Consider the following 50,500-nt stretch of genomic DNA (forward strand, 5'->3'; position numbering starts at 1 on the left):
ATTTTTTCTGGGGTTTTGGCAGCATGTTCATATTTCTAACATATTTTGACAGGATATATTTTTATGAAGAGCAACATATTTAAAGTTAAAGTTTATTTAATTTTTTAAGATTATTTAATCTGGAATAATATTCCTGTCTGTTTGTATTCATATTTATGTTTAAAAAACATGTTTTAGTGTGTTCAATAAATGTTTATCTTGTTTGGCCCGCGACCTAAAGTGTGCCTTGAGTTTTGGCCCCCTGTGCAATTGAGTTTGACACCCCTGGTGTAGAGGCTTGTACATTGCATTCACATTTGTCTTTCTTTAAATATAAGAATTAATTTACAGGACAATAAATAACTGATTTTGGTTTAGAATTATTTCACATATCCACATAACACTGCATTCTAAAATAAGTGCGCACATTTTAGTTTACACTGTTATGTATGATTTAATCTTCTGAGTTACCTTAGTTGCAGCTGCTAGGGTGGCTGTAGCTCAGGAGGTAGAGAAGGTCACCTACTGATCGGAAGGTTGGTGGTTTGATCCCTGGCTCTTCCAGCCTTGGGCGAGATGCTAACCCCAAGCTGCTCTCCGATGTATCCATCAAATATGTGTGAATGTGGTTAGACAGCACTAAGTTTAGAGAAAGTGCTTGTGAGAATGGGCGTGACAGGGTGAATGTGGCATGATGTATAGAGCGCTTTGAGTATAGAGCTCTGTCAGTGCGTCCCAGGGCGGCTGTGGCTGCAGTGTAGCTTGCCATCCCCAGTGTGTGAATGTGTGGGTGACTGATTTTTGGACTTTAACCTGTGCCAAAGTTTTCTTCGCTGCTCGGTTTATCACAATAACAGAAACCAAAATCCGAGGACTAATAATATAACAAGCAGAACCAAAACCGACGAATAACAATACTCAGGGAATACAACTTAAACAGACACAAAGCACTGGGTCTGTCATGGTCAGTGGCTCTGTGTCTGAGGTGTGTTTGGGATGCCCCGGTGGCCACACCCTCAGGTTGGGCCGTCACCATCGCACCTGCATCCCATTCCAGGTGATTACCAGGAGGATTATTTAACACTGCACAGATGGCTGCACCACGCCAGCCCGTTAGTCACCCCTTACGTATTGTGTTTGCTTTTGGATCCCACTTGTGTGCATGAACTGCGGTTCATGACAGGGTCATCGAGGACCATGACAAATTCGGTCTGCAGATAATCGGAGTGTGCTCTGACTGTATTTCATGTTGAAAATGTTTACACGTTGAAATGTAGTGATTAAATGTTTAATTGTCGATAGAAAATGACAAAAATCAGTTGCAGTGGATATAAAATGTGTCTTTTCTGTTTGACTGATATTTGGATCTTCAGTTGATTAATTCAATGTAAAAATTAAATGCAACATTTTTTTGGATTCCAGGTTCGTCATCATAGAAGTAAAATTTAAGTTGCCTAAATGAGAAGTCAACAACCCTGAACAGAAAAACACCTTTTCTCTTCTTTTTTTTTTTTTATTATTTTTTTTTAAGATAAATTATAAATAATAGTCCACAATGACGCACAGTCGTCAGACCACTACATTCAAGTAGAGGCTCAGTCTTTACCTGTTTCTATGGTGATTATATTTATGACGTATTTCTTTAACCCTTTAAGTCCTACCATAGAACCACGTCCGCCAGAGCTTATCTTTACATTTTCACATGCTGTGGAGCCATTTTTGGGAGCATTTCAAGTTGCTATACATCAATACAACCATTATAGCCCAAATTTTAATAATATGTTTGCATTAAGTCCATAGTAACTACATAAATTGGAAAAAAGTGCAATAAACTACAAAATTATTTATTTTTTTATTTTTTTACATATATTTCTAGTTGGAGAAATTTATTCGGTTTATCCCTCAAAAGTGTAAATACAAAAATGTAGCACAAACAGTTTCCAACCACAGGAAATTTATTTTGAGTGTCTTCATAGTTTGAATTAGTTGTATAAAGTGCTTTGAGTGCTCAGAGTAGAAAAGTGCTATATAAGAACCAGACCATTAACATTACCTTGTTTTATTTTGCATTGTTGCCTTACAGCAAGAACATATAGAGTTTAAATCCACCAACTGGCTGAGGCCTTTCTGTGTGCAGAGTGTTCTCCCCGCGTATATAGAATGTGGGGTCTTTCCGGATACTTGGGCTTCCTCCCACAGCCCAAAGACATGCAGTTAGTGGGGTTTGGTTAACTGAGTATTCTAAATTGCCCATACACATGAATGTGCTTGCAAGTGATTTTCAGTCTGTGTCAGCCCTGCTATAGTATGGCGACCAAATGCTGCCTACAGGCTTCAGGTACAAGTTCATAAGCTTTTTGTAAACTAAACAGTCCTCTGTCAACAGACCAGAACAAGCTTCATGAGTCTTATCTGTCAACGTACACAGCAACATTACACAATACACATCCTGAGGCCAGTGCAGCGAAGTCGCCATGCATTCAAATGCAATGAAGAAACTATGAACACTTGATTCAGAAAAAACTAGAACAAGGTGAATGTCATTGCCCACAAACAAGCTCCTAAACACCTGTGCACCAACAGGTGTAGGCCAAGAGCTCATCAGCTCTATCTGATGCAACGTGATAGCTGTTCCATCCTCCTGAACTGGAACTCCCTCTCTCTTTCCTCCTTCACCAACTGACGGCGTGCCAGACACATTCTAACCTTTTCATCCATTTTAGAATTGGAGAAGGGTCAGCAAATACACAAGCAGAGACAAACGTCAGTAGAGCTAGCAGGCTACAGTTGTCTTGTCCCACCTAATTAAGGCACCACTACACCTCTCTGTCACAGGCTAGCCAACAATTAAACAGCTTAATGGTTAACCGAACACCACAACATCTTTCGTTGACTGACTTATCTGTTGTGCCATTCTCCAAAGTTGATTCTGTTCATCTGGACGTAGCATTTTCAGTGACGTTTTGTCACTCATCCAAGTGACTTCTTCAGTCCGACTGTCTTTGCACTGCCTTCCAGGGAGTGGAGAGGTCCTATGGTGTGGTTGTTGTTGCTGCAGTTTGGAGATGTGGGAGCTGTGGCGAGGTAGGCCGCAGAAGTGCATTTATCTTTGTTGTTTGTTCTTTCTTTCACCTAGACACACAACACTGGGTTGTGACCTTTTTTTGTTCTTATTGATAAAGCGCCATTGCCATCTCTTTGTGTTAAACTGCTAATTAAAAAAACCTATTATTTACCATGCTGCTCTGTTTGGTGTCCTTTTCTTTTATTCCCTGCTCCCCACATCTTCCCCTAGACCTTATTTGTGGGTATGTATCAGCATTCATTAAAATGTAACTCTTACGTCAAGTTAAACCTAAATCCCAAGTATTTCAAAACAATTCAGCAAAATTTTCCTGATGGCAGTTGTTAATTTTTTTTTAATTCCACATAAAATTATTCTGAGCTGAGTCTCTTTAATTTAACTTCATTTTATTTATATAGTGCCAAATCAAGTGAGTTGATATAATGAAATATTATTCCCATCGATCCCCTTTCTCTTATCCTTGTCAGGGTCACGGGTGGGGGGGCTATCCCAGCTGTCTTAGGGCGAGAAGCAGGGTACATCCTGGACAGGCCACAGAGCTAACACATAGAGACAGATAACCAATCACAATCACACCTATGGGAAATTTAGAGTTTCCAGTTAACCTAACCCTACTAACTGCATGTCTTGTGGGAGTAAGCCGGAGTGAACCCACGCAAACACAGGGAGAACTGAACTCTTGCTGTGAGGCAACAGTGCTAACCACCATGCCACTGTGCTGCCCTGCTTATTTCATTTCAGACAATTTAGTCCAAAACATTAATAAAGTATTTTGAGTATTTTGAGCTGAATAGTCATCAAAGATCAATGGTCAAAGGTACAGGATGTGACACTATTTGCCAGCTATAGGTCAATATTTAATGCAGCAACAGAGATCTGTCTTCACAGCCAAAAAAGCAAATAACTTCACAAAATACATACAGCTCTGAATGCTATCGTGTGTAGGCACAATAGACATCTTTGATAAGCAAAACAAAATGTAAATGTGGAAATCACAATTAACCTCCTAAGACCTGAACTCTTCCACAGCAGCATTTTTAATTTCTCTTTGATATTTGGGCTGATTGGGGCCCGATAAATGTAAAAACAAAGAATTACCAGATTTGTTTTTATGAAAAATCAGAGCCACATATGAAGATATTCGTTTAAAATTTTGATAGAACAGTAGCAGAATAATGTCCTTGTAAATGGAAATCAGGCCCTTGAAGAGTAAAATTGAGTATTTTGGTCTAAATAACCCAAAATGTCATGTCCACATATGTGGACGCCAGGTCCTAGGAGGTTCAAGTTATAAATAAAAAGTCAATAATTCTGCATTCTTCATTTTCCATGGACATAATGACCTGAGTTTGTTTCTTATGAGACATGAAAATTTCAGAGATACACACATGGAGAGGCTTTCTGTAACCATAGTTACTCTCTCAAGTGCCAGTGAATGGGCTGTCTGTAGCTCCGGGAGCAGAAAAGGAAAGGACAATGCTGCTCTTAAACCCTGAGTGTGCCCTGAGCAACATGCATGCTTTCATGTCTACAGCATAATAGATTTGTGGCCATTTCTCACTATCCTGTGCTATCTGAAGAGCCTAATTTAAACAATGAGTTTGATTTGAAGTTATATGAGGAAAAGGAGAGTGTAACCATCTCATGTCCTCTCCTGCAGCAGCAGCAAGACAAAATTCCTTCTCCTCCTCCTCATCTCCCCTTGCTTCTTGCCTTTTTCATTTTTCTTTTAAACAAAGCATAACACCATTGTTGAAATCCTTAATTTATTTAGCCACCACCAGATCAACCTGTTTTGCAACACAGGCCACTCATTAGATTTGACCCTGGGACCTGACAAACTGATGCGAAAATGTGGTTTCAGGTTAATCTCGTTCAGGGCTCGCAAAATCGCTAGCCCGACGTCCTGGGGCTAGCGATCTTTCCAGTCGGGCTACCAAAATCTATCTCTGCCCTGCCTGTCGGGCTATTGTAGGAAGGAAAAATATATGTCAATGCTTTTGCATTCTTTCGGAAATGTAGCTGGGTAATTATGTCATTGGCATCGGTGAGCCACTGTCAATATGTGACATATTGAAATCGCGTTTGAATTTGCGCTTGTTTTTTTGCTTTCACTTTGCAATCGTGCGAACTGTGTATAGAGAGCGACAGCACTGATCTGTGAGTGATGATAATTTGCGCACCAATTCCTCTGACATCGTCTTATTAATCGTTAGCTTACTATGCAAACATGACAAGTGAAATCTCCTGCAGCTTAAACATGTGAGAGGTTGATCGCGCAGAGAATCGCTGAGCTTATGTGAGTGCGCGTGTAAAAGCAGCAGGATATATATTTTAGTTCTGCTGAGCCAAATAAGACAGGTCAGGGTGAAGAAGTGACAGCCAAAGAAAAGCTTACCACAAAACGGAGAAGTTATGACAAATCAGACTATAAGGCAAAAAGAAAGTGCAGCTTTATGGTTTCATGGACAAAAGAATTTCTGTGGCTGCAATATGACGAGCTAAATAACCAGGGCTGCACATAAGTGGTCCGCAGGTGCGCATTCGCTGTCAAAAAAAAAAAAAAAAACGTGCACAAGATATGAAGTTGCAACGCGTGTTTGCGTACATAAGATTTTCTGGAGGAGGACAGACATTTGTTTAGAACTCTTAAAGATGTCGAAGAAGCTCCTTTAAGCAATTACTGTGAGGTTCCTCCACCTCCAAACAAATGTCAGAAGGAGTCCGAACCACAAAAGAAGCGCGTATTCTCAGAAAAGTAGTTGCAGGAGGTGAGCTGGCTTCAAACAAATGATGAACACACAGAGATGTGGTGCAGAATGTGCCGTGAAAATCCCACGCTAGCGGACAAAAACAGCCTTTTATATGGACGCAAACGCGCGTTGCAACTTCTTATCTGGTGCGTCTTTTATTTTGACAGCGAATGCGCACATGCGCACAGTGAACTACCACTGGCACAATTTAGCAGTCTTTGCAAACTTCAAAAAGCAAACGGCCTCAATCTTGGTTCTACTTGTCTCTTACCCGTGACTTCAGTGGAAATTTCAAATTCAGGATCTGACACAGACTGATTCATGTCCTACACAGTTCTTACAAGTTCATAGAAATTTCTGTTCAATCAGAACCAAGTATTTGAGTTGATGATTGTTTTTATACAATGTTGTAATTTTGTTTTTCAACAATTTTTTGATTAATGTTTTGTTTCCTTTACAATATTATACTTTAATGTATAATATTGTAAAGGAAACAAAACAGGAAACAAAACATCAATCAAAAAATTGCTCGCTTTTTTATTCGGGCTACTTAAATTTATTTTGGGCTACCAAAAACTGAAGAGTCCCTGCCCGAAGGGCTACCAGGGATTTTGAAATTTTGAGAGCCCTGTCGTTGAAATGACGTTAACGCCACAACACGGCAAATCTCCGTTAACGAGCTGCCCCTGATCGCCCCGTGCATGGGGCTGGAGGGCCAACACGTTAACGAGCTAACTGCGCTAACACACTAGTTCCCACCAATGTAATTGAGCATTGCGTGGCACATCCAACATACTGTTTTACTTTAGTCCATGACTCGCTTACCTTCAGGGTCATACGTCACATGAAAACCAAAATAATTCCAAACGCCAGATCTGAATGAGGGTGGGGGAGGTTCATGTTGCAAGGAGAGCTTAACTTCTGTCTCGCTAGCTTGCCCTGCGCTCTTCCTTCTGACGATGCTGTCTGTGTTGAGCGCTCAGTGGATCTGCGCTCGACAGTGCAGCCTAGGCGGAGTAGTCGAACACAGATTCACTGAGCGCTCAACACAGACAGCATCGTCAGAAGGAAAGTTGATAAAATAAATTACAAATTTTGTATTGTTCGATACATATGCGTACCAAACCGAAAGCACTGTATCAAATGGTTCGATATCGATACGATTAAAATTAATTAATTAAAATTAATTAATTAATTTTAATTAATTAATTACAATTAATTAATTAATTAAAATTAATTAATTTTAATTAATTAATGACAGATTTACTTTATTACTGACAAATTTTAAATTATTTAATGATGCGATCGTGGCTCAAGAGTTGGGAGTTCGCCTTGTAATCGGAAGGTTGCTGGTTCGAGCACCGGCTCCGACAGTCTCGGTCGTTGTGTCCTTGGGCAAGACACTTCACCCGTTGCCTACTGGTGGTGGTCAGAGGGCCCGGTGGCGCCAGTGTCCGGCAGCCTCGCCTCTGTCAGTGCGCCCCAGGGTGGCTGTGGCTACAATGTAGCTGCCATCACCAGTGTGTGAATGTGTGCGTGAATGGGTGGATGACTGGATATGTAAAGCGCTTTGGGGTCCTTAGGGACTAGTAAAGCGCTATATAAATACAGGCCATTTACCATTTACCATATTTATCTAAATCATTTTGTCACTCCTGGCCCTCCAGAATACTAAGGTGAAGTTCAGCCTTCACTTTATATTGGAAAAATGTGGTACAATTATCTCTGTCAATGTGCGCTGTGTGGCAGGCAGAGTAGGATCGAAATCCAGGACTCAGAAACCAGGGAGGTAAATAAAAAAAGCTTTGGAAAAAAAAAAAGATGTCCCCAGTTTTTCTTTTTTCCATTGGCCCCAATCCTCTCTCATAAGAATGTATACGTGCACTGGGACAACCTGGTGCTGTGTTTTTGGTGCTTATTTTCATATGTTACTGTTGCGGTAATTCACTGTCTCGGTAGTGCTACAGAATTTGAATTTGAATTTGAAAATTTGAATTTGAATAGGAGTGACTACAAAGGGAATGTTTTTCAGTATAAAAAGAAGAAAAAAATCAGCAGTTTTACAAAACGTTTTGTTTTGTTTAAGTGTGTGATATATACAGTACATTAAATTACAAAATGCAAAGTGTGAATTAACATGAGAATGGGAATGAATCAACTTATTGGCAGAAATTTGAACCAAAATCTCATTGCAGTTTTACAGCAGCTGAATAAAGTGTGGGTGTTCACCCATATGGTAGCAAACAAAAATATTAATGATGTATTGTAAAAACAAACAATACAAGATTGATCTCTGTGCAGACTAGAAGCTGTCTAACTGTACCATCTTGTGGTGCAAAATGGTATTAAGCATGAACTGGCATTAGCTGTTTAGGGAATTCTAATTCTATGCCTTAAAAATAACATCTGAGCTGATTCCCTTATATTCTGTTAAATGTTTTAACCGGCAGCGCCATGTGAGGACATTGATTTGTGAGCTCTGCCCTTGAACCCTTGGATTTACCATATAATTCTTAGAAAATTACGTGATATTACTTCACATATGAGAGCAACAACATATTAGAAAAGAACCATCCCAGTCTATGGACAACATGCCCAAAAAAATTCAAGCCAACAAGATGGAGCAGGACACGAGAGCTAGTTGCTGGCCCAGCTAGCCTAGCATGCCCAAATGCCACGGAGACAACTGCGGGCGAGCAGCAGGCAATCCTGAAGGAGCTGCAATGAATGAAGCAAGAATTGCTGGAGAAAATAGATGAAAAGGCTGCAGAGACCCAAACAGAGCTGCATAACGTCGTTGAGACACTCAATAAAAGATTGGATAAGGTTGAAAACCACACATCTGAGTTGGAAAAGGGAGTCACTGCTAATTCCGACTCTATGGAATCGACATTTCCAGCCTGAAAAAAAGAGCTTGCCCTGCTGAAGGCCTGGTGCGAGGATTTGGAGGCTAGGTCACAGCGCTGCAACGGCCGCGTTATGGTGGTAAAGGAGGGATGAGAGCAGGGGAAACACCCATCTGAATATGCGTCGGAAATGCTGAAAAATGCTCTTGGTCTAGAAAAAGTGCCGACTCTAGAATAGGCGCATTGGACCCTCTGCACCAAGCCAACTCAAGATGACCAGCCACCCGCGCATTTGTAGTGAAATGTCATTAGTTCACAGAAAAGGAAATATTTCTCAGAAAGGCAGCCGAGGCTGGGGTGATAACAACTGTAGATGGTGATTGTATTCGCGTACTGCCGGACTTCACCCAAGCTGTGAATAAACAGCGTGCCACCTTTACTGAGGTGAGGAATCTACTTCACAGTTGCAACGGAGTCCACTGGGGTATCCAGCGACGCTGAGGATTACTACCGCGGACGGACAAGAAATGACCTTTAAAGACCCAAAACGTGCGCTTAATATATGTCCAGGGCCAGGACTCGCTCTCCCTTTTTTTTTTCCTGCACTGACAATACATAGTTTGGAATAACTATGAATGGCCGAAACAGGTACAAGATAATAACAACAATTAAACTCTACAGAGTCCCATTTATGCTTGGGATATGTGTTGTTATATCACTTGTTGCCAGTTATTTATTCCAAAGTTCGGTCTAATACTCTGCGTTTTGGTTTGGGTGTGGACTGGGTGTAAGCACTTAAGCATTTAAATAGTCTGAAAAATGAGAAGATGGACTGGGATCACTGGAAGGATAGCAGTCTCCTTTTGAGACCGGTTTCATTTTGTTTTGTTACTGTTGTTGTTGATGCTACTATTGTTATAGTTATCAGTGCCTTGCTTCTCTATGTTCATTGTACATTCCCCCCCCCCCCCCCCCTTTTTTTTTTTTTGTTTCACCTATCATCCAAAAGGTGGACGAGGTGAAACGTCTTCAAGCAACTTAAACAAGTCCAGAAGCTTTTCTTTCCAAGGTCCTTAGATAACACATGTAATCAATATATGATGCAGAATGAACAAGTAAAGACTGTAAGCTGAGTCTGAGGCTCATGCAGGACGTTTCATAGTGAGGTGTCTTTGGTTGGATTATTCAAACATTTACATCAAAGCACCAAACTCATTTCTCACAGATGAAGGTCTTCGAGCTGTAACCAACATAATGTTCAACTGCCTGTTTCAAGTTCCCTTTATCATCACAGCAGACTCCATAGGAATCATAACTCGTACTCTGCTGTGCTGGTGCCCACAACCTGTCAGAAAAATAAAATATGATATTAAGCTGGAGTAAACTTTTTTCAATCCTGATTCCTTCAAACTGACTTGTTGTAACTGAACGTCATCACAGACTGCAGATGAAGAGAGTTCAAGCACAGCTGTTCATTCAAAGGAGGATTTCTGCTTTTCTTTACATTCAGTTTGTGGGGCTGTTGGAAAATAGCTCAACTCATGTATTGCTGATCTATCTTCCAAAACATCCATGTTTCACTTCTAAATAATAACTCTGGAATAGAAACAAACTAATGTCTCACCTTTCTGTCAGCGCTGATCCGTCCACCCATTCCCATTTATATCCTCCTGATGTCTGTTTGCCTGTCAGACCAGTCCAGGACTCTCCTCTCATGTTCAGTTCATTGATAAATTCCTTTTTGAGTAGAGACACAAATATTGTCTCCAGTCATAATTCAGTACTTCTGTTGTAGTGACATCATCTTGTGAACATGTCTGAAGGAAGAATAACTGTGATGAAACTTTTCTTCCATTGTGTAGAAATCAGAAAGAAATCCATCAGAGTGGAGACAGGAAGCAGGTCACAGACTGACAGCAGGTCACAGACACAAGTAACAGATGACTGTCAGCTCCATCAAAGATCACACAGACATGAACAAACACACCCACCTGTTCCTCTTTGCTGTTTATCATCACCAGATCAGCTCCTTTATCCTGACAGGCTCTCCTGCTGTCAGACCAAGTTTCACTCTCAGTGGATTTAAAGTAACAGCTGCTTCCAAATCTTGTCCATCGATCGGGACACTTCTCTTAATGTCAAACACATGTTTTAAATACAGTTTCTACTCAGTGCTGAAAGTTACAGCCTTTACTTGACTCACAGAGATGTTTTCATATCGTGATTCAAAGGTGTTTTACCTTCCATCTTTTCTTTGAGCTGCTTGACCTCTTCCTGTAGCTGACTGGAGTGATTAGCCAGAAGGCTGAAGTTGTTGCTCAGTTCATTGTTTCTGTTCTGCAGCTGCTCTTTGTCCAAAGTGACTAAAATATCTAGTTGAAGAGCAACGAAACTGATTTAAAACTAAATAATATCATCGACGGAAGTTTTTCATTTTCCTTTCAAATAAATGAAACAAACATTAGCATGTTAGCTCCCTAATTATCTCAAGTGAACTAACTAGCCAGCATAATGATAACAGACCGCCACTGTCTAACATAGTGTGACTGCACCTGTATCACTCTTCAGCAGATTCTGCTGCCTGTCTGCTTTGTTGATATAATCACAGAATCACCGTGTTGAGTGTTGTAGGTGGGGAAGAAATCAGCCCAGATGTTTGTTAATTTATAATGTGTTTTTTTTTAATCAAAAATGTTTCCCCAGCGCCCATCTGCTGTTGCTTGTTCTGACACTGTCAGAGAAACTCTCTCCTGCTCGCTCTTCCTGTCCCTGTCAGCTACTCCAACCCTTTTCTTCTGTTCGAGCCATTGAAAGCTACTGAAATAGGGAAGATGTGGTTAGAATGATGGTAGCTGCAGTGTTGGCCAGCCTTCCCTGCCCCCTGAGCACACTGCACTACCCCTCCCCTGCAGCAAGGAAGACTGTGAGAGTGTGGTCCCGTTAGAAAGCAGTGTGGATGATTTTTTTGTTTTCCCTGTTCTAGCCTAACTTCATAAAGGGAATAGATGTTAAAAACAAATAAACGTTACATATGTTTCTGCACTATGTATTCAAAGCCCAATAAAAGATCATATCCTACCAGAGGAAACACTGCAGGAGGAGAATAAGAACTGGACAAAAGCAGGTCTAAATTTCAAATAGTTTCATGTAGAGATGTCAAATGTAAATAATAATAATTTAAATTATAATAATAATTTTTAATACATGTTGGAATTAAATTTCCTCACAGCGTGTCGTGATTGCAGCCAGCATCAGAAGATACAGCACTCCCAGGTTTACTTCAAAAACTCTGAGCCAGCTTCTTGTTGAAGCTGGAACGTTCTTCTGGAAGTGTTCATCTATGCAGAAAATACACAAAGAGTCCACTGATGAGGCACTAAAGACACTTTGGAATTCATTTTTCTTTACATTTAGTTAATTTCCTTTGTAGGAATGTTAAATCGAGTGGTTCTTGCACATCACAAAATGTGTTTTTCTAATGTGGCTGGCAATGTTGAGACATGACTACATTTTAGACACATTTGTGGTCAGCAGCAAAATATATTTTGACCAACAGAAATCAGAAAACTGATATCTTTTTAGCGTGTTTCAGCTGCTGTTGGACAGGTGTGTTTGATTTCTCTTGAAATACTTCAGAAGACAATGTTTCCATGGGAACAGGATACCTAGCAGTCCTGATGTAACAGTTATTAGCTTTATCATATGCACACATGAGTGATGCACAAATGTAATAATAAGGAACAACCATGAACTGTAGAAACATTAAGGGCTGATGAGTTAAATGAGTTCTATTGGTTACTCTGTTCTTTAGTACAGTTAAACTCTACAGTTTAAACTACACTTAAACACTTTTAAGTTAAAAGCTTTTTCATCTGTTTGTGTTTCTCCTAATCACATATACTGACTTAACAAAGAATTTGTTTAGATATCCATCTGTTCCTTGTCGGACCACAGAACAGAAATACTGATTTAAACGCTTTGCATTAACTAACGGGTTAAAAGAGCTGTGCTGCTCCTATTGGCTGCTTCTCTCTGCCACTCACAGACCTCTTCCTGAAAGCAGAGCAGCAGCTGAACCAGTTGGACTTGAAGCCACAGACACTGAAACAGTCAGACGGTTAGAAACGGAGCTCCTAACTGGGAGTAAACAGGCCCAGTGCAACAAATGATCTGTGTGCCAGTTTGGACTGGAAACATATTCTGGGCACATGTGACACGAACACTAATATGTCTTAAAGTGGTCGGATATCAGAGCTTTAAAAGACACTGAACAACACTTTCATCACCAACATTTTCTTTGGTTTGGTCACTTTGATGATTTCCTGCTTACCAGCTTCTTGTAGGCCAACGTCAGGGTGCTGCTCTCCATCATCTAACACCTCCACCTCACTTTGCTCTCTCACTCCTCCATCCTCTTGGGACCCTCTGCTGTATTTCACCCTGAAATCTTCAACACTTTGAATTTCTGTAGACATTTTGAGCTGAAAGATATTTGAGCAGCTTCACCGTCTGTCTGTGTCTTTAAGTCCGACAGCTTTGAAATGAAAATATTGAGGAAGTAAAACAGGACGAGTCACAGTTCTTCTGACACGTCATGATACGTGTAAGAGTCAGTTATGAAGCACTGCAAACAACATCCTGCAAGACCTCCAGTTCCATTATATAAATTAAAAATGCTGAAATTCCATTAATACAGTAATTAAATCATTAAAAATGATAAATGACAGAAACTTGCAGTAGCTTAAATACATTTGTGGATTTCAGTGGGATCGGGAAACCATTTAGTGCTCATTAAAATACCTCCAACAACTTGTTTTTAATATTTGCTGCTTATCATATCAAAAACATACAGGTTTAACACAGCAGCTGCAGTATGTTTATAATAACACGGCTTTGTTAGACGCTGCCTTCTACAAACTGTAAGTACATCGAAGCAGCAGAGAGAAGAAGTGTTTGTGACACAGGAAATATGTCAGAGTGAACTATTTATTCATCTTTATTTTTACCAGCACAGAAACTAACAGGGCAGCGTGGTGCTGCAGTGGTGAGCACCATCACTTCTCAGAAAGAGAGTTCCTGCTTTGGGTGGTTTTGAGTAGAGTCTGCTAGTGTGGGTTTCCTGCTTCCTGCTGTCCAGGTTCCTTGTAATCTGGCTGTACATGTAAACTAAAACACAGAGAATAAATCAAGCCGGCGTAAAGCCTTTCTTTAAACTGCCTGCTGAAACAGTGAAACATGCTGCCCACACATAGTCACAGAGTTTTTTTTGACTGTGCAACTATGTCTCCTCTCTTTCTAAACTTCAGTCCCCTTCTCATATATCTCATAGAATAGCAGATTTACAGGACAGCTCCAAGTACCTATCCCACAGGCCAACAGGAGCCCTAAAAAGATGTTCAAAGGTCAGCCACAGCCAAAAACCACCATAAAGTACGAGGTGATAAGCCATCTGAAATGAAGGAATATGATCTTGAATAGATTCAGCTTCATGAAAGCTGTTTAGAGCAGGGCTCATTACCTTTAATACCTTTAATACATGTAATCTTTGACACCCACTTTAACTGGCCACGTAAGTGTTTTCCAACACATTCACACAAACACAGAGACACACTAAAGTGTGACTTTATTTATCATTTTTTTAAAATGACTCTGCACAACAAACTGCTTGCAGTGTTTATAAAATATGTGTTCAAATATGGAAAAAGATAGAAGTCATACATGCATTATATGTTTTATGCAGTTCAAACAAGGAAAACACTAAGTGGCACATCATTTTCATGATGTTATTTTATTAATGAAATAAAAAGCAGTTTTTCTGTGATCACATGCTGAGAAAGCCCTTCTTTGCTCAAAACAACAATACGTCTTTTAAACCTTTCTTTTAAGTTCAGCTGGCATGTGTTTCCCGAACACAGTGTTGCTTAGTCAACAATGTTTTCCCTGATATTTAATGAACGATCATAATATTAATGGTGAGCTGTGTTCATTGAATGAGGCACCAGAGTTGGTCCTGCAGACTTTTGACATTTCAGTTCACACAACTGTGTTATAAACAGTGGCCATTTCCGAATGTGTGTTTAAAACAGAACACCTGGTTTCAGTTAGCTTCATGTTTAAGCATATCTGAAAAATCTCTGCCCACAAACAGCCTCACAGGAGTAACAAAATAAGAGAAGTATGATTTATTACATCTGCAAGAGAACTGAAAGAGAACTATGAATCATGAAACTCTTAAAGACTGTAATCAGATTGGCCGTGTAGCACAGTGGAACAGTGGTTAGCATGTTTGCTTCACAGCAAGAAGGAGTTCAGTTCCACCATCACAAGTCTTTCTGTGTGGAGTTTGCATGTTCTCCCTGTATTAGTGGTGGTTCTCTCTGGGTACTCTGGTTTAGTCCCACAGTCCAAAGACATGCAGTTAATGGGGTTAGATTAATTGGTGATTCGAAATTGCCCACCAGTGTGAATGTGAGTGCAAATGGTTATCTATCTCAATGTAATAACTAACTCTACCTTTCTCAGCCTGCTTAAGCTCCAGCTGAAGGATCTTTTAGATATCAGTGCTAATGAAGATATCGACCCACAAGTCTTATGGGAGGCTACAAAATGTTTCATTCGTGGCTTTTCCATCTCATTCTCCTCCATGCTGGCAAAAACAAACTTGCTCAGGTGTCCAATTCAGAAAATCAGATAGAATCTTTACAGAATCTGCCAAAACTTATCCAGTCGGACAATCAGTCTACACTCCTAGCTTCACTGAAGGAAGAATATGATGCAATAACCTTGTCCAAATCAGAGTTCTTCTTGCATAGAACTAGACAGAAGTACTATTTTGAATCAGAGCGTCCTAGTCGTTTGTTGGCACTTATGCTTAAAGAATGTGAAACAAGGGCACATATTCCAGCTATAACTAGGGATGGGTATCGTTTAGGTTTTATCCAATACCAGTACCAAACCGGTACTTTGGAAACGGTGCTGGTGCTTAAACGGTGCTCGAACCGGTGCTTAAAGAATGGAGAACACACACTTTGTCCAAAAACCTCTCATGTTTAGCTGTTTGTTTGTATAAAGATAACAGTGTTAGCCTTTTCTGCAGCTATAGGGCATATATGGTATCACTCTTGGCTGGAAGCAGTGCTTAAACAATGGAAAAAACACAAACTTTGTCCAAAAACCTCTCATGTTTAACGGTTTTCCACTTTTTCTTTGGTCTTTTTAGCCTTTTTGGCCAGGGTGAAGGGAGCATCTTCCATCAAACAAGAAGACAGCTGCATGTAACTACAACGGTGTTTGCTTACATGCATTAATTTAATAACATGGTGTGAGATTATAATATTATTTTATGCCATGTTATACCCCTAATTAAAGACTGAATTATTATGTAGTTTTAGTTTGCATTATTCTCCTGAATTAGAAGAAGCTGATAACTATTGCATTTGTTAAACTGATTTGCATTACATTAGACTGCTGATTTATTGTGAATGAATGATATTGTTTATGAGGCATTATACTGCTGAGTTATAAGAAATACTGTTCGCAGAAAGTCATCGCCTTATTTGTCTGATTAGAAGAGAACAGAACATGCTTGAGTTTTCTGCCCCATCTCAGCAGGAGCAGATAAACAGGGAGCCAAGGTCGTAGCTTAGGCGCTGCGGGAGAGAAAGCATGTGAATGTTTAGGCTTTTATGATAAGGTGGGGGCAACTAGAGGCTATAAGAGTTTGATCAATGCTCCACCATTTTGAGATCTGATGCTGTCTGCGTACGGTGTCCATCTCCCACGCGTGTGTTCATTAAAATCATCGTTTGACTCAACCCGGCCGGACCAGTGTTGTTATTGTGGTTTTTCCTCTTGTATCCATCCCCAATTTTTGAACTCGTAACAATGGTTAGCGTACTCAACGTGAATTACACACGAACAACATTAAGCTACTCACGCAGAGAAGAGCGGCTGCTGCTGCATCATCATCCTCATCATTTCTGCTACACTGGCAGGGCTAGGGGCCAGGACTCTCCTCTTCGGGTTTTTGGGGGATGTTGCTAACTCCGGGTCCGATAACAGGCACCACACCCGCAGTAGACGTGCACGGTGTGAGGTCTCGCAGCAAGCTATCAAATACGGTGCATTTCTCGGCTTTAAAAAAACGCTACGCGTCGCCAGGTGTTTCATCAGATTCGAGGAGTTACCTCCTTTGACAGTATCACCTTAAAGCACTTGTTGCTGCTGAGTTTGCATCTTTTGCTGTGAAGTACAGCCAGACTTTTGACCGCTTCGCTTTGGGCATTTTTACTCTGTAGCTCTGCTCTAAAAGAACGTACGTACCTGGCCCCGCCTACTATCCTTGGAAAGGTAAAATGATTGGCTAGAATCCAAAGTGTATGACATCTCAGGGAAAAAAAGCACCGAAATAAAGCACTGAAATATGCGCTGCTTTTCGGTCTGGTTACTACCGTTTATGTCAAAACCGGTACCCATCCCTAGCTATAACAGCTGCAAATGGTAAAAATACGACAAATGCTCAGTCCATTAATGCGACTTTCTTGTCATTTTTTGAAAATCTGTATAAATCAAATATCAATTTTAAGGATACTACCTGTAATCGCATTAACTCTAGATGAGCTGCATAGAGCGCTGAAAGACCTTAACCCTTTAAGACCTACCATAGAACCAAGTCCGCCAGAACTTATATTATATTTTTACATGCTGTGGAGCCATTTTTGGGAGCATTTCAAGTTGCTATACATCAATACAACCATTATAACCCAGATTCTAATAATATGTATGCATTAAGTGCATAGTAATTACATAAATTGCAAAAAAGTGCAATAAATTACAAAAAAATTGAAAATTGTTTTTGTTTTTTTTAACACATATTTCTAGTTAGAGAAATTTAAGAGGTTTATCCCTCAAAACTGTAAATACAAAAAAGTTAACAAAATAGTTTTCAACCACAGGAAATTTATTTTAAGTGTCTTCATAGTTTTATTTTTGAAACAGACCAATTTTTATATACTGCAGGAAAAACGAAAATAAATATTATACTGTAAATTTGCAAAAAAAGCAGCATATGCATCAAAATAAACTATTTCCAGCAGTGCAATTTGAGTTCTAAGCATCCCAGAAACGACACAGAAAGTCATAAAGTCAAACATAACTACACCAGTATAGGCTTACAAGGCCCTGATGGTAAAAAAAACAAAAACAAACTAAATTTCCGCGAAAATGACGTCACTTCCGGTTTCGGGCAGGTCATGGCGGACATAGGATAGTTCGCGCTGATGGACGTAGGAAGTATTACGAACAGCTGATCGGATCGGCAAAGTGTGTTTCTGGAATATTATGTTTTTGTTGCTGCAAGTGCTTTTTATGCAGTTTTTGCAAAGCTATATGTGGAAGGAAACCGAGGACAAGCTGATGGCATAAGATGTAAGTACAACTCCTCCGGTTTCATATGAAAAAGAATTATTGTGCTAGCTCACGTGGTTGCAGAGCTACCGGGATTTAAAAATAGTTACGCAAAACGGAGCGTGCCCGCTCCGACCGGCTCAATTAATTTTGCAATCCGGAACGGGTCTTTCCCCAGAGACCAGAAAACAGAACTTATTACCATTCTCTTTAAAAAGGGAAAAGACCCTCTTGAGTGCTCTAGTTTCAGACCAATATCTCTGCTCACAACTGATCTCAAAGTATTCGCAAAAGCTCTCGCATTGCGCATGGAAAGAGTTATCCATGTTTTAGTCCATGCAGTCAGTATTAGTACGGCGAGTAACCTTCAGTAAAAGTAATAATTCACACAGCAATAGTACATTCATGTAGTTGTAAAAAGCTTGATAATATATTAAGTAATCCAAAGTATTCAGAATGCGTTACTCTCATTGAGTAACGTAAAGGAATACGTTACAAATACATTTTGGGGCATGTAATCTGTAATCTGTAGTGGAATACTGGTCTATAAAGCTCTGAATGGTTTAGGACCAAAATACATCAGTGACCTCCTGACCCAGTATGAACCATCCAGATCCCTCAGGTCATCTGGATCCGGTCTTTTATCAGTTCCCAGAGTCAGAACCAGACACGGAGAAGCTGCATTCAGCTTTTATGCTCCTTATATCTGGAACAAACTCCCAGAAAGCCTCAGATCAGCTGAAACACTCAGTTTATTTAAATCCAGGTTGAAGACTCACCTGTTCTCAGCTGCATTTGAATACAGCACCAAATCTGCACTGTTTACTTTTAAGCTTAAATTTCAAAACTTACATTTTAACTACTGATTTTATCTACTTCTCTTTTTTTTCCATTTTAAATCATGCTTTTTATTTGTTTTATCTTTTTAATGTCTCTGTAAAGCACTTTGAATCACCTTGATGTTGTATTGTGCTATATAAATAAACTTGCCTTGCCTAATGTCCCCGCCTACAATTAAACACATTCACTTAATGAAAATCGGGGCATCTGCTGTGGCAAACGGGTGCAAGCCTTTGACCACAAACTAAGTCACTGCTCAGTGACATTCATCTATCCTGGCCTGAAAGGAGACGCTACCGGTAGACTGCAGCGAGAACTGCCAGCATCTGAGCCAGACTCTGTCTGTCTCTCTCATCATGGTCACCTAAATGCACAGTAATGGCAGGTTTTGTAATAAGGCAGAACGCGCTAACATAATATGCACTGTTGTTGATTATTTACCTGCCGCATTAACGGGAGAGGACGTGCAAACGTTACCGCTGCTGCTGGGTTGAGATTCACGAGTCCGGAGCGGAATTAAAAACACGACATTCATTTAAGGTTATCGTCTGTTTTGTGAGCAAATGCTTTTGCATATTCGTAGTGTTTCCTCCCTTAAATCAAATGTCTACTTTGCAAGTACTCCAAGTTGCCCTGTTGTCATCTGTTCTCGTAAAGTATAACCAAACTTTTGAGCGTTTGTGCCGCATAGGCGCCGTGTTTCCTGCCAGGTAAATGACGCTCCGCAACGTGGTGATGTCATTTGAGGCGACTGGAATCGATAAGGGAATCGTTTGCAAAAATGGCAAAAATGGCAAACAATTCCAATTAATTGAAACAGTGGGAACCAGTTCTCAATTCGATTCCCATCCCTAAGTATAAGTCATCATGTTTGTAAATCAGATATTGGCTCTGTAAATGTAATGTTATGTTTTTTTCATATTGTCAAACATGCTGCAAATCTCACTGTGGTGGACTGTGTTATTTAAAGTCTGCATGGAAATCCTCTTCAGGTTAGTGCAAGATAAACAGGTTAGTTTGATGCTTTGTGATTTAAAGTAAAGAACAGTGTGTGACTGGAACACAGTTGTTGTGGTTTCATGGTCAAGTTAAGTTACATCAAGTGTAGCAGAAGTTCACATGAATTTTAGCCGATGATGCTGAGATTCATGCATGTACCAGCCCACAACCCTGGCGACACATCAGCGAAGACACACGCCCCCCTCTTCCCGCTCCACCACAACCACCCACACATGCAGGGCCTTGGAGTAGGGGTGTGTCACCAGGGTGCAGAGGAGGCCACCCCCTGTCCCCTTCTGGCTGCCTCTGCCTCAATTTTATCCCACAACTTAGACATTCACATTACTCACACTCTCATTACACATACATATAGGATCTTGGGGGTGGGCACGATACACGGAATCCAAATTACCATCAGGGTGTACACCTCACCCCTGGCGTCGTTGCCCACCTCTCAATTTTACACGTAGACATTGAGGGCTAGCAGGAGGGACCATGCGCTTACCTGCTGCTCTCTGGCAGGTAGCTCCATGCCCTCCTGGGTTTTAAATGCACCTTAGAACACACATGCATCAACACTACAATGAGCGGGTGGAGGGAGGTTTGGAGTCTTCTCTCACCCCCGTTCTCTGCGGCCCGCTGGAGCGGGAGGGCTAGTAGGAGGAGTTGGCCGTCCGACTGCGGTCTGGAGTGTGGGGCCTCCCTGCTGCTGTGGAGTCGGGGCGGTCTGCCTCTCCCCACCGCAGGGAAAAGGGTAACACCACCTGGGTCTGGGTGCAGTTCCCCCCTCCAGGGGCGGGGGCACCTAGACCCGGTTCGTAGAGTACGCTTGGGGAGTGTGATCGTGTGTACAGCGTCTCTTTATGTCTGTCTCCACGTTGGTTGAGTGTGGAGTGAGTGCATATGAGAGCATGAGGGTGGGAATGGATGTTTGTGTCTGTGTGTGCCTGTATGTCTGTGTCTATATGTCAGGTTGGGTATCAGGCGCCACCTCTCTGGGGACATCTCAGGCCCTCCAAGGTTTGGAGGCCTATCTCCCCCCACCACCACTTTCCCTGCCAGTGGCGGACTCCCTCAGGTGTCGGTGCGTTGGTGGTTCTTTGTGTCCGGGGATGGGCGTCCAGGTACACGCCGGCTCACTCCTTGGCGGCCGCTTATCGGGGCCTGGAGCCTGGGGCTCGCTCGGGCCACTTCGGAGGTGGGGTGCCCCCGGCCTCTCGGCCTGGGGCTCGGTCACTCAGGCACAGCTGGCTGCCGGCGGAGCACACGGGCGCGTCACTGCAACCCCCCCTGGCTTCTGCTCCGCGGCTGCTGAGTGAGCCCTCATCTGGGACTCTCCTCAGCTCTTTCTGGGACAGTGGCGCGGCTGCCCCTCTGTTGGTCTTCCTTGGTCTCTTGTGTTCTGGGGGCCTCTGGATGTCTGGAGTTTTGATCTCCTCCATACCTGCTTCATGCCCTGGAGGACGGGGCTGTGGCCCCCCCACACCCTCTGGCAGATCATTACATGAAGGAACCTTTTAAAAAACAAAAAACAAGCGCGTCCATGCTCACAGGTGTACACACGGGTGATCACACCCACAAACTACACCCTTTTTTGCTCCTACCTCAAAGCACACTGTGTGCTGTCAATCTTACGTGCTGCACAATGACGTTGTTTATTCTATTACTCTTGTTTTCTTCCGCTTGTTTTCTTTTTTCTTTCTCAACAGGTGATCCAGGTGATCGATATATGTATTTTTTTTTTGCTCATTCTGTTGGTTTTTGTCTTTTGCCCTTCTCCCCCGTCCCTCTTCTCAGCTGTTTCTCTTTCTTTCTCCCCTTCTTTCCCCCAGTCAAGTCTGTCCCGTATTCAGCAAGTGAAAATAAAATAAACAATAAAAGGTGAATCAAACAGACCATTACGGCAAGGCTGGGATGGTCAATTTGGTAAAGTAAATCCGTTGGGCATCTTTCTTTGCTTTTAGACAATAATTCTGATGGCAAAAGAACCAAACGGGTCAGTATCTAATTACAAACAATTAAAAACGAGACATGAACATGATTCTGAGCAGGAGTACGAGTGTAAAACTGCAAACAGAATCAAGCAGTACCTGGAATCTGACCTGACATGGGGAGAGGGAAACAGACAAACCAACAATGAACAGAGGGAGACAGAGGACTTAAATACACAGCAGGGTAATGAGGGAAGTGGAAACACCTGGGGAGACACAGCTGACCCAAATGATCATGACACCACAAGGAAAAGCAAAACTAAGCACAATGAACATAGAAACAAGACTTTTAAAACATGGAGAGACATGAACTTGGACTCGCAAGCTTAACACAAGAGACAGGGAGAGCGAACAAGAGAAGGAGAAGATGTTTGTAGCTTATTTTAGGATGTAGAAATGTGTTATAGGATGTAGAAGTATAGTAGAGACACTGACACTGCCCTGGATGTAGCATAGGCCTAAATGTGTCATAAACGTAGGAGTAGACTTGTAGGAGACCCTTCCCCACCTTGAGCTGTGAAAATAAGACAAAACGAAGCTAAAGCTGAGTGGAAATTCCCCAGGAGATACCTGGGTGGGGGTGTCAGTGCAGTGTTTGAAACTGGATAACTTTGGTCTGGAAGGAGATGCACTTTTATGATCCACAAGAAGTTCCGTACGCAGAGGTACATATACACATGCACTTACACACAGGTACGTGCACACGTACTCGCACACACACAACATACAAACACAGTGTTTAGTTTTATGGCACATCGTATAGGGCTTAAAATGGGGGTCACGTCTATAAAACTGTGAGCAACAGCAAAGGAGTTGAGATCTGCTGATGAATTCTAGGGTCCTGTACATCTCCCTTCTAGAAGCTGTATCAATGAGTGTGGATAAATAAAAGTGTTGTGAATTGACTACTTAGTGCTGGTGTTGTCTCTGGAGGCCTGAGGAATCTAAGAACTGGGGTGAAACTGTTTAGAGGTAACAGTTTTGATGCCGAAACCCGGGACATTTTTGCTCTGAGATCGCGCAAACGAAGCGAACAGAGAGCCGCCTAACTCATCTGAAAAGGTAAGCACCACCTGTTTATTCGAAGTGTGCCTTGTCACCGGCTAAAGGCCGCGTGTGTGTTCTGGGCTTGGCTGCTCCACAGGCTCTTGGATGTGAGGGCAAGACCCGTGGGACGGGAGGACTAGGTTGGTAACCTTCAGACTGGAACCCTTAAAATAACTAAGTTGGGGTTAGAGTCCCCGTTACGGACTCAAGTCTGCATAAACGCAGGACTGGTTGCTTGGGCCAGTTAAATTCTGTGCTGGGTTGAACCGGAGTGTCTGCTGCAAATAGAGGGCCGTGAAGAGTGTGTGCAATTGCTGTTAGAGTCGGCACCCCGACAGAGGTTCAGGAGTAAATTGAAGTAATAAAGGAATTGGAGTCTAAAGTGTGTTTGTGGTGTCGGAAAATCCCCGTTAGAGTCGGGGTCTCGAGAGAAGTTTGGGAGTAAGTGCAGAAACTAAGAGATTTGAGTTTAAGATTGTGTTTTTGTGGTGTGTGTGGAAAATGTGACGGGAGGCCAACTAATTGTTGTAAATTGTGAGTTTATTGGGGGGTATAATTTGATTGTGTTTTGGGAAAAAGAGAAACCGCGGTTAGACGCCGTGCTGCAGTTTAAGTAATTTGTGCCGTGATCTGAAGATTGTGGGTCCATTGTTCTGGTGTGGTTGAGGTCTAAAAGAGCGGACCGCACCCACTCTGTGTGCTGATTTAGGGCATTGTCCTGAATCGGCAGAGGAGGAAGTGCCTCAAAGCGAGCTGTGAAGGAGACTGCCTAAGGGGGCGGACTCATAGGCGAGATGAAGGAGGAGCAACAAGGACAGCGACATCTGGTGGTAAGTAGAGGGAATTCCAGGTCAGTTAAAAAATAATTGCTGAACAAGGGGAGATTATTAGAGGAGTGAGAAGTTCAACAGAGGAAGAAATTCAATGGAAGACAATTGAGAAGCAAAAAGAGAAACTAGGTGATGCATTGAGGACACCCAACAGGTAAGGATGGTAAAATACGGGAAATGTGGAAGGAAATAATCGGTGTGTGTGACCAAGTTGGAGTGAAGAGTGACACGCAATGCTCCCTGCATCTGCATTAGAAATGCCCCTAGTGGTTGCAGCAGGGGGTGAAAGAAGATACCATATGGGGTAGGGGATTTCCGAGCCATAGCTGGCCGGTGCGTTACAGTTACTGCACTGGAAGAAATACTGGCAGCTTTCACTACCAGACCAGACTCCACACCCTTTTTTTCGAATGCAGGAGCAGATTGGGAATTCCATGCGTCAAAAATATCCGACCCCAGGTATCGTTTAGAAAGACTATGCTAGAGGGGGTACCAGAAAAGGCAAGAGAAAAAATCTTAGATTACCCTGACTTAGAAGGGGCAGATGCAAATTGCTGGGAGAGACACCTGGTGCATTATTTGGGGAAGCATTAATAAGAGAAAGATAAGAAGAAAGTGGACCTAAAGGAGCTTCAGGAACAATTTCTTAATCTCAACTGGGGAGAAGCGAGACAGAAGGTAAGTGAGAGAAAGAAAGAGAACAAATCAACTGGCTCGCCTAAGGTAATGGTAGTTCAAGGCTGCCCACCGGTGCCCTGGGCTATGGAAGGGGTGCGCCTGGAGCGGGTCATGGGCCTAGAGGTGTCTGTTTGATGTGTTATCAGCCTGGGCACTGGTCGAGAGACTGTCCACAGCAGCCACAAATACAGCAGCATATGGGCCCGCCTCAGGGAGGAAGGGGTGGTCCATTCCATCAGGCTCCAAACCCACACATGATCCCTGGACGAAGATCCCAAATGCCGATCTGGGAGGTTGACTGGTACAGCTCGGACTGGCAGCAGTGACACACTCCACAGGGAGGCCGGGGAGAAGGGGGAAAGGCAGGTAATTCCTTTAAAGACTGAAATTGGAAAGCAAGCAGTGGCTCATCCATATGTCATTTCAGCGCAAGTGCCTGTGAACCTGATGGGGCGAGACCTGCTCATCAAACTGAGAGCTGTGATCATGTGTGGGCCTGATGGTTTAACAGTGACTTTGAGAGATGGCACACCGCTTCCTTGTGTGGCCACAGGCACGAGAGGACAGTGGCTGCTGTCTGAGGACATTGACCGCACAGCAGAAATCTACTGAGCCCATCTGACAACCTCTGATGGCATCTTGGCACACTTCCAGCTCTGGCGGCCCTGGATTATGGCCCTGGACAATATATGCTCCACCCATCGACCCATACCACGTGACGCTCTTTTATGACCGCGAAATTACTGAGTGGTATGAAGACCTGTTCCATGAATTCCTGGAGGGGAAGGTATGGAAGGTCTCTACCAGGGATATTTATGTTGGACCGCAGGGGGTAGCAGCCCTGGTCCACTTGGCGGAAGAACAAGAAAGCTGGTTCCAAATGGGTCACGAGTCTGTGCCTCATGTGTCTCTAGTGGTTCATTCTGGACACCAAGCAAAGGACTTCAGTCCCATGATACGCGTAGCGTCACGAGCAACTGATTGGCAACCTACACAGATTCCTGATGTCTCCTTCTCCCCAAGTACTAAAACCTATAGAATTTCAACATCTCACACAGATGATACTATGTTGGAACATCATCCCATTCCAGGACACATGGCAGGGAACTGACAGATCATCCAGAGGTCGTTAAAGGCCTCTCACAGTTTCCTGACACATTGTGGTCACAGGGGCCTACTGATGTTGGCTTAACCACCTGCTCCCCTGTGACCTTTGAACTCAAATCTGACATTCCAATATGGCATCCGCAGTACCGACATTCACCACAGGTGGAGGAAGGCATTGCAGAGACTATTGCAGTCGGGTCCAACATCTTTAATGGCAGTGCAAAATAGAAATGCTTTGGACATGTTGCTGGGAGAAAAAGGGAGTGCTGTACTTTTATTCCTAATAACACAGCACCCGATGGCTCTGTGATCAGAGTTCTGGAAGGCCTGAAGACGCTGTCCACCACAATGCATGACCATTCAGGAGTTGACAACCCACTGGAAGCATGGATGACCTCTGTCTTTGGGCAAGGGAAAGGTTTTATTATGTCAATTATGATTTCTTTGTCTGTTTTCCCTGCTATATTAGCAACGTATGGGTGCTGTTGTGTGCCTTGTATCAGAGCTTTGTTCGTAAGACTCATCGACCGTGCTGATGAGTCTTACTCAGACACGGAGACCAGCCCCTAACACAAGGATTCCATATAGTGGAGTGGAGGAAGTCGTAAAATTCGGCAGGAATGGCGTAAGAAGAGATCAAAGGAAATTTCGGACAATATAAGACCTTAATGAGGGGAACCCTTGATCAGATAGCGACGTGGCATGACTCTTAACTGAAGCTCTGACAGAGAGCAGTGACGCATGCCAGGATTTTAAGACTTGAGGTAATGGCTTGATGGCTCGTGAAAGCTTATGTGAGTTTGTCTTTGAGTAGAAATTGAGAGGGGGTGCCTAGCTGGTTAATTTACTTTGGGTAAGGTAGTGATAACTAATGTGCCGATTTCTGAAATGAACAGAGGGTGGGGAGTTTCTGAAGGGCTGGTTAAACTGAGAGACTGATCAGAGGAGAACTGCACTTTGCAGAATGAGGGATGGAAAACATTCAATTCAATTTTATTTATATAGTGCCAAATCACAACAAAAGTTGCCTCAAGGCGTTTTATACATTAAAACTGGCATCCCATGACTAGCAGAGATAAACAGCAATGGAGGACCAGCAGAGCATGGAACTAGCAAATGATTTCCAGTTATTAAATGGTGTTAGGAGGCAGTTGCACAGAACTGAGCTTGCTAGCTGGCGCTGATGGGTGGGTGGAGCTACAAGGTATGCAGTAGCTTTTGCTGTTGGAGCTGCAATTTTTGCTTTTGCAAGTAAGAAGACTTTGGATTGACATTTAGATTTGCGTGGTTAAGAACCCTTGAAAGTTAGAATGCTGGTGAATGGAAGCAGTTGTAGCTGGTCCAGTCTGAATCCTTAATGGAAGGATATTCAGGAGACTTTACAGAAGCATGGGTACGTTGTGGCTTCTGGGTCCGGCGCTGGTGTCCGTTGGCTTTTCCGCTAACTCTCCCGGTCTGTGGCCTTGTTTCAAAGCAACTGCTATGAGCTTTGCTGGTGGGTGATCTTGCTGAATTGCATGGATGTGGTTACTTCATAACTGGATTTAGCAGAGAGACGACTGGTTGGATAAACATAGCAGACCAGATTGTCGGCCAGTGAGAAAGCTGCTAGTAAGTTCATATGGTATTCAGTTTCTTGTGTAGCTCGTTGTCTGATGTGCTGACAGAAAAGAAGTGGTGGTGTGCGATACTGCATATTTTGGTGTCAAACCGATACCGATACTTTTAAATAAAAAAGGTTGACACTCAATGAATTGCTAATAAATGGCCTGGTAAATGGCCTGTATTTATATAGCGCTTTACTAGTCCCTAAGGACCCCAAAGCGCTTTACATATCCAGTCATCCACCCATTCACACACACATTCACACACTGGTGATGGCAAGCTACATTGTAGCCACAGCCACCCTGGGGCGCACTGACATATTTAATTTTATTATTAAATAGTGTTATTAAAGAGTTAAAACCCAGGACATAATTAGGACAAAGTTGTTGTTGGTGGTGATGTGTACAGCTGGCAGCGGGAGGGCTGCAGCCGTTGAATGTAATGTTACAGCAACCGTGTGATTTTTGTAAGAGTAAATGATGCTGCGAAGCATGAAAATGCCATTGGGTCTGCCGTGATGGTTTCGTTTAGTATTTCTTTCTAAAAATAAAAGTGCACCAAAACCAGTAAAACAATTAAAATGAGTACTGTTGAGAAACTATAATACAAAAATTACAATTAAAATTCTCAACAACAAAAACAACAGGTGAAAATATAATTATCATGTAAACAACTGAACAACCCCCATCTCTGGCGCTGTCCCAGGAGCGGCGAGTCCGGCGACTTGGCTGTTTCGTCTTTGCCGAAAGCACAGCATTGGAAACAAGAGCAGAACTTAAAGTAAAGAATCGATCTCACTAGGCCAGTATCGATCTGATACCAATACTGACTTAGTATCGATACAATCGATATTTGGATTGATTGTCCCACCACTAATGAGAAGGTGATTGCAAGAAAATGGAAGGATGGGTAAAATTATGTTACTCTTGTAAAATAAGCTGTGTTAAAGACTTTCTCCAAAGGTGTTCACACGAGAACGGACGAGAGCGAACTGTGTTCACATGAAAATGAGAATGAACAGCTCTAGAATTGGGGGATCATAGATAAGAACCAGAAGGAGCGTGTTTGGAGGTGTGGTCTCACTCCTGAAATTCAGATACTTTATCTCTAAATAAGGTTTCAAAGGAGACTTCATAATCATATTAACATAAAAAATTTCAAAAGCATCTTAAGCTAATTAAGCTATTTTAGGTGTTGAATGTGAAAGTCAGCATTCATTGCTGCACCACAAAATTTCCAGTGCTTACCATTTTCCTGTAACCCAGGACTGATGGAGTAGTCTTCATGTTCTTGAATCTCCACTTGGCTTTTCTCTTCACCATCCACTCGGTCTCCTTTGCTATATCTCACATGTGTTGCAACTTGAGTACCTGTGGACATTTTGGGAGAACTAAAAGCCTCAACCATCTGCTTCCGCCTCTGTCACGCAGCTGTTTCAAGAGATGAGCATGAAGGAAGTAGCAGCTAACCACAAACACAAACACACCCGCAAAACATATGCACTACTATTATGTATTTACAGACGCTCACTTACTCTCTGTCAGTTAAATATTGTAAGGATTATAGAATGTAATAAATTATTTATTTCTTATTTGGAAAGGCCTTGCCATTTTTCCTGACTTTAAGGCTTTGTGTACCACAGTCTCACAGATGTGATGATATGGTCTGTGATGTGCTGCAGCATGAGCATGTTTGCAGACTTCAGACTGGTCACTGAAGATGTCAGACTTGCTGTTGTTTTATAGATAAAAAGACACGGCTGCTGTTTTTATATTTGAGTCAAATGATGATTAGTGTCATGAATATCAATAATAAATAAAGCAAAATTGCTAAATGGTGTTTAAAAATGCTGTAGTTTCTTCTCTTTTGCTGTTATGTGATTTGAAACTTGCAGATACGTAACACAACAGACTAATGTGGCCTTATGAGCTACAAATAAACTTAATAACGTTTAATGCTTTTAATGTTACTGTCTCACATCTGATCAGAGACTTTGTGGCTTGAATGCGTCAAAGAGCTGATCACAGAAACCACTTCCTTCTTCATGAGGTACACAGCAACTAATTTCCTACTCAGCATTTGAAACTGAGTCGTTACAGACAGCAGGAGTTGTGCAGTCAGCGGGTGTAGTTAGAAGTCTTTTGTTAAGTTCTGTTAAAGAAAAACATTTATTCACATTACTGCTTCCACTTTTGGTGGTAACCTGGTGTGAGCTAACTCCCCAGAGAGATGTCATAACGTTAATAAGATTGATTCCTGTTGGCAGAGTCTAATTCAGATTTTAGGTGTGCTGTGAATCAGATGACACAGGCTATTATGACATCAATAATGCACATCAGGTTGACTGCAATTCTTTGTATGGGAACGGCATACCATGCCCCCGCCACACACTGATGTACACTGGTAGTGTCAGACTCCACAACCACCACTAGAGGGTGCCCTGGAGGAGTTAAGTTGGTAGGGTGAGCCACTAGGTTGCACTGCATACCTTAATGCTGGAGCTGGCTGATGCTGAAGTTGGGATCTGGAGCCGATGATTGACATGAAGTAATGAAGGGCCTTCTGGAGAGTGCATCTGGATTTTGGTGGCTTTTCCAGGTAGGTATATTACTTGGAAATCACAGTTCTACAGTGTGAGATTATTATATTATCTTATGCCACGTTATGCCCCTAATTAAAGATTGTGAAATTATTATGTAGCTTTAGTTTGCATTATTCTCCTGACTTGAAGGAAAACGACTACATTTATTAAACTGATTTGTATTACATTAGACTGCTGATTTATGGTGAATGAATGATATTGTTTTATGATGCATGATACTGCTGAGTTATAAGAAATACTATTTTCAGAGAATCATGGCCTTATTTGTCTGATTAGAAGAGAACAGAGCATACCATAGAGGTTTTCTGCCCCATCTCATCAGGAGGAGATAAAACAGGAAGCCAAGGCCGTCACGTAGGCGCCGTAAGAGAGAAAGAATGTGAATGCTTAGTTTGGAGGGGGGCTGAAGCTATAGGAATGTGAGAAACGCTCAGGCACTTCGAGATCTGGTGGACACCCTCCTGTCCACATCTCCCCTCCAGATGGTTAATGCTCAAAAGTGTTGCATGGAATAATGAGAATTGTATGGAATAAAGAGATTGTTGATTGAGCATTTATACACCGAGTGTTGTTCTTCCTTCAGCCCAAAGACCAAAGAACTGAGATTTAACAACAGTCCAAAAAAATCACATCCCACTCAAAAAGTCCCTTCTGGATACAAAATACAGCTCCTTTGTGGGTTCTGGCAGTCTACTGCAAAATATCAATGTTAAGTATATTATACTTAACATGTGGTCTACTTGCTTGGCAGTAGACAACATCTCTTACCAAGCATCCATTCCTTGTATGCATGGTGGGGTAAGCCTCTTTAATGGTTTGCCTATAATCCACGCACAATTTAGGACTCTCTTCTTTTTTCATCATCACAATTGCCTGCATGGCTTGGTACAGAAGCAAGGGGAAGGAATATTAAGCTCAGGAGTAGGGATGGGTATCGAAACCTGGTTCTTGTTGAGAACCGGTTCCCACTGTTTCAATTCCTTGGAATTGTTTGGCATTTTTGCAAACGATTCCCTTATCGAGTCCAGTCGCCCCGAATGACATCACCACGTTGCGGAGCGTCATTTACCTGGCAGGAAACATGGCGGCTCAAACGCTCAAAACTTTGGTTATACTTTACGAGAACAGATGACAACAGGGCAACTTGCAGTACTTGCAAAGTAGATATTTCATTTAAGGGAGGAAACACTACGAATATGCAAAAGCATTTGCTCACAAAACACGCGATGACCTTAAATGAATGTCGTGTTTTTAATTCCGCTCCGGACTCGTGAATCTCAACCAGCAGCAGCGGTAACGTTTGCACGTCCTCTCCTGTTAATGCGGCAGGTAAATAATCAACAACAGTGCATATTATGTTAGCGCGATCTGCCTTATTACAAACCTGCCATTACTGTGCATTTAGTGACCATGATGAGAGAGACAGACAGAGTCTGGCTCAGATGCTGGCAGCTCTCGCTGCAGTCTACCGGCAGCGTCTCCTTTCAGGCCAGGATAGACGAATGTCACCGAGCAGTGACTCAGTTTGTGGTCAAAGGCTTGCACCCGTTTGCCACAGCAGATGATTTTCGGTAAGTGAATGTGTTTAATTGTAGGCAGGGACATTACTGGATATTCTTGTGTAATTGCTACAGAATAATTTATGTTATACTTTGTTATTGCTACAGAAGAATATTTATTTTATTATTTTACATTTATAATTTTTTTTCCTGGGGACCCTGTGACACCCCATTGAAGAGACGTAGGCTGTGGATCTCTTAAGATCTCACTGCTGGGTTTGTAAGGCCATGTTACCCCTAAAGTTCTACCTTGTTCAAAGAGAAGATAAAAAACAAAGTTTTAAGCTAATCAACCTTAGTGTTCTCCTTTTAAAAAAAAAAAAAAAAGGATTGATAAAGAATCGAATCGTTAAACAGAATCGAAAATGGAATTGGAATCGTGAAAATCTTATCCATACCCATCCCTGCTCAGGAGCTACTGGAATGCTGGTGGATGAGGCTTTATTCCTGTCAAGACTTTGGCTTGGGCACTATCTGAAGTGCCCCAGCCAAAACACCTCACCTTAAGAAGACTTTCTGAGGCTGCACAACTCTGTGGGCCACCAGAACTTTGTCCTTCTTCACAAAGATCTTAGTGGAGCTCAGCAGCGCAGAACCAGAGTTTTGTGTAACTTTTCACCCAAGCGGTCAGCTCTTTGTGCACCTCTGTGACGCGGACTTCACCAATCATTTTGCTAGCAATTGCCATCATCTTCCAGTAACCACTCAAAACCAGTGAGGGAATATTCATTGTCAGATGTTCATACAGCAGTACTGACATTCTCACTGACTTGATCCTACATTGTCGCAATGATTGCCATAGGTCCAAAATTGCAGAAAAGTGAGCATCATGTAAATGGCCTGTATTTGTATAGCGCTTTACTTAGTCCCTAAGGACCCCAAAGTGCTTTACACTACAATCAGTCAACCATCCATTCACACACATACTGGTGATGGCAGCTACATTGTAGCCACAGCTGCCCCGGAGCGCACTGACAGAGGCGAGGCTGCCGGACACTGGCGCCACCGGGCTCTCTGACCACCACCAGTAGGCAAACGTGGGGTTAGTATCTTGCCCACGGATATTTGATATGCAGCCAGGAGGCAGCCTGGGATCAAACCACCGACCTTCCGGTGAGTAGGTGACCCGCTCTACTACCTGAGCTACCCCATGTGATTAACATGTCCACAAATCCTCACTACTATATTATACAGGGACAACAACTGTGCTGTAGACTTTACCCTAACCCAAGGTTGTATAGTTTTGTTCTCCCATATCCACATCCACATCGAATAAAGATATGATACAGAGTGCAGACCTGCTTCTCACTCTCTGTGGTGCTGAAAATTTGAAAGATTTTAAACAATAACTATAGCTCCAGCTTCTTAAATGTCAAACTGCTCCTTTTCCTTTCACATGTATCTTTTAACATTTCACACAAACATTAAATCAAACTGTCACCACAGGGGGGCAGCATGGAGCCAGAGAGTGTTAGTGTAGCTGTTCACCCCTATAGTAAGAAACAAGAAGACTGATGAAGGAAAAGCTTCTTCCACTGGTGTAACACACAGGTTTGTATGAAGTGATTGTTGCTGTTTGTTGTAAAAGAACAACACACTTGTGGTCTGACCTAACTCTGTAGTGCAACAACAACTATACAAATGTGAGCTCAGTGCAGACTATGCTGGCTCACTGCAGCCTCTTATGTAATACCACTTTATTCCACGAGAGTACAGGCTGGTTAGAAAATGCAAAATTTAATTAATAGATAAACAATATATGTCCTGTACATTATGTTTGAGTTGTTGTTATTTTTAGCAGTTTTGTTAGTGCACATTATACATGTAATATTGTGTTTGGTGTAAAAAACAAGACTCAGAGACAGCAGAAAGGCCATTTAAACCAGTTAAAGTCCAGGAGACGGCGGGAAATTGACAGATTAGTGAAAGAGAGAAGACAACTGAGGAAACAGTGGAGAAGGGCCAATGAGACAGAAAGGGAGGGACTTACTGCCCTGCAGGAGGAAATAAAGCAACAACTTAGTAAGCTGCGAAGAGCAGAACACCTCAGACGACAACATAAGAAGAAAGAACGGACAAGGACCCTTTTCTGAAGCAGCCCATACTACTTTGTTAAGGGAATTTTTTTTCAAAGAGAAGAGCTGGTGCCTCTTGCCCATAAAAGACCTGGAAGATCATCTGAGGAAAACTTACTCGGAGGAGTAACTTGGAAGAAGAACGCTGCAGCCACAGACGAGCCCCTCTTCATCACTGTGGTCAGCCACACCTCACCTGTCTCCCTCTTGGCACTGTGGACTGAAGAAGATGAGCCTGCCTCTGTATCCTCCTCTACCTATTCAAGGCTTCTAATATTAGATCAGAATATATATCATTCTTATATCTTTCTTCTTGCTTTAGAAATGAGACATTTGTGGATTGCTAGTATACAATAATCTAGAAAACAAAAGGAAAAACATTAAAATTCAGAGTACAAAAATAGATCCATATTTAGAAATGATCCATCAGAATGAAGTCAGGAAATAAAGCACACAGCAGATCAAAAACATGAATAACAGGAGTCCTTTAATACATTTAGCTCTGACAATGTCAGGTTAAAGTTGGACAAATAAAATACATTGAGAGAAAGAACCTGGTTACATTCAGCTACATAAACTCTGTTTCCTGGAGTCAACAATTCAACATCCCATTTAGCCCCAACTTCTCTATCCTTACTTTACAAATGCAGCATAAAAGAGAATTGATAACTTATTCGCACATTTGAAATTTGTTAAATCTGCTTTTCTTCTTCATTTCAATCTCCTGTCAAAATCCCCATTTGTAGCTAAAAGTAAGAAGCAGCAACTTTCAGCTGTTTCAGAGAAACTGAAGAAGACATTTACTGAAGTTTTAGGACCAACAGGCTGATGAATAAACCAAGTAAACCAAGTAAAGACAAGCTGCACTTTGACTTTTATTAGAACAATTTGCTGGAACTACAGAGTAATGAAGTACTTCAAGGTTTTGTGTGGATGACTTCCAACCTTACTGTACAGCACAGAGCACAGAGGGACAATATATGTAATCAATATATGATGCAGAATGAACAAGTAAAGACTGTAAGCTGAGTCTGAGGCTCATGCAGGACATTTCATAGTGAGGTGTCTTTGGTTGGATTATTCAAACATTTACATCAAAGCACCAAACTCATTTCTCACAGATGAAGGTCTTCGAGCTGTAACCAACATAATGTTCAACTGCCTGTTTCAAGTTCCCTTTATCATCACAGCAGACTCCATAGGAATCATAACTCGTACTCTGCTGTGCTGGTGCCCACAACCTGTCAGAGAAATAAAATATGATATTAAGCTGGACTAAACTTTTTTCAATCTTGATTCCTTCAAACTGACTTGTTGTAACTGAACGTCATCACAGACTGCAGATGAAGAGAGTTCAAGCACAGCTGTTCATTCAAAGGAGGATTTCTGCTTTTCTTTACATTCAGTTTGTGGGGCTGTTGGAAAATAGCTCAGCTCATGTATTGCTGATCTATCTTCCAAAACATCCATGTTTCACTTCTAAATAATAACTCTGGAATAGAAACAAACTAATGTCTCACGTTTGTGTCAGCGCTGATCCGTCCACCCATTCCCATTCATATCCTCCTGATGTCTGTTTGCCTGTCAGACCAGTCCAGGACTCTCCTCTCATGTTCAGTTCATTGATAAATATCTATTTGGGAAGAGACACAAATATTTGCTCCAGTCATAATTCAGTACTTCTGTTGTAGTGACATCATCTTGTGAATATGTCAGAAGGAAGAATAAATGTGATGAAACTTTTCAGTTCTTCCATTGTGCAGAAATCAAAAATACCCAAAGAATTTCCCCACTCACACGCTTTTGCTCGCCCAATCTGGAACTTTTGATCATTAAATGTCGCCCTTTCTATCTCCCTCGGGAATTCCCTGTGGTCATTGCCTGCGCGTTTTATATTCCTCATCACGCAGACACGGACTCTCACACAACAACAAGCACTTCACCAGGATGCTGTGTACATCAACTCACATCAACTGCCCTACCAGGGACAGTAGGACATTAGATCACTGCTACACTCCGTTCAAGGACTGCTACAAAGCTCAGCCTCTGCCGGCATTTGGAAAATCAGACCATGCCCCCATCTTCCTTATGCCTTTTTACAAACAAAGGCTAAAGCAGCAAGCACCAATCAGGGGGGAGTTCGCACACTGGACAGACCACTCAGTGGCCGTGCTGCAGGACGCTCTGGATGACGCTCTGGATGACGCAGACTGGGACATGTTTCATCAACATGTTTACAGAAGCGGTTTTGGGATCTATCATTCAAACATTTCCCAACCAGAAGCCGTGGGTGGATAAAAACATCTGCAATCACGCACCGCTGCCTACAAAGACAGGCTCGTCTCCGGTAATATGCAATACAAGCTGTGTCTTAAAACGTGAGCAGCGCGATCAGAAAGGCAGAGCAGAGCTACAGGAAACTAGAGTCACAGCTACACCAGAGACTGCAGACAATAATGGACTATAAACAACCAGCTTCTTCAATGATGACTTGTTGATGTCTCTTAATATGTTTCTTATTAATTATATTGCTTTTTAAAGATATTCTATATGTAATTTAAACTGTTTTCTCTTTGTTTTCTATTTGTAGCACTTTGGCCAACATTGTTGGATGTAAAGCGCTGCTATAAATAAAGATGCTATGCTATGATGAATGCCGATGTTTCACTGGCTGTTGAGCTGAACACATTTTATGCACGCTTCGACGCTGCAGCAATTAAAACAACAAATTGCGTACGCACAGAGTGCGCCAGTGAAGATAACGCTTTCATCATCACTACAAAGCAGATGATGAGATCATCAGTGGCACACCAGTGGAGAGAGTGGATAGCTTCCGGTACCTGGGTGTCCACATCACTTGGGACCCGTCATCGTCCTGTCACATTAACACTCTGGTGTTAATGCCAGCATCTCTTTTTCCCCAGAAGACTTAGAGACTTCCATCTGCCACTGAAGGTGCTCAAGAACTTTTACTCCTGCACCATCGAGAGCGTCCTGACGGCAAACATCTGCACCTGGTTTGGGAACAGCACCAAGCAGGACAGACGAGATCTGCAAAGAGTGGTGCACTCAGCCGAACACATCATTCAATCAGAGCTTCCTGACCTGCTGTCCATCTACACCAAGCGGGGAAAGACCAAAGCCAGGAAGATTATGATGGACCTCTCCCATCCCAACAATGGACTCTTTGAGTTGAGGTCTAAGAAGCACTTCTGCTCCCGTAAGGCCAAAACAGAGAGAATGAAGAAGAGCTTCTTCTCCCAGGCTATTCGGGCCCTGAACCAGGTGTAGGACTGGACTCTCTCACACACAATACATCACCACAGCACTCTGTTTATTTGCACACTTCTTATAATTTATTTTTTATTTTTATTCATAATTTCTTTCGTAAATCATTATTTGCACATTCTTTTACTGTGAATTCCTAACTTAAAATCTTTAAATTTTGTAGTAATCTGTAAATCTGACTGTCAATTCTTGTTGTCATTTAATGGTCGGGCATTGCACAGCAATAAGCATTTCACCACATGCCGTACTGTGTATGGTTGTGTGTGTGACAAATTAAATTTGAATTTGAAGCTCAGTTACTGTTGCAGTGGGATCACTGTTAATATTATATTTTATTTGAAACTTAGCCAGGATTATGAGGATTGCTTTTATTTTGGAACATTTCTGTGTAATTTAAATTTTTGCTTCAAAATTGTGTAAAAACTTTGCATTTGAATGTGAATGTCTCTAACATAAAAGGAGAACCAAAGAAATCCATCGGAGTGGAGACAGGAAGCAGGTCACAGACTGACAGCAGGTCAAAGACACAAGTAACAGATGACTGTCAGCTCCATCAAAGATCACACAGACATGAACAAACACACCCACCTGTTCCTCTTTGCTGTTTATCATCACCAGATCAGCTCCTTTCTCCTGACAGGCTCTCCTGCTCTCTTGCCAGTGCTTTGCCTCAGTGGATTTAAAGTAACAGCTGCTTCCAAATCTCGTCCATCGATCAGGACACTTCTCTTAAAGTCAAACACGTTTTAAAGGCGGTATTTATTTACTGCTCATAGTTTTTGTTGTGTAATAAAGATTTTTAGTTTTTAACAGCTTGTTACCTTTGATCTTCTCCTTTAGCAACTTGATTTCTTGCTGTAGTTGAATTATTTTTGCTGCATGTTGAGAACAAACATAATTATAATAAAATAAAAATAAAACAGGAATAAAAAAGGAAAAATGACTGCAAAGTTAGTTCATGAATATTTATTTATATTTGTTTTGAAATATTTCTTACTTGAACAATTAGCCTGGAGATGCTCTTTTTCCAAAGTGACTAAAATATCTGGTTAGAAACAAAACAGGAAACTGATTTAAAGTTTAAAGCATTTTATCAATGAAGTTTTTATTATTCCCATCACATGAATGGAACTAACACATGCTGAGCTGCATGCTGCTCAATGCACCAAGTGAACTAACTAGCCGGCACAATGATAGACATCACTGTCTAACATAGTGTGGCTGCACCTGCATCAGTCTGCAGCAGATGCTGCTGCCTGTCTGCTTTGTTGAGATAATCACAGAATCACCGTGTTGAGTGAAGAGTTTGAAGGAACAACAAGAACATTCACTCCACCTCCATAATCATGCACACATACAGACTATTAAAACCATTAAGAGGCTTAAAAAGAAATAAAGGAATGTTAAAATGGATTTAAAACTGAACGGTGAACCAGTGAAGGTACACTAAAACCATGGTTATGTGCTCTTGTTCTTGTTAAAATCATGCAGCATTGTCTCTAGGTGGCATCTAGACAGGATGGCTTAATCTTTACAGCCGTCTCAACTGAAAGATGGAGGACTTAACCACAGCATTGACATGCCAGTCAGGTTTTAGGCTGCTTTCCATTTTCACAACTAAATTGGTGATTCTGGATTTTTCACGTGGGGCCAAAGAGGAAAGGTCAAAGGCAGGGATACAGCTGGAGGCACTGGAGTTAAAAAGCATGACCTCTGCCTTTTTTTCATTAAAATTAAGAAAATTCAGTGCAATCCACCCCCTGATGTCATTGAGATAATCAAGGAGAGGCTGAAGAGAACCACTGTGTTTGAAAGGGAAATAGACTTGACAGGCATTAGCATATAAATGAAACACAATGCTTTCTAAAACTAGCACCAAGTGGCAGCAAATACAGAGAGAACAGTAGAGGACAATGAATGGAACCCCGAGGAACCCCCAGGGAAGGGCAGCGGAACCAGAGGTAAGATCGTCCATCATGACACAGAAACTCCTGTCAGAGAGGTCAGACCTAAACCATTGCAGAACTGAACCCACTGCTCCAGTCTGGAGATGAGAATGTTATGGTCATCAGCTGTAAATTTAAAAGACAAGGAAAACTCTGTTCCCAGAAAACATTGCTAAAAATATGTTATTAAAAACCCTTAAAAGAGCAGATTCAGTGCTGTGGTTTGTTTTAAATCCAAAGTGGAACTCTTCCAAAATTTTACATTCATCCAGGAAGGCCTTCAGTTGGGTGTAAACAATCTTTCCCAAGACTTTGGGGAAAAAAAGCCAAAGTTAGACAAAGCAGAAGGGTCAATGTCAGGTTTCTTCAACACGGGTTGCACCACAGCATGTTTAAAATGGCTGGAGGTCAAATTACCATTAATGACATTAAGGATAAAAAGACCAACAGTAGTAACAACCTTAAGAAGATGTGAAGGAACGACATCACAGTTGGTTTCATACTGGTAACCAGTTTCTCAAGAGAGGAAAGGGAAATAAGCTCTAAGTGATCAAAGACAGCCAGGCAGGGGAGCAAGATGGACCGATGATGGGAGGCAAGAGAAATACAAGCTCCGGTGTTAACAAAATTATCAGAGTTCTCTGTAAGCTTTCAGAGGGACGTGGGCATTAAAAGCAGTGTTAATGTATTATAAAGGACAAGGGGGTTGTGAGCGTTAGCAGCAATGATGTCGGAAAAATGTTTTGCTCTTGCAGTTTCCACAGCTCTTTGAAAACAACACCAGCTCTCAGTCTCAGAAGAGACTTGCAGTTTGTCCATCTTCAGCTTTCATTTCTCCTGCACTCCCATCTGATGGCACGGGTATGATCACTTAACCAAGGGTCTGATCTGGGCTTTGATCGCCTGGTTTTAATTGGAGCCACAGAATTTACAACAGTATTATGGCGTACGGCACAAGGAATTAAATTACAGGGAAAGCTCCTCAGTGCTGGAAGACACAGAGGGCTGCAAGTCTAAATTATTAAAAACAGTGGAGACATGAGCAGCCGTTGAAGAGTAAAAACATGTCAGCACCGAGCAAGAGCAAAGAGTTTGAATAAATTAGAAATGGGTAAATCTTAAGATAAAGCAAGATCCAGTGTGTGGGTACATTCATGGGTTGGGCCGTTCACCAACTGAGTGAGGCCAAAGGAGTCCAATAAGTCTAAGAAGTCTTTTACCAGAGGCTTTCCAGAGTAGCACATGTGAATTTTAACTCCGCCTAACAATTAAAACTTGCTCATATTTTGACATAATTTCATCCAAGAAGTCTGAAAATTCCCACAAAAAATCTTTGTTGTATACTTTGGTGACCAATAGATCGCTGTGCACAGCAGCGGACGGAAGAGGCTCAACTCGTAAAAGGCTCGGTTCAAAGCTGCAGAAAACAGTCGGCAAAACTCCTCCATGACCCAAGGACCTCAGAGTATTAAAGTATGAGTGACAGTGGGGTAATAATTCTGAAAAAACACTGGACTCACCCGGAGAGGTCTGTGTTTAAGTAACGCTGAGAAGGTCCAAACTCTGGGACATGAAACATTCCTTAAGGATAAAAGTTTTATTCACGATGGACCTTAAATTCACCAGACCTATTCTAATGGGCACCACGTCTGTAGAAGCAGCAGTGGGAGAAGTAGGTGAAATCTGTGCATGATGCCACAGATACCCAAGGTTGACACCAGGTGAAGGGGACCGGGTCCAAAAGGGTCCAGGGAACACCAAGATGTAAAACGTCTAGGACCCTCACCAGCCGCTCGCCACGACATCAGTGGCGCCTTCTCCAGCGAGATGGTTGTGGTTCTTGGCAAAGGTAAGCTGGTACTCCAGCCAAGAGCAGGGGTAAGAAATCAAGTCTTTCTTGATGGCAGTGCAGAAATTTTGCGGTAGACGGATGAAGGGAGGAGAGAGCTTGGCAATCATAGATTACTAATAAGCTGACATGATGAAAGATGCACAGGACTAACAACAGAGAGAGCAGTAGATAACTCGTCACACACACTGGGCCATCTCTTAACCGCTCAATCAATCAGTGCATTCAATGCTAAGTAAGAGACTCATGAAATACTAGAAGCTCAGTCAGCAAAACAAACTTGTTGGTCAGGCTGTACCACACAGCAGCTCATATTACTGATCAGAGAATTCTATTTAAAATGCATTTAAATAGAATCCACTAAAAGCCATTTATCAGTCAAACCAAGATGGCGGCGCGCACAGACGCAGCGGCCCGGAGCTCCTACACTTTTGCACTTTTGGTGGTACTGTGTATTATTTCACACAGTCTGGGGTTACTTCAATACAACAGAGATGATCTACTACAACTAAGCCGTGGAGATCTTCAACTAACATCCGAGTATCTCATCCCCCCGGAGATCGTTAAGCAACCCCCGGGGCTACCCGCAACAGCAAGCCGCAGGAGGAGACGTTGCGAGTGGAGGCAGAAGAGAGGCAAGCGGGGAGGTGGGCACGGCTAAAGACTAGTCCGTTTAAACCACCATTCCCGATGCGGCTATCGATCTAGCAGGCCGCACCGCCTATCGAGCCAACAGGTCTGCGGACTCGGGTAAGAAGACTGGCGGGGGGCTGTGCATCTATATTAACAACTTTTGGTGCACGAACGTCACGGTAACGGAAAAACTGTGCAGTACAGAGGTAGAACTGTTGGTGTTAAAGTGCTGTCCATTCTATCTCCCTCGGGAATTTTCTGCCGTTTACATCTGCGCTGTTTACATTCCACCAGATGCTAATGCTAAGCTAGCGTTAGCACAATTGAGCAGCAGCATCAATAACAGCCTGGTAGCACACCCGGACAGTGTCTTTATTGCGGCTGGGGATTTTAACCACGCGGACCTGAAATCTGTACTTCACAATTTCCACCGTAATGTGAAGTGTGCTACCAGAGGAGATAGAACGTTGGACCAGGTGTACACCAACATGGCGAATGCGTACAGAGCCCAGGCTTATCCCCACCTGGGTCTGTCAGACCATCTCTCCCTTCTGCTACACCCAATATACACACAAAAGATCAAGAGCACTGGGATTACAACCAAAACCGTGAGAACATGGCCGCAGGATGCTATTCCGATGCTTCAGGACTGTTTCCACTGCACAGACTGGGATGTATTCAAGGTGCAGGACACTGACAATCGTGTCGCATTGGACAGTTACACCTCCACTGTCTTGGACTACATCTGTTTCTGTGTGGACAATGTAACAACTTGGAAACGATTCCGTGTGTTCCCTAATAATCCACCCTGGATGACACACAGAGTTCAACAACTTATTCGAACGAGGAACAACGCTTTCAAATCCGGGGACCAGGAGGCATACAGTGCTGCCAGGGCCAACCTGAGAAGAGGCATCAAGACTGCCAAGCAGCAGCACAGGAGGCGTATCGAGGCCAGGTTTGAGAACAACACAAACCCAAGGCAGGTCTGGGAGGGCATCAGGGCTATCACGGACTACAAAAGAAGAACACCATCACCCTCAGCCGACAGTTCTACTCTGGCTGAGGATCTAAATCTCTTTTATGCCCGTTTTGATAGGGAGAACACCGACCCTGTCCTGTCCCCTCTCCCCTCAACCGACCCTGCTCCGGTCCTGAGCACTCATGAGCTGAGGCGTGTGTTCCGGAGCATTAACACCAGGAAGGCGGCCGGGCCGGATGGAGTGCTGGGCCGGGTGCTAAAAGACTGTGCTGCGGACCTGGCGGACGTCTTCACCTCTATATATAACACCTCGTTGTCCTGTTCACTGGTACCATCCTGTTTCAAAGCAGCAACCATCGTTCCCATCCCAAAACAGTCAAATGCCACATGTCTGAACGATTTCAGACCTGTGGCACTCACCCCCATTCCCGCCAAATGCCTGGAGAGACTGGTCATTAAACACATCAGAGCTGCTTTTCCACCATCCCTGGACTCGCACCAGTTTGCATACAGGGAGAACCGGTCAACCGAGGATGCGATCGCCACAGTGCTGCACACATTACTGAAGCACTTGGAACACAGGAACACCTATGCACGGCTCCTCTTTGTAGACTACAGCTCGGCTTTTAATACCATCCGGCCATACAAACTCCGTCCCAAACTCCACCAACTGGGACTTAACTCCTCTCTGTGCAACTGGATTGTGGACTTCCTCACTAACCGTAGACAGAGTGTCAGAGTGGGTAAGAACACCTCTTCCACCCTTGTGGTCAACACCGGTGCCCCTCAGGGGTGTGTTCTGAGCCCTCTGCTATACACTCTCTTCACCCATGACTGTATTTCCTCCTGCGCGTCCAATCTCATTGTTAAGTTTGCAGATGACACTACAGTGCTCGGACTTATATCCAACAATGATGAGACAAACTATAGGACAGAGGTGCAACAACTAGAGTCATGGTGCCACGACAATAACTTGGTCTTAAACACCAAAAAGACCAAGGAGATCATTGTAGATTTCCGGAAGAGGGGTCATAACAACCATCTGCCTCTCTTCATTGGCAGTGAGGCGGTGGAGAGGGTGAGCAGTTTTAAATTCTTGGGGGTAACTGTGACCGAGGACCTGTCCTGGGGCAACCATATCACCTCAGTTGTACGGAAGGCCCAACAGCGCCTCTACTACCTGAGGAGACTGCGGAGCGCACACATTCCCAGATCTCTGATGTTGAACTTCTACAACTGTGCCATCAGCAGCGTTCTGACGTATGGATTTCTAGTGTGGTTCCCCAGCTGCACCAAGGCCGATCAGCAAGCACTCCAGCGGGTGGTGAAAGAAGCTGGCAGAATTATTGGAACAAGTCTGCCAGAGATCAGTAATATCTTCCCCACTCGCTGTCTGAGGAGGGTGCACAGTATCCTGCGGGACCAACATCACCCTGCGCGCCACCTTTTCCATCTGCTGCCCTCAGGGAGAAGGTACAGGTCTATACAGGCCAGAACATCCAGACTGGCCAACAGCCTGTATCCACAGGCTGTGAGGCTCCTGAACTCTCTGCCCCCCTCTCACGGACAATAACCATATCCAACTTCTTAATAGCAATGAACTGGTCTGCATTGGTGCATCATATCTTTATTCTCTTCCCCCTCCTGCCCCCCCCCCCCCCTCTTTCTTAAATAGATAACTATCATATCTGATATCATATCTCACAGTACAATAATATTGAATGGGTTACATTGTTGTATTTTGTCATGTTTCTCAGGTCTTTGTCTGAATTTCTACGAACATTATTGCTAAGGATTGTCTTATTGCATTGGAGTCACACTGGGTTAAATATGTACACTTGGGTTTTAAGGGGTATTTATTATTTTCTTCTTTTTTTTGGGTTGTATGGAAGCCCCAAACGCAATTTCATTGTTCTTGACAATGACAATAAATAAATAAATACTAAATACTAAATACTAAGAGGGAAACTAATCTCAGAGACCAAAACTCATTTTGTCCTGAATGGAAACATGCTTTTAATGCTGGAAAGGTGCTCATCATAACATGGTAGTCTGTGGGGACTGACTCGCTTTCAGAATCAGCCTTTAGTGGTCATTAAAGGAACTGCAGTTTTTGGATCTGTGCTGGCTTTCTGTTTCTTATCTGTTTCAGACAGGAAATGGCTTTGAGGAAGTGACAGCATGCAAAGAAACACAGGCCTATAAATGAATGTGATTAATATGAGTGATAACCTCCAGTGTGCTGAACGCTAGACGGAGAATTCCCTTTTCTTTATATTTGTAAAGCCCATTAGACTATCAAACAATTTGCGAGGCAAGAATAAATTATTTTTCATTGTTCAACCAAAGAGGAGCTCTTAAAGAGAGAGAGGAAAAACACATTCACACCTCACTCTCACGGTGCATACAAACCAGGAAATGCTTTTAAAGGGCAACACTGTTTTGCCTTATAGAGAAACTGTGTCATAGCTTTCATCACATATGCCTTAAATAAAGTTACATTTGGGATCAGCATTGATTACTTTACTAATGAAGGCTGAAAACTTTCCTTTTCATTCTTCTTCTTGCAGACCTTTCTATTTAAAAACAATAAAAAGAAAAGAAAACAATAATAAATAAACAATAAAACACTACTGGTCATATTTGACCAGTAGTGTCAAATATCACCCATTTCCCGTGTAGAGGGGGAACAGGTGACTGTTTCTAACTAAAATATGAATAAGAATAGGAGCCAAACAAAAGCAAGTCTACATCAACATCTAATCTGTAAAATATTACATCCACCAGGCTATATTTTAATAAAATTACTCACATCGTGTGGTGATTCCAGACAGAATCAAAAGATACAGCAGCCCAAGATTCACTTCAAAAGCTCTGAACCATCTTCTTTTCACAGCTAAAAGCTTCATCTGGATGTTTAATTCTACAGAGACAAAATTGAGATTTAATTATTGTATTATTTTAATTAATACGTCGTAATCAGACTGCACTCATCTTGAGAATGAGTTGAACAAGTTCATCATGTTAGTCTCATATTTACAGGAGAATGTTTAACATATAGAAAACAGAGAAACAGTGTTTGAGAAGGAGAAATATTTCTAGGTGATTCTTAGAGCATGTGGGCCAGAAAAAGGCCAGTATATCTGTCAGTATGGTCGAAAATAAGCTTAAAAATACAATTAGCTCTGTAGACATGAAGACCACTCTCGAGTTGTTTCCTGTGGTTTCACTTGCACCACACAGTGTCTAAGAAGACTTCCTTGTTTTTAATATTTCTACCTTTGCCTCGGATCTGTCAGATAAGAGTCTTGTGGAACTTCCCTCCTTTTCTGTAATTTTTTGACGACTGAACAGTTTTTAAACATATTAAACCAACTTAAATTCCCTCATATTCAGTTTTATTTATATAGCGCAGAATCGCAACAACAGTTGGCTCAAGGCACTTTGTTTTGTGAGGTCAAGACCTTGCAATAGTACAATAGTTTATTTATTTCCTGCTTACCAGCTGCCTGCAGCCCAACATCAGGATGTTGTTCTCCATCATCTAGCATCTCAACCTCACTGTGCTCTTGCTCTCGTCCATCACTGTCGATCCTTCTGCTGTATTTCACTCTAAAATCGGCTGCAGTCTGACTGTCTGCAGACATCTTGGTGGGTGAAAGTATTTGAGCAGCTTTCACTGTCTGTTTCTGTCAGTCAGGCAGGTTTTAATCATCAGCATCAAACAGGAAGTAGCAGCAGACCAAACCACAAACAAAGAGAGGCTAACTTCATTGGTACTTTACAATGTGGTTCGCAGACCTTTGAGTGAGAGCACATGTCAAATAAAAAACAAACAAACATTGTCATTTTTACTGGCTGTTGCAACACGGAACTTTGAAACTAACAGAAATACATACATGTACAAACAAGAATACCTATATCTTGAATTAGTACATACTGTGAATAGACAGAAGCACACCAATTTCAGAGTTTTTCCAACACGGGAACACCTCACATGTCTAACAGAGCTTCAGTGAGACAAAGGAGATTCTTTCAGCTAGTGGCCAACTGAAGAATGCCCTCAACTCATTTTAAATCTGTGTTTCATGCCATTGGTGTTTACTTCCTCATGCAGTTTGAAAAATTTCACTTTCTTCACAAAAACCAGAGGTCATATGGCACTTTTCCTACTCGAGCTTTTACATCAAATCAAACAGTGTGACAGTGCGTGATCATATAGATAAAGGTAGGCCTGTTTGGTTTCACTTGATGCGCCTTATAGTCTGAAAAATACAGTAATAGCAATTTTATTAAGTTGAGGACTTAAGTTGGGGATCTCTGTAATACTTGATCATCAATTTATAGACAGACTTCCTTGTTTTTATGAACTTCTACCTGCACTAAACGTAGAAGACCTCCTGCATCATAAACCATGACAACCATGCTTCCCGCCACTCTTTTTTTTTTGTTAGGTTTTAACATATTAAAATGATCACTAATACTTTGAATAAGCCTGTTTTTGTTATTGTTTAATGTTTGATGCTTCCTGCTGTCAGTTTCTTGTAACCACACACAAGGATGCTTTTTGTCATTGAGGACCACTCTGCTGTATTTCTCTGTAAAACCTAAAAACTTTTTCCAGTCATCTCGAGGGGCAAGAAAAAAGGGTTTCGCTCAGTGTTTTTCTGGGTCAAGTGGTGTTTAATAAATGTTGCCTCAGAAACAATGTTTAACCAAACAGGAAGCAGCAGCAGAGCAAACCACAAAGACAAAGAGGGGCTAGCTTCAAATCTGCTTTACATTGTGATTAGGAGACCTTTTACTGAGAGTACATTTAAGACAAAAGCGAAACTAAAAGGAGGTTTATCAATTTAGATTTTTTTATTGTTGTTAATAACACAGAAATCTTGTTTGGAGCCATGTTGACTGGGTGGAGGCTCTGGTGGACGAATCTCCACTCGCCGACATTGAGCTGAAAGGCACTGAATGTCACTTTGCTCATGAATGAGGAGTGATTTGAACTGGAGCTCAGCAAACAGCCGGAAAGAGTGAGGCTGTGCATATATGTGGCAGAAATTAGCTTCCTTCATAGATTGGTGGCCATGATATTTCAAAGAACCGGAGGGTAAGTAAATGGCAGACAGAAATGAGGCAGTTTGAATCTTCTTGTGTCTCACACATGCACAGGACTGGAACGTAAGTGTTTTGGGCCGTTTCAATATGGACGCACAACTCTGTGAAAACACTGAAAACGCTGGTGTGGACGCGGAGCATTTTCAGAGAAAAACGCCGTTTTTAAATCTATACGGGCTAGTGTGGATGTAACCGAAATCCTGAGCTGGCTTGGTATCACCTCTGTGTCACCTGAAAGAAGTGACCCCTCTGCGATCTGAACCTAGATAAGCTGCTGATTAACCTTTTCTGTGTACATTCCTTTACATTAGTGCATTTTGTATTTGATCAAGAGTTTAGATTTAGATTATTGACAAAAAATCACTACACCCACATCATAAAGTAACAGATACATGCCCAGTATATTCATTGTATCATCTAAGACAGTGGTGCTCAAACTGTTGTACATGTACCACTGGCCATACATGGGCTCCCTCTAGTGGTATGTGGGGAGTCTCCAAATGTTTAAGATTAAATAATATACTGTGTTCTGATGAATGTACAGCTCTGCTATCACTTCTGAAGTGAATGACAGAAAACTAAACAGGGTTACGGAAGTCGGGCTAGCTGGTATATAATGATGTGCTACGTTGGCTACAGTCCCTAGCAACACAGCTGTTAGCATAATAGAAAACAGTGAAGCTGGAGGATGAATGCCAACTTTTTCCACTCAGTAACTGATGGTTAGGGACAAATGCAATGACATGGCAGGATGCTGTAAACAGACCAAACTTCCATCCATAATACGAGGTTAGTCATCAATACACTGCTACATGGGAGGTGGGGTGCCCCCGGCCTCTCGGCCTGGGGCTCGGTCACTCAGGCGCAGCTGGCTGCCGGCGGAGCTCACGGGCGCGTCACTGCAACTCCCCCTGGCTTCTGCTCCGCGGCTGCTGAGTGAGCCCTCATCTGGGACTCTCCTCAGCTCTTACTGGGACAGTGGTGCGGCTGCCCCTCTGTTGGTCTTCCTTGGTCTCTTGTGTTCTGGGGGCCTCTGGATGTCTGGAGTTTTGATCTCCTCCACACCTGCTTCACGCCCTGGAGGACGGGGCTGTGGCCCCCCCACACCCTCTAGCAGATTATTACATGAAGGAACCTTTTAAAAAAACAAAAAACAAGCGCGTCCATGCTCACAGGTGTACACACGGGTGATCACACCCACAAACTACACCCTTTTTGGCTCCTACCTCAAAGCACACTGTGTTCTGTTGATCTTATGTGCTGCACAATAATGTTTAACATTTAGTATTTACTGTCATATTCCCATATATCATTGTGATGTTGTTTATTCTATTACTCTTGTTCTCTTCTGCTTGTTTTCTTTTTTCTTTCTCAGCAGGTGATCCAGGTGATTGATATATGCATTTTTTTTCTCTGCCCGTTCTGTTGGTTTTTGTCTTTTGCCCTTCTCCCCCGTCCCTCTTCTCAGCTGTTTCTCTTTCCCTCTTTCTTTCTCCCCTTCTTTCCCCCAGTCAAGTCTGTCCCGTATTCAGTAAGTGAAAATAAAATAAACAATAAAAGGTGAATCAAATGGACCATTACGGCAAGGCTGGGATGGTCAGTTTGGTAAAGTAAATCCGTTGGGCATCTTTCTTTGCCTTTAGACAATAATTCTGATGCAAAAGAGCCAAACGGGACAGGCCAAAAAAAAAAAAAAAAAAAAAAAAAAAAAAAAAGAAATAAAGAACATGTTAACTTAAAAAAAAAAAAAAAAAAAAAATACACTGCTACATGGGCTGGGCTGTAGTTTTAAAAACTGAGCTTTAAAATGAACAGTGGTAATAAAAACCGAGAGAGGCCAACAGTGATCACTGATTGTTTTTAGGGGCTTGTTCAGATTAAATTAAACAAGATACAAAGCATTAAAATCTGTTAAAAAAAAAAAGAAGCCTTGATGAATTCAGAGTAGTTTGAACCCAGTAGCAGGGTTCATAGGTCATCACCTAAAGACCGGACATCCCACCTGCTGTGAATGTTTTAATGCAGTACAGTTGTTATCATTATGAGTTGTCACATCCTGTTTATCACAGTTAAAAATTTTCAGTAGCGATGATTATACTGATCTTGTAATGACTGTAAACAGGGAGCTAAAATTAATAAAAAAATGGATGGACATAAATAAATTATCATTAAATATAAATAAAACTAAAGCAATGTTTTTTGGTAATTTAAAATATAATATAGAATTACCAATTATCATTGAAGGTGTACCAATTGATAATGTGAGTGAAAACAAATTTTTGGGAGTTATAATTGATAACAAAATTTCATGGAAACCCCACGTCAGACACATAAAAACCAAAATTTCCAGAAGCCTCGCAGTTTTGAACAAAGTGAAGCAATTCCTTGATAAAGATGCACTTCGTACTCTGTACTGTACCCTGGTTCTTCCATATCTTACATATTGTGTGGAAGTGTGGGGAAATACATATAAAAATACAACTAATCCATTAGTCACAGTACAGAAACGAGCACTGCGTATTATTCACAAGGCTGGTTATCTAGATCATACTCACAAATTCTTTCTTCAGGCAAAGTTACTTAAATTCCAGGATCTGGTTAATTACAATACATCCATAATTTTGTATAAAGCTTTTACTAAACTTTTACCGGCAAATTTACAAACTAGATTTGAAATTCGAGAAAAGGTTTATAATGTGAGAGGCTTTGGAGAATTCAAATTACCCAGAACTCGAACAACCCGTAAAGGCTTTTGTGTGTCTGTATGTGGTGTGAAAATCTGGAACAGTCTGAGTTTACAATTGAAACAATGCAAAAATATTCATAGATTTAAATTTCTCTACAAACAGTTGGTCTGGTCACAGTATACTCAATGATGGGTTTTAGTGTGCTCTGTAATGTCTGTTCTCTTACCATTGCTGGTATGGATTCCAAAATAAAAAATAAAAAATAAAGTGTGCGTATGTATGTACATATATGTACTTGTGTGTGTAGATATATATGTATGTATATGTATGTGTGTCTGTTACTTGTAGTTATTACTGCCTGTTACCTGTGGTAATGCAATTTATAATTTATATATTCTGTATTCAGTTATGAAGGCTCTAATTGTTGGTTGCGAGCTGCCGCTTAGATGCTTGTATCTGCCCGGGGCTGTTGATGGGTCTGTATGCAATGATGGGCGTAGCTGCGGGAAGTTTATTGTTTTTTTTTGTTGATGAGTGAGTATAGGGGTGGGATTTAATAAGTTTTCTTCGTCCCACTCCTTTTTCAGGCAAGTTTTGTT

General features: G+C 42.1%; 2 protein-coding genes across 2 annotated transcripts; both read right to left on the bottom strand.

Annotated features, from left to right (window-relative positions):
• Nucleotides 1-9,819: 9,819 nt before the first annotated feature.
• On the bottom strand, nucleotides 9,820-13,138 carry LOC308384717 (uncharacterized protein; the record flags this gene model as incomplete). The annotated part of the gene is made up of 6 exons (XM_080863306.1): nucleotides 9,820-10,008; nucleotides 10,288-10,400; nucleotides 10,655-10,794; nucleotides 10,904-11,035; nucleotides 11,891-12,001; nucleotides 12,994-13,138. 6 exons carry the CDS (start codon nucleotides 13,136-13,138, stop codon nucleotides 9,876-9,878), a joined length of 774 nt encoding a protein of 257 aa, XP_080719432.1. The 3' UTR covers nucleotides 9,820-9,875.
• Nucleotides 13,139-33,827: 20,689 nt separating this feature from the next.
• Nucleotides 33,828-45,746, bottom strand: LOC308384720 (CD209 antigen-like protein D; the record flags this gene model as incomplete). The annotated part of the gene is made up of 7 exons (XM_080863310.1): nucleotides 33,828-34,642; nucleotides 34,922-35,034; nucleotides 37,278-37,417; nucleotides 37,511-37,564; nucleotides 37,687-37,734; nucleotides 44,912-45,022; nucleotides 45,602-45,746. The coding sequence occupies 7 exons, from the start codon at nucleotides 45,744-45,746 to the stop codon at nucleotides 34,510-34,512; spliced, it is 744 nt and encodes a 247-aa protein (XP_080719436.1). The 3' UTR covers nucleotides 33,828-34,509.
• Between the last annotated feature and the right edge of the window lie 4,754 nt (nucleotides 45,747-50,500).

This window comes from Rhamphochromis sp. 'chilingali', assembly GCF_963969265.1.
Source record: "Rhamphochromis sp. 'chilingali' genome assembly, chromosome: 17".
Taxonomy (NCBI): Eukaryota; Metazoa; Chordata; class Actinopteri; order Cichliformes; family Cichlidae; genus Rhamphochromis; species Rhamphochromis sp. 'chilingali'.